This window comes from Lathyrus oleraceus, chromosome 4 (genome assembly GCF_024323335.1).
Source record: "Lathyrus oleraceus cultivar Zhongwan6 chromosome 4, CAAS_Psat_ZW6_1.0, whole genome shotgun sequence".
Taxonomy (NCBI): Eukaryota; Viridiplantae; Streptophyta; class Magnoliopsida; order Fabales; family Fabaceae; genus Lathyrus; species Lathyrus oleraceus.
Window position 1 is genome coordinate 161,831,766 of NC_066582.1, and position 72,089 is coordinate 161,903,854.

A 72,089-nucleotide genomic window follows, 5' to 3' on the forward strand; every position below is an offset into this window, starting at 1 on the left:
CTTTAGGTTCGATAACCACTTTCTAATAAGCAAATCTTAAGCACAGAATTAACCTGAGCTCGTGATACCACTTGTTACAAGATAGGATTAGATCTAAATAGGGGGTGAACAGATCCCGAGTTAAATTTTTTGACAAAATATAGGTTTAAAAACTTTATGGTGCAGAAGCAAGTTTAAAATATCCCGGATCAAAAATCGTCTAATCGAACCTGCTATTAAAAAGCTCGGATATGCGTAGTAGTGACAATGATATGATAATGATTCACAAATCAATCAACAACAACTAATCACAACTAGTTGAATGCAAAGTAATACGGAAAGTCTACTTCCAATGAAAAATCACACAAAAAATCAAGTGAAGCAACTTGTCGAACACTTGTGTGCGATCAATAAATTTTGGAGTTTAATATGGTATTGTTGTTCTAAAAATCCAATCACATCCAAATGGTTTGTGATATACATAACGACGCCAATTTCAAAATATGTTCAAAATTATGATCCAAACAAATTTGATAAACGATCTATGAATTCAACAATTTGCTAACCGAAAATAAAAGAGAGAGAGAGAGAGAGAGAAAATACACAAGGATTTGTTTAGGCAGTTCCTCAATTGTCTCACTATGGGTACGTCTATCCTCAATTCGAATGTGAATTGAGGACAGACGTATGCAAATGTATGTATACAAGAGAGATGTAGCAATCTAACCCTACAAACCCTAGGCTTGATGTTGATTCTACCACATTCTCTTCCCTTGATCAAAGCTTGATCAAGTAACCAACAATTCCGCTTTGATTCACCGTCTCACGCTATTTCTTTGAATGAAACCCCTTGTTCTTCAAAGTTTTCACTCGGTCGAATCAATTCCAAATGCGCACTTATTAAAACCCAAGATTTACAAATACGATCCACCGACCCACGCTACTCCTTTGCCAAAAACCTCTCGTTCTTCAAAAATTTCACTCGGTCGGATCTTGATTGCATAATCTTGTCCAAAACCTTCAAAACCTAAAAGATCTTGAAGGAAAACCCCACATTGGTTTTCTGATTTGAAACCCTCAAAGTTCTCAACCCAATTTTACAATACAACAAACCTAAATTGGACATTATCAACCCTAATCTAGATAACACCCAATCAAAATATGATTATGTATAGTTTGATTGTGTGTATGTATAGAAGAGAGGTTGAAGATGATGAGAATGCTTTAAAATCCCAGCTTCGTATAAGTTTTACTCACTAAAAACCTTACTAGAAAATGATTCATGTATCAAGTATATATATGTAAACAAGTAAGAAGCAAAATGAATGCAAAAGGAATAGAAAGAAATTCATTTTTTCAAGTTTTTTTATCTATAGGTCGACCTATACAAGTCATGTGTCGACCTGTACATGTTATGTGTCAACCTGTATAGGCGGCACATGGAACAGAGACAACAAGCTTTAATACTGCAGCACATGAGTCGGCCTATGCATCGTATGTGTTGACATGTGAAGATTCTTTTGGAACAGAGCCTATAGGCTTTAATACTACAGGCTTTCTAAGTCTGAAAAGATTCTTTTGTGTGAAGCTAACCTTTTAAAAGCATCTACATATTCTCTATGTAGATTTTCAAAATCTTTTTGTAATTGAGAATAAGACAATTCATTAATAGATTCAAGTTTACAAAGACTTACATTCTTTTTCTTCTTTTTGTTTTCCACGAAGAAAATCTTGGTCGTTTCGACACTTGAACTTGAGCTTTCATCACTTGAAAAATCAGTTTCACTCTCCCAAACAACATAGGATCTTCTAGACTTTCTAGATTTCCTATGATGTCCTTTCTATTTGTCTTTCTTGATCATAGGACAATTTGGCTTATAGTGACCGACTTTTCCACAATTGTAGCATGAACTTCTAATTTTACCCTTATTATTCTCATCTTCCTTTGAGGAGTTAGATATCCTCCTAAATTTGATTATGTTCTTGTCGAAGTGCTTGAATCCATTTTTTCCTTATATACATATGATACCTTTTGACGGACAACATCATCTCTTCATCATCAGAATTCTTGTCATCTCTTGTTTCACAATCACTTTGCTCATTGGTTGTGGACTTTGAACTTGATGCCTTTAGAGAAAAAGACTTTTTTGTACCTCCTTATCTTTACCTTTCTCCTTCTTCATCTTCTTCTCATGCTCTTTTTCATTTATTTTCCAAGCAAGTGAGTTCTTGCTCATGTTCTTCTAGCTTTCCAAATAAAATTGTGAGATCAAGTGTTTTAAGATCATTCACTTCTTTGATTGCGGTGACTTTGGGTTGCTATTCCCTATTAAGACACCTCAAAACTTTATTAGTAGAAATATCATTAGAAATAGGCTTACCTAGAGCACTCAACCAATTTATAAGATGTGTGAACCTCATTTGCATGTCGGCAATGGCTTCACCATGCTTCATGCGAAATAGTTCAAACTTTTGATTCAAGGTATTGATCCTAACTTGTTTGAATTCATTAGTTCCCTCATGGGAAACTTATAATGCATCCCACATAGCTTTTGTGGTTTCACAATGGGAAACACGATAATATTCATCAACACCAAGTGCGAATATGAGAATATTTTATGCCTTCCAATCATGTGACCATAATTTCTTATCATTATCATTCCATTGATATTCCGGTTTTTGTACGACGACACTTTCAACATTGATCATTGTAATTTGATTAGGACCATTGGTGATGACATCCCAAACACCTTTATCTAGCGAGTGTATATGTATATACATACAAGCTTTCCAATAGCCATAATTTTCACCAGTAAAAATGGACGCTCTATTGTATGCCCTTTAGGCTCGGTAGTCATTTTCTAATAAGTGAATATTGAAGTACAAAATTAATTGGGGCTCGTGATACCACTTGTTAGATGATAAGAAACGATCTAGAGGGGGTGAATAGACCCCAAGTTAAAAACTTGAACAAAAATTGTTTCAAATTTTTTTATGGCGAGCGGAAGTGACTCGGATTAAATCATCTAACCGAACCGCTATCGAAAAGCTCGAATATGCGTAATTATAATCAAAGTATGATAATGAACACAAATTTAATCAAAAAACTTTCAACCACAACCAATGAATGCAATACTAAAAGTAGAGACTATTCCCAATGATAAAATACACAAAAATTCTAATAAGTCAAATTATCGAACACTTTGTGTGCAATTGATTTTGTTTGAAAATTTGTATGGTTTTGTTGATCTTAAAATCCAACCACAATCTAATAGATTATGATCAACTCAACAAAAAAGAATTCAAATGATTTTCAAAAGGATTATCTAAACGTATTGATCGCACAATCGATGAATTCAATAATTTTCAAATGAAACGTAAAAGAAATAGAGAGAGAAAGAGTACACAAGGATTTGTTTAGGAAGTTCCCCATTCAACATCGCTATGGGTATGTCTGCCCTCAATTTAAATTCGAATTGAGATAATGAAATTAATCTTACTTTGCAAAAGTAGAATACAAGATAAATATAGCAATCCAACCCTACAAACCCTAAGTTTGATATTGATTCTAACACTTTCTCTTCCCTTGACCTGAGCTTGATCAAGTAACCCAACAATGTCAATTTGATTCACCGTATCACACTACTCCTTTGCAAGAACCTTTCATTCTTCAAAGTCTTCACACGATTGAATCTAAATTGCGAATTGTTGTAACCCAAGATTTACCAATATGATCCACCGTCTCACGCTACTCCTTTACAAGAAACTCTTGTTCTTCAAAGTCTTCACTTGATCGGATCAAAAATGCGTAATTTTGTCCAAAACCTACAAATCCCTAATTGATCTTGAACGAAAACCCCAACTTAATTTTCTTATTTGAAACCCTGAAAGATCTCAACCCAATTTATAATTCAATAACCTAAATTGGACGTTATCAACCGATTCTAGATGACACCTAAACAAAGAATGATTATGTGTGTGTGTGTGTGTCGACACATACAATCGGTACACCAAACAAAAATTACAGGCTTTAAAAATGAGGTAAATATGTCAACATGTAACTCGTATGTGTCGACACATAAGAAACTTTTTCTTCTATGTGTCGACCTATAACACGTATGTGTCGACACATAGACTGTTTTTCGCATAAAAACTTGTTATAAATGCATGAAACCTTTTTTAACTTACGATCACCGACGTGCGATTCTTTAAAACACAATCAAGAAACTAACATGAGTTCTACATATCAATTTGTCAGCGCGTGTGACACTTTTAATGAGGAGAGAAAGAGAGAGAATGAAAAACGAAAATTGTTATTATTGAATATGATTGTTATAAAAACTAAATTTTATATATATATATATATATATATATATATATATAACTTTCAAAACCACCTAACTAAATTGGGTCTGGGCAACTTTCATCCATGTATCCCAAATTTATATTTGAATATTGACCAAAGTTACAATAAACAAAACTCCAACCCCAAATTTTACAAAGAGAGCACGTATATAAAACCAATCTCAGTCCAAAATGTTACAAGAGTTTGCAATATGCAAAGTATAATAGAGATGAATAATTGAAGGACCCTCCTAGAACAATAATGGTATATATAGGAATATCCAGTTGGGATTAGAGTTGTAACCTTTGTGGTCCCTCAATGCTTCTTCCACACTCATCTTTCGACCTTGTTTTTATTTTTCTTTTTGTAATTTTCCCTACTTTACAAAATTAATTAAAGTCACTACCCATGCTCTAAAATGCTTTTATACACTATCATATATCTTCACAATTCAATGGATATACATTGCATTATACAATTCAATGCATATACTATTTTTCGCTAAGTCAATATTTAATATATACTATACACTCTTGTCGCTTTTCATTTATATAATATAGTATCTAAAAAGATTTGTATATGTACTTATACTTCAATATTTCTCTTAATGGATAAGAACACCAACTATATTTTACGTGTCTTTAAAGGGATGCAGAAGCTTGTGCTTATGCCATAATTAATTTTCGTACATTTGATTGGAAATTTAGAATCGTAAAAGGACTTGAACATGTGATAATTAATGGAGTCGACGAAGTAAGCAAGTAGTAGTACTCTATACTTACACATCAAAAATGTGTTGGTCAAATTTCTTTCTATTTAGTTGTTGTAAGAGAAATAGGTAAGCTAGGCACATGGGTAAAAGAAAGGAAAAGCTGAACTACTAAATGGAGCAATGGGTCACAATGATAGTAATTCTAACGTGGTTTTGATTCACCATATAGAACAAAAGTAATAAATGGTTAAGGGTACTCCATCAATTTCGTTCTTACTTAGTATCATCTTTAAGAATGAAAATAGGAAGGGAGACATTGAATTACAGTCATGTGCCGTGATGATGATGATGAGGCACAAAAGGAGACATTGGATTTAGTTGGAAAAACAAATGATATAGTGCCTAAGCTTAAGGCCAAAAGGAATACAACACGGCTCAAATACTTCAAGGACTTTGTGATACCTAAGTGGAAGAAAGCATGTAAGAAATGAACCTCAATTCTAGAATATTCTTCTTATAATGAGTCGTGATGACTCACCTAATTTGTTAGGAATGCATGAAATCACAAAATGTATTCCTTGAATTTTAGATAAGTTGTACTATTTATGAATTTTTGCAAATGGAATAAAGCACATAAGCTTAATAAAAATAATATTGTTAATGGTAGTGTAGTTGTCATATTGTGTTAGCTATTGCACTAAGTAATGTGTTCATAAGCTTTCGTTGATCATTAGTTCTCCTTCCACCATTGATGAGCACTTCGCCACCCCCACTAGCTCATGCACAACAAACAAACCTTTCAGTCTAATATCATTGCAAACATGCATACCTTTACCTCTGAATTCCATGACGTCAAATCCAAATTATCAACATTGGGTTTTTGTTAGCCAATAAAATTTTAAAAGGGAATTCGACTGAGAAGCTATCTAGAATTTCTCCAAACATAGAAAAATGTCAAGTTATTTTTTGGTTAAAAGACTTGTCTCATGAACAATAGATTCGGAGTTGAAGAGTTTGGATGGGGATTTAGAAAAATTCCAAAAAATTCAATAAGGTGTGAAATTCAATAGGTTGAAGGGCTCGACAGGGAGTGGATTCGAAATTCAAACTGAAGTAACTGCTTTTTGGTCTTATCCAAATTAGCAAGGACGCGTGGAAATCGAATCAAGCGTCAACTAACATGCAGGAATGATGTGTGAGACGGAGGATCATTTGAACGTTAGAAGACAGATAATTTATAGTATTATAAATAGGAATTCTAGTGTTAGGATCAGGGGTGGCAAAAACAGTGTAAACTTCTATCACACTCAAATTACCCGCACATAAGAGAGAAACGAGTTTTCTGAAGAAAATATATTTGCCTACCACTTTTACATTTATTCAAATACACTTTTTTTCTATTTAAATTTCTTTTAACATTCAAAGGCTAGTTTCGACACATTCGAAATCAGTTTGCCAATCATTTTTATAACATAGTCATTTTATTGAAAACACCCAACATTCACTGCAAGAAATCCAACAAGATCAAATGACACTTTTTTTCTTAAAAACTCAACACAAACTTGCCATATGATTTACTAGTTTGGTCCTTCAAGTAATTAACTCAAAAGTAAGTGATTGTTTACTAAGAACACCGGTGAACAAATTGGCACGCCCAGTGAAATATGTTTGTGCAAACTTTGAGTTTAGTTTGAAAAGTGTTTGTTTTTCGTATTTGTTGTAAAAAAAAATTGTATTTAAAAATATTTCTACATATGGATTTGTATGCGTTTGAGGAATGGTAAAATTTTAGTCAAAATGGTTTATCCTAGAAACACACCGCTTCCCCAAAACAATGCTCTAGAGAATGAACAACTTGTCTCTTTGATGGTTGGAACGACGAAGAATACTAATCCCATAGGGAATAATGAACTTGTCTTTAACCCAGTAGCAAGTGTGACACCAATGCTAAGGGTAGTGTTTGCCTTGCCTGTTGCAACAAGTATTCTGACTACTCTCAGGCCAACAAGTGTTTCCTTGGTGGACCCTAGGCCTTCTTATGTATCAAATTTCACGATCTCACAGGTGTCGAGAGATTTTTCCTATGGTATTTTAACTCCAATAATGTCAATATTACAGAGCAACACTTCGATGTTTGTAGATAATAACGCAATGATAACATCCCATTTGAATCCATACACGGCGTCAGGGTCTGCCATTAGTCACCCTAGTCGAGCAACACAACATGGAGGGACTGCATTTATGCCCCTAAACGTGTTTGCTCTTACGATAAACTCCATGTTGTCCCACTACGCCAAATAAGGGAAAAGAGGGCGCTTATTTTGGCCTATAACAGCGCTTTTAAGCGCCCTCTAAAGTGGCGCTGGCATAGGTAAAGACAGCGCTTTGTTTTCCTGGAGAAAGCGCTGTCTAAAGTGGCCCTTTAAGGGCCACATTATAGTGCGCTTTCAGAAAAAAGCGCCCTCTGGAGTGGTCCATAAAGGGCCACCTTAGAGGGCGCTTTTTGGACAAAGCGCCCTCTAAAGTTGTCAATGTAAAGTGTTTAGAGGGCGCTTCCTACAGAAAGCGCCCTCTAAAGTGTTAGTTATTTTAAAAAAAATTGTTTGAAAAACAGTGGGTATTTAATTGGGAACCTGTTCGCATGCTGCAAAAGTGTAAAATTCATATTGATTTCATCCTTTAATCCAATGTTATACACCATTAATCCATTGATATATACAACATGAATCCATTTATATACAACATTAATCCTCCATATATACAACATTAATATATATTCATGCATGTACAACAACATTCCATACATATATGTACAACAATATACAACCTATATGATTCTTTGATCAATAATGAATTGACACAATTCATCCTTCATTTCATCCAAATGAGCTCTTGAGTAAGATTTGTATTCGTCAAAGTACTACAATTAAGAGAATAAAACATATTCATGATTTAGTAACAAATTAGATGAAATATCCGATAATATTAAAATAAATCCTAAGTTATTATTCCATACCATTTTTGGGATGTCTATACGATTCAACGCAATGATATCTCTCATAAATCTCAATACAAAAAATTCGCAATCGACTGAATTGTTTTGCTGAGGACACTACACAGAAAAACAAATAATATATATATAGTTAATTTCTTACAAACACTATTATAAGAAAAAAACAAACACTATTATAAGCAAAAATAAGATACTTAATATATACCTGAACTCTGACCCAGGTAATGTCCTTCCTATTACGATAATTCTTTTTCGATCTAAATTTTAGTATTGCCCTAACAAAATAAAAACGTATATTGAGATCAATCTGACAGACATAATTAAATATACAAATCCACACGAATATTTAGGGGAATTTCACTTACGCGTCAACCGTCTTCTTCATACTCAGATATTTACTCCAATCACCCGATAACGAATCGAGATAATACACCATTAGTCTCGAAAGATCCATAGCAACCAACACCCAGTGACCACTGTAAAATAAAACAAAAATTTAGATGCATGAAAATTTTCTACGTAAAATATATACATAGATTAGAATGAAATTATTAGAAAGAAAATCTAACCCGTTGCCAGAATTAAACGGTAAAAAATACAAACTGGGTGTAGTATTATCGCCGGCCGCCATGAATCTATCGACTAGTTCATTCTTTACGGATGTTGGATTTTTCGTTATAAACGTTGTGTTGATACGGGAAGCAGCAATAAAATTGAATCGGTTACACAATTCAGTTCCCCGCATCAATGTGTCATACATATACCTTAAATAGAAACATAATAAACATTAGACTACTCATTGAAATGTGTAAATAAATTGTTCAACTAAGTAAATAATAGATTGATCGGAGTACCATATGTATGTATGAATGACAGCGATGCCCAATTCTTCGTGTTCAAAAAGTTGTTGCATCTCCTCCTTTGCAATTATTTCGGAATGAGCAATTCCGAAAACACCTTCATCAAAATCTACACTACGGATGGCGCCGTGCATAATATCGGACTCTTCCACCATTTTCTCAAGACGCATCATAATTTGAGATTTTATCCCGGACGTCGTTGGAATATCCTTACCAGCTTTTTTCAACTTTCGACCGGGAACCTAAAAATTCATATAAATTAAATCATGACTTTTTGTGATGCAACAGAATCGTTGCGTATATAATTCAATGGGTATATATATTTGTACCTCTTTTTGAGATGCAACCGACTCGATGCATCTTGAAATCCCTTTACCAGCTTTATGTGTGGGTCTTGTAGGAGTCTAACATTACCATGTAATAAGGATTGATTAAATATCATAATTGTAGCTGAATTGAAATGTGAATACTAAATATTCATAATCATTTAGAACATATATACCTCGGCATCTGGGAAAATTAGATCTGACGGCCATCCAACAAAGGATCCGACTGCATCTCGCATCAACGTTGTCTCTGAAACAACGTCAGGTAATGGTAGAAGCGCGTCCGTATCTAATACAAGGTCAACTGAAACTTTCATATATCCCACCGGGAGGGGATTATGGTGAAGTAATTCACCCGAAGTGTTGTGCATTTTTCCCTTGCCAACTATGCGATAAGTTGGTGACGATAGATACAGCTGACAAGGTGTAATGCCCTAAACCAATAATAAATGTTATTGTTAACGTGTATATGTGTCAAGTAAAAAAGTGCTATTTTAATTTCATAATAACATATATAATTACCTCGGGAAATTTCGGTTGACAATTGATACTAGCTCGGTCACTAGTATCTTTTGCCTCGGAACCGCATCTTTCCTCTCTATACCTTGCATTCTCCTTTTGCAGTTCGAGTACTTGTGCCCTTAACTCCGCCAAGGTCTCCATCACCTCTTTGTTGGTAGGATTTTTTGTTTTTGGTTTTTTATAAAATGACGATGGAGTCACACGAAAACCCTTACCCCTCACACGACCGGAATACTCAAGAACATTTAGTACTCGACTAAGTACGCTCCTGCAATCCTGGACCTCGGTTGAAGGTAAGGTTTGGGATAAAGTCTCCTGAAATATTATTAGAGGAGATTAAAAATGAATTATATGTCTAACAAAATTTTCGATATAATTAAAGAAATAATGTTACATATACTTACACATTCGTCATAAACATTTTGAACCGCTTCAACGACAGCCCCATCCTTCCCAACCCGAGCAGCCTTCCATAATACGTGCTCCGGAAGAGATGTTGCGTCACTTTTCTCCTCGGCTAGCTACACATTGAATCAGATTATAAGATCATCAATTATAACATTGTGACAATGTATAAGCTCATAGCATTTGAATATACTCACAATTCTTTGTTGTAACCGTGCATATCCTGTACATCCTTTTTTGTACGGATACGCGGGTTTTGATGCCCTTTTCCGATTTTTGTCGCTTACTTCCTGGATAAAAAAGTTTAAGGCATATTAGAACCAAGTAACTTAACAATTGTATAATACCATAATTAATAGACATTACATGGAATTTTTCGTTTCTTCGTTTGGCGACAAAGTTATCCCATTCTTCGGCTGAAATAATCTCCGCATACTTCATTGGCCGTTCTGCTTCAACAAATTTTCCTTCCTCATCCTTGAGAAATTTGTTGGACAAAAAGGATCGAAATCCTCAGAGTCTTTTTCCGGCCAATTGAATACAATATTTTTGCCGGCTTTCATCGATGTGAAAGGATCTCTAAAAAACATACACATGGAGTGTGTTATTATAAGTAATATTATAACAATATATGGTCAACAAATAGTCAAAAAAAAAAACATATAACAATATATGGTAAGTACCTGTATCTCGGACCATATTTTTTCTTTGCCAACCTTCAATTCCGGACTTCTCCAATTATCACATGTAATCGGAATATGTTGTCGAACAAGGAAACCAATGTAACTTGCCAACATTGAACCGTTAGGCTCAATTAGTTGGTCTTCAGCACTCCAATGTACTTCGAATTTTTCACCCTTGTCTCTTGCACGAATGATTGACTTCATAACAGTCAATCCTCGTTTGATTTCTTTTTCAACATTGTTACGTGATCCACTCGCGTCATGGGTATCGTCTTGGTTAGCCATTTTATCTGTAATATAGAAATGATTCAATAAGACCCAAGTAAGACAATGACCATATTCGTGAAGCTACACAAAAAACACATTCATATACCTTCCATTTCTCTCATGTTACAACAATCTAAACTCTCTCTTTTTTTATCATTATTGAATACAAACTCACACACACCTACTGCATACAAAAGACCAATGCAAACTTATGGTGTTTGGAACATGAACAAACTTGCATCCATAATCATCAAACTTCCAAGCACAAGCTCAAACACACTCCAAATGACATCAGTTTTCAATCAGAAATAAAAAACCTTACAACAAGGTGCTCATGAACACCATATAGTGCTCGTTTGCCCTAAACAACATTAATCAACATAATACACAAAATGTAAAACTCAGTTTAGAAAATGCCCTAATCAAACACCTGAAGAAAGTGAACGGTAACGATGGAGAAGAGAAATACCTTCAAGGTGACGGTAACGATGGAGAAGAAAGTGAACAGCGACGGTGGACGCAGATAACTCAGTGAACATGAACGCAGCAGCAGAAAAAGGCGACGGCGACGACGACGGTGAGGGAGGGAGAACGAACGGAGGACGAGAGTAATCGCAGTAGAGAGTAATCGCAGTAGAGAGAAAACCCAGTTACGTAAACGAAATAGCATATAGAGAGGGAAAATAAAGAGACATGCAGTATATGTTATAATTTTAATGTTTACTAAAGGGGACCTTAGAGGGCGCTTGTGTAAAAAAAGCGCCCTCTAAAGGGGGCCTAAGAGGGCGCTTCTAAAAGCGCTCTCTAAGGCTTTCCAAAAGCGCCTTATAAACTGGAAATGTACATGGACTTAGAGAGCGCTTTTTTAAAAGTGCCCTCTAAGGGTACCCTTAGAGGGCGCTTTCATAAACGCGTCCTCTATTGGTGTCCGTCCATTTCCTCATTATTTTTTCGCTTCATTTTAGAGGGCGCTTTGTTACAAAAGCGCCCTCTAAAGTGAGTTGTCTATTCCAGTTGTTCGCTCCTTATTTTTTCTCTTCACTTTAGAGTGCGCTTCTTTAAGAAAGCGCCCTCTAAGGTGCGCTGTCTATTCTAGTTTTTGGCGTAGTGTCCATAAGACAACAAATAGACGAGAGTAACCACGAGATAGTTAACATGCTTACTCAACAAATTGGTACAATGTTTAACTCATAACTCAGATCATCAACCAGAGTTACCAGTTGTTGGCCAATTAAATGGGTCGAATAACCGATTTCTTCGGTGCCCGTCAGGCCCAAGCACACACAATCTCTCAAATTGCGCTAGTCGTGCCAATTGGAATACCTGACAATGTGGGTGTTCATCTTAATCTAGGATAACAACAACAAGAGATGCTTCGACCTGTCAGATCCTCTATAGTTATGGGAAGGGAAGAAATAGTAGCTCAGGCTAACCTGTAACACCCTAGTTTTTAAATTTTTATATTATATGATTTATTTGTATTTTAATTTAACTATTATATGTGATAATTAAATTAAATTGGATGATGAGGGTGTGTGACCTCGATATGAGAGTGTAGGAGTAATTAGAGATTGGTAGAACTGAGTTAAAATTATTAGAAATTATTTTAGTAATTAAAATAATAGTATTTTTATCAGATTTATTTAATTATACAGAAAATAGAGAAGTGAGGCCAAAAGTAGGATTGTGAGAAGTAGAGGGGAGGAAAGAGTAAGAGATAATTAAGGCTAGGTAATAATTATAATTATTAATAGATTACCCTAAGTATATTATTATTATATTTTATTATCTTATAATTAGGATTAAAATAATAAGAGTAAATAGAATTCGAAGAGAAATGATAAGGTGGGGAATTTTGTGAATAAGTGATGATAGAAGGGAGAAATCCAATTTAAGAATTTTTGTTATTATAAAAAGGAAGTTAAGAGGCTAGGGAGAATTTTTTTTCATCAGTATGTGAAAACAAAAAGAAAAATGTTAGAACAAGGGATTGAGAAAGAGAAGACAAAGATGTTAGGAAAGAAGAACATCAAGTAAGAACTTTTTAATTGTTCTTAGGATAACCAGGTAAGGGGAAGAATTATCTCAATAATTGGTATAATGCATGAGGGGTAGAATTGAGGAGTCCTTAATCTTCAATAGTGCATTGAGTTTTGATTTAATTTTGTAAATTGATATTGATTTAATAATATCTGTTGTGATTGTTAATGAAATTCGTGTACTTTAATTAATTATAATTTCTGCTTTAATGTGTTAATATGTTTTCACCATTGTTGGGGGTTTTAGAGCTTTTGGGGTAAATGTGAAAGTATAAAAATATATTATTTTATTAATGTCAATCTGTTATAAATTGTGAATTTGTGGTTTTAATCATTGGATAATCGTTATATGTCAAATTTTGAGATCTAGACTTTTTACAAAATCGAAATGGGATGTCCGGAGGAGGTTCTATGGTGGAAAACACAGAAAAACAAATTATGGATATTTACCCGCAGATTCTAGGACTTAGCGACGAACTGGCCGTAGGAAAAATCCAGTTCTAAGTGACATTTGTCAACCCTCATGACTTCTGTTGTGCCTAATGAAAAATATCATAACTTGAGATCTGTGACTCCATTTGTGATGTGGTCAAAAGCGTTGGAAAGCTAACGCGTAGTACTATCTTATGGTCATGTCTTAAGAGACTGAATATGCACTTAATGACATGAATATACTATTTTACTTAAGGTGTAATGTCGGTGGTTGTGTTTCTAGCTGCTGAGTTGGGTTTTATGTTTTGTGTTGTCGTGTGATTCATGTTAACTGATGATGGGCATGTTTTTGGTGACTTAAATTAATTACTTGCATGATTACATTGGGTTGTTGCGTGTTAATAACTAATTTAGAAAAATTATTTAATTGTTATAAATAAATCGATTATGCTATTTGGTGTTGTTATGTGATTAACGAAAGATGATGTTTTGTATGCATAAATTTGGTTGTATATGGTGTATGAATATTTGAGTTGTGTGATTCTTGTATGTGAATATGTATAATTGTTGTTATGATGGTGATAGTTCGAAAGGGGAACTACGTTGTTGCATCTTTTTTATGTTTTGATATTGTTTATGGAACATTGTATGATTAATTGTTGTGATAATTATGTTTTCACAATGAGTTGATTAAATTGATGTGATATTGTATGATCATGAGATACGTTCATGAACTAAGTGATGTTGTATATAATTATGTGTTAACTTAGTTATATATTGAATTGTAGAATATGTGATGTTGTTGTTATTAGACGATAGGCTTAGATCTATAGGAGGGTGAATAGATCCCTAGTTAAAAACTTTGACAAAAAATGGTTTTGAAAAATGTAAGGCGCGGAAGCAAGTGGAAATATCCCGGATCAAAATCTTCTAACCGAACCCGCTATAAAAAAGGTCGGATATGTGTAATAGTAATCACGGTATGATAAATATTGTTTGAAATTTTATATGGTATTGTTGATCTTAAAAATCAATCACAGCCTAAGGAATTGTGATCAAATCAACAACACCAAATTCAAAATGTAATCAAAAATAATATCCAAACAACTTGATCGCACGACCAATGAAATCAAAAATTTGCAAACCAAAAATAAAAGAGAGATAAATATATATATATATATATATATATATATATATATATATATATATATATATATATATATATATATATATATATATATATATATATATATATATATATATATATATATATATATATATATATATATATATATATATATATATAGAGAGAGAGAGAGAGAGAGAGAGAGAGAGAGTACACAAGGATTTGTTTAGGCAGTTCCCCAATCGACCTCGCTATGGGTACGTATGCCCTCATTTAAACTAGAATTGAGATAGTGTAATTAACCTTACTTCGCAAAAAGCGTATACAAGAGAAATGTAGAAATCCAATCACACAAACCCTAAGCTTGATGTTGATTCTAATACTTTCTCTTCCCTTGATCAAACTTGATCAAGTAACCCAACAATTCCGATTTGATTCACCGTCTCACGCTACTTCTTAGCAAGAAACCTCTTGTTGTTTAAAGCTTTCACTCGATCGAATCCAAAACACGCAATTGTTGAAACCTAAGATTTACCAATATGATCCACCGTCTCACGCTACTTATTTGCAAGAAACAACCGTACTTCAAAGCTTTCACTCGATCGAATCCAAGTTGAGAAATCTTGTCCAAAACCTTCAAATCCCTAATCATTCTTGAAGGAAAACGCCAACTTGGTTTTCTTATTTGAAACCCTCAAAGATCTCAACTCAATTTATAATTCACCAATCCTAAATTGGATGTTATCAACCCTAATTCTAGATGACACTCAACTAAAAAGTGATTATGTGTAGTTTGTTTTTATGCATACATAGAATGAAGGTTGAAGATGATGAGATGCTTTAAAATCCTGACTTCGTATAGGTTTTACTCTCTAAAAACCTTACTAGAAAAAGATGCATGTATGAAGTATTTATATGCATGCATGTTTGGAGGAAAAAGGAATGCAAAAGATTTGAAAAATTTGTGAATTTTTGGAAAATTTTGTTGCATATGCCGACCTATGAAATCCATGAACCGACCTGTTCAACGCATGTGCTGACCTATATAGGTCATACGTCGACCTGTCAAGGTCATGTGTCGACCTACAGTGGCGGCACATCTAACAGATCCTACAGGCTTTAATAATGCAGTAAATGAGTCGACCTATAAAGCGGATGTGTTGACACATAGAATTTTTTTTTTCTATATGTCGACCTACAAGTTAATTTTTCACAAAAATTATTTTTGATGCATTTTTTATGCATGAAACCTTTTCCAAATTGTTTCCAAATACTTTTATGCTTCATAATTCCAAGATACACATTAAGAATCAAGGGATATCGTCCAATATACATTAATGATAAAGTATCCTAGTTTTGACATCATGCAAAATACATTTAACAGAAAGTTTCACTCACAGTTGTTGTGTCGAGGATGTTGATGTTGATGATGTTATTATGATGATGTTTTTATGTTGAGGTTATTGTATAATATCTAATGGAAAGTTGCACTCACATACTCCCCTTTTTTGATGATGACAAAACTAGATATGATGCATTTCATGTTTTCATGAAGTCTCCCTCTGAATGTATACATTCCAACTTCATATTGCTTCTCCCTCTTTGAAAATATCAAAAAGAAACAAAGTAATACATGAGAATTATAATAAATCATGCATAGACCAATATAACACACATAGACGGTTTACAAAGATAAGAACATCAATACGATAGCACCCACATAGAATGATATACATATTAAAAGAATGGATAAACAAAAATAAAAGCATATAAAGCAACAACATAACATGGTTGTCACAACTTATGCCAAATAACATAACACAAACATGAAAGATGAAGGATACAATGTAATAAAAAAACTTTTGAGTTACTACAAAAGCGACAAGATTACGTGACATATGCCTTTGGTGCTCCCAAAATGTTGCATACGCATATGCTCTAGCAAGGCGATATATAGATTTACCACCACACAAACCAAAAACAGATATGTTATCATAACAATGACACATAATAAATTTTTTGCTAACGTTATAACATGTTCAAACATATCTCATGCCGGAATAGATAACAAGTCTATGCACCAAGAACATATTTCAAGTATTAAGAAAGAATAGCATAAAGTCACTATAAGAATATAAATTGACATACATCAATAGAAAATTTTGGAAGTGAACATTCATGTACTATTTCATACATCAATAATATCAATCATTTAGAACATAAACAACATGAAAAAGTAAAAGATTACTTTGAAAGAGGGAAAATGAAACACTATTACTTCGCTTATGACTTGATGACGGATACACTCATATATGATTGAACTTCCAAGGAAAGTTAGAGCGAAAGTATATAAAATGCATGCAACAAATCATACTTAGGCAAGACAATCAAGAATCCCCAATTCTCTTCGAATGTTAAAAAATGGTTCGGTCACAAGAGGTTTTGTAAAGATATCCGCAAGTTAATTTTTGCTATCAACATTGCTCAAATACGGCATCTCCTTTCTCAACATGGTCACGTAGGACGTGGTGTCGGATCTCAATATGCTTAGTGTGAGAGTGTAGCACCAGAATTTTGGTTAGATTAATAGCACTAATGTTGTTGCACATAATAGGAATACATTGTAGTTTAATATCAAAATCAAGTAGTTATTGTCGCACATAAGAGGGGAAGGTTGAAAGTCCAACTGCAGTGGACAATCTTCCTATGGCTTGTAGATCCTCCAATGATCATGCCACAAAACTTGAGCACAACAACAACAGGATGCCACGTATTCCGCCTCGGAAGTTGACAAAGCAACGGAAACCTGTTTCACTACTACAAAATAGACTTTTCGTAACACCCATTTTACAACGATCTTCCTGTAACCGTGGTAATAATTTTTTTGGGCGCTTTTTTTTTGTATTTACTAAAATATATTTCACAATAGTCTTAGGTACTAACCATGGTGAAAAGTGGCGTCTGGTCATGCGTTCGAATTCTAACATCTACAGTTTTGTTTTTTATTTATTTTCAAGCCACTTTTCACCATAGTTGGAACTTCCAACCGCCGTGAAAAGTGGCGCCTGATCATGAGTTTGAATCCTAACACCTACAATTTTGTTTTTATTTATTTAGTAAAAGACATACAACAACAGTTGTTTAAAGTAACCATTGTGATAGGTTGATACATACAACAACGATTGTTTAAAGTAACCGTTGTGATAGGTTGGAACCTATAGTTTTATTTTTATTTATTTTTAAAACACTTTTTATGATAGGTTAGAAATATAAACGTGTTTATTGCGTTTCTTCACTGTTCTTAAAATATTGCTTTCGTCCATTTAGTGAGTATCAACGTTCAAGACACTACCACTGGTGATCCGCGTGAAACCTAAAACTTAGATGAACTTCCAACTTAGAAGAACTTCATCTTCTACCTCCAAACATCTTCTTCCATTTACGACACTTTATTTCTCCACTAGACCATGGTCAAAAAAATCATTTCTTCCACAAACAAAACTCAAAAACATCATTTCTTTCATTAACAAATTTCAGAACTCCATCACCTTTTCTCCAACTTGAATGAGACAAGGAAAACATGGATTCAAGTTAGCAATGTTAGAGTGTGTTATTCTTGTTGTTGTTCTTGTTGTTCTTTTTGTGGTTGTTGTTATTGTTATTGTTGTTATTCTTGTTGTTCTTGTTGTTGTTCTTGTTGTTGTTCTTGTTCATGTTATTGTTCTTCTTGTTGTTGTTGTTGTTATTGTTGTTGTTTTTGTTCTTGTTCTTATTCTTGTTGTAGTTCTTATTTCTCTTGTTGTTCTTGTTTTTGTTGTTCTTATTTCTCTTGTTGTTCTTATTTTTGTTGTTCTTGTTTTTGTTGTTCTTGTTGTTGTTGTTGTTGTTGTTGTTCTACTGCTGCATTTTTTTATTTTATTAAAAGGCATACAACAAGGATTGTTTAAAGCAACTATTGTGATAGGTTGAGACATACAATAACGGTTGTTTAAAGTATCCGTTGTGGTAGGTAACGTGCTACTTGACTTATAATCACGGTCATACGACCGTGGTGGAAAGCATCATACATACAATCACACATTACCTTACAACGGTTGGTCCAGCATGGTGGTATCCTTTTTCCAACCATTTTGATAGGTATTTTTCATAGTAGTGTTTCTTGATATGCCAACTTACTAAGAAATTTGAAAAACATGTGGCAAAATCCATTAGTACTTTTCCTATCCGATTTGCAACCAGAAAAATCGGAATCGGTATAACCAACCAAATTACAATCGCTTCCCTTATAATACTGAATCCCGTGCTTTTAAGTACCATGAAGATATCTAAGAATGCATTTTACGGATTTTAAATGAGATTCCTTAGGAGCCGATTGATAACAAGCACATATACACACACTAAACATAATATTCATCCTAGATGCAGTAAGATATAGAAGAGAACCAGTCATACCTCTATACTTCTTGACATCAACATACTTACCATTTTCATTCATTTCTAAGTTTCCATTTGTGGGCATTGGAGTGTCAATAGATCTTGCATCTTCCATACCAAATTGCTTTAGCAAGTCGTTGCAATATTTGGTTTGATACACGAATGTCCCTTTGTTGAGTTGCTTGATTTGAAGATGAAGGAAGTAATTCAACTCCCCCATGAGACTCATCTCAAACACACCCTATATTATCTTAGAATCCTGGTTTCGTATAGATTTTATTCTCTTGAAATATTACTAGAAAAAGATCAATGTATGAAGTATTTATGTGCATGCATGTTTAGAGGAAAAAAGAATGCAAAAGATTTGAAAAAATTGTGAATTTTTGGAAATTTTTGTTGCATAGGCCGACCTATGAAAGCCATGAGCCGACCTGTTCGACGCATGTACCGACCTGTATAGGTCATACGTCAACCTGTCAAGGTCATGTGTTGACCTATAGAGGTGGCACATCTAACAGATCCTACAGGCTTTAATAATGCAGTAAATGAGTCGACCTATAAAGTGGATGTGTTGACACATAGAAAAAAAATTCTTCTATGTGCCGACCTGAATTATGTATGTGTCGACCTAAAAGTTGATTATTCATAAAAATCATATTTGATGCATTTTTTATGCATGAAACCTTTTCCAACTTGTTTCCAAATACTTTTATGCTTCCTAATGCTAAGATACACATTAAGAATCGGAGGATACCGTCCAATATACATTAATGATAAAGTATCCTAGTTTTGACATCATGCAAAATACATTTAACAGAAAGTTTCACTCACAGTTGTTGTGTCGAGGATGTTGATGTTGATGATGTTATTATGATAATGTTTTTATGTTGAGGTTATTGTATAATATTGATGTTGTTATTTTGTTGGTGAATAATAGTTCGAGTAGGGGGAGTTAGTATCATTGGGTCAATGCATGTTTTATTTATTTTTGAAAAGGGTCTTTAAACCTTATGTTGTTGTTGCATTGACGTGTTTTGATAAGCATGATGTCTTTGTTGTTGTGAACGAGGAAAGTTGCAATCTGAGCAGGGTGGATTGGTGACTTGTCCTGAATCCGAGCAAAGTAGATTCAGGGTTCGAGCAGGGTAAACTTGGTTCCTGAGTGAACCAATTGTTGATGATATGGTACCACATGCATATGAGTCTAGCTGATGTCATGGGTCTCATTGCATAATTTAAATGATGAATATGTGATTGTCTTGAGTATGTTGATGGATTAGGTGTGAGAATGAAGTTGTGTGAATGTTGTACTATATGTGTAGATGTGGGTCATTCTACCTTACAACTTATGCCGTTTATCTTATTGATTTGAATTCTCTTCTCCTTTGCTTTGATGTTGTCCACCATGGACATCTTGCAGATACTCAGGAGTATAGTTGTTGTTGTGAGTGGGAAATAGCTCTTGGAGTTATTTTCATTAGTTTATCGCATTTTTTTGTCTCTTACACATTAGATTAATAAAAGAAAATAAATTATATTAATTTCTCTTGTTCTTTAAAATAAATCTCTTTGTTGTCTTTTAATTGTTGGATTAATCCAACAGTTCAAACTTACACATGAGATAGGGCACGAGGAAAAAAATTAGAAAGGATCTAATTTCGTGATTATCTTGTTGCTTGTGAAGGTAGTATGACATTTGAGATTAGCTTTAAAAAAAGTTAAAATCTTGCATTTGATTTATGTTTTGCACATCTTGTGCTTAGTTTAGATTTTATTTTTAATATACTACGTTAGAATAACAACCAGTATAAAAAGATAAATGAAGGTAAAAGATAATGGACATGATCGATATTTATTAACGCAGTTCGGCCAATGGTGCCAACCTCTGCGACTATATTGCAACTAAAGTTCCCTTTCTATCTGTCTTGTGAATTCATTTTATTACAGTGATACAAGCCATATATATAATACTAGGGTTCAGTTTATCTAAAATTATAACCCTCAGTTTCCCTATAAAACAATTATCTCTACCCATAATCATCTCAATAATATGAGTTATACTCTCAACAACCAATAATTATCTCAACAACTCATTATTATCTCAATAATATGAGTCATGCTCAACAATTTCAACTTTGGCGAATATCAAACCCCTATGAAGACTTCTTGCATTATGATTCATCCTAAAAACTAGGGAGGTACACATTCTTCTTAACAAAGCAATGTCTGAACTTGTCATTGATGACTGACTTGGTGAACATACCAACTGCATTATATTGATGTGAAATTGAACACACCATAAGGCTTCTTTTGTAGCTTGTCCTGCTGCCATGTACTCTACTCCATTTGTCGGCATGTCTAGTATGGATTGAACCAATGATTTCAAACTAATAGGTTATCTTGATAAAGTAAAAACATACTTTGTTGTACACCCATATCACCAACACAGTCGAAATCAACATATCTTACAACTAAAGGATAACCATGTTCATTGCTAAACATAATACCATAACTCATAGTACCCTTCCAGTACCTGAAAATACACTTGATGTCTTTCATATGACCCTTTCCTAGTTTGTACATAAACGTACAAACTTGACATACAACTTGTGAAAATTTTGGTCTACTGTAGACCATAACATACATTAAACAACCAAAAACACTGGCATAAGGGACCTTTGACATATACTCAGCTTCTGCATCTTTCTTTGGATATTGATCGAATGAGAGCTTAAAGTGATTCTCCAATGGAGTACTCACAACCTTCGATTTACTCATGTCAAACTTGTCTAGCACCTTTTTAACATAGCTTTTTTTAGAGAGCCATAATTTCTAGCACTCATATCCTTGTGAATTTCCATACTAATAATCTTTTTAGCAACACCTAAGTCTTTCATGTTAAAATCCTTTCCCAACATGATTTTTAGTTTATTTACATCATTTAAATGATTATTAGCAATCAACATATCATCAACATATGGTAACTGAAAAATAAAAGAGCCATCACCAAAGCTTCTAACATAAACAAAACAATCATACTCACACCTTTCGTAGCCAATTTTAAGCATGTATGAATCAAAGCGCTTGTACCATTGTCTGGGAGATTTCTTTAAACCATACAAAGACATCTTCGATTTATAAACTAGTATGCCATGTTCAGTGACACTGAACCCCTCTGGCTAATCCATGTAAATTTTATCGTCTAGATTATCGTGAATAAATGTTATCTTCACATCCTTCTGCTCTAAATTCTTGTCTTGGTTGGCTAGAAAGGCTTATACTTCCCTGATAGAAGTATGTATGACGACTAAAGATAAAGTATCATTATAACCAATCCTCTTCTATTGTAAGTTCCCCTTTGCTACTAGACAAGCCTTGAACTTTTCCCCTTCAATTTCTATTACTATTCGTTTTCTCTTGAACACTCACTTACAACCGATGACCCTTTTTCCATTAGGAAGATCAACAAGCTCCTATGTTTTATTTTTATTCAAGGACTTCATCTCATCCATCATTTCAACCATCCACTTATCTTTCTCCTGGTTAGATATAGCCTCTCAAAAAGTTGAAGGGTCTCCAAAACTAGTTAGAAGTGCATAAGCTATCAAGTCTTCATACTCATATCTTTCTGGTGGCTTGGTTGAATGATGCTCTCTATCACATACAAGAATATAATATTGTACTCCACCTGAGACTTCAGGTTCATTGTCAATTTCAGTATTAGAGTTTGGTTTCTCTTTTTGTTCAGGCACTATCTGTAAATTGTTCACTAGTGGCAGATCAACATCCACTAGAATCACTTATTTGTTGGAAGTTTCTTCTCCAGATGTTGATACAGCTGTTGCAATTGACTGTTCCAACATGAAATGCTCATCAAAAACAATATCTTCTTTTTAATCAGATCCTATAACATGAACCATTTAACATCTTTTGCATAACCGACAAAGACAAACTTCTTCGACTTTAGATCAAGTTTGGATCGATCTTCATGGGATATATGCATATAAGCAGGACACCTGAAAATCCTTAAATTGTCAAGATCAATAGGATTACTTGTCCATACCTTATCTGAAACACTCCCCTCCAATGAAGCACATAATGACCTATTGTTAAGATAACACGCCATGGTAACTGCCTCTTCTTAGAAACCTCTTGATAGTATAGCATTTAACAAGAGACATCTTACCATTTCAATTAAATACATATTCATTCTCCCTGTCATACTATTTTGTTGTGGTGTCTTGCAAACTGAGAAATGTCTTTGAATATTGCATCCTTCATAAATCTCTTGAATTTCAAATCACTCTACTTTGTCCCATTATGTGACCACAAATACTTGATTTTTATGCCTGTTTGATTCTCTACATCTACCTTCCACAACTTGAATTTGGTAAAGACTTCAGATTTATGCTTCAAGAAATACACTCAAACCTTGTGAGAAAAATCATTTGTGAAAGTCACAAAATACCTCGAATCACCCATGGATACCTCTTTGTTAGGTCCCCACGCGTGAAAATGCACATATTCTAAAATTCCCTTTGTTTTGTGCTTTCTGTTCTTTAACCGGACACGACACAATTTCCCAAGTATACAATACTTTCATAATTCTAACTTGCAACTACGAACACCCTTCAATAGATTTCTCTTATGAAGTTACATCATTCTATGCTCATTGAGATGACCCACACACATATTCCAAAGTTTGGTTCCATCATTATCAAACTCAATTAATGCAACACCACCTACAACAGTGTTCCACAATAACTTGTAGATGTTACATGCAATCCTCTTTTCCCTCATCACAATCAATGCACTCTTGCTAACCTTCATAGTGTCCCTATCTCCCTCAGACCTGTAGGAGAAACCATTTTCCTGTAGAGTACCTAGGGAAATCAAATTCTTCCTCAATTTTGTAATATATCTGACTTCATTCAATGTTCACATGCCACCATCATCCATGGAAATTTTAATTTGTGTCATTCCAGTGATAGTACATGTTTTATCAACACCTATATAAACAAATCCAAAAATTCATGACCTGAATGTAGTGAACCATTCTCGGTGCGACGTCATATGGTAACAACAACTAAAGTCAAGAATCCACGTATATGTGCACTTGCTAGATGAAACACACAATATATTTGCTTCATTTCTAGAATCATCAGTTTGAACAATATTTGCAGAACTAGACGAACTCCGCTTTCTGTTTGGACAGTTCCTTTTCTAATGCCCAATATGTTTGCAACTATAACACTCACTTATTTTTTATGATTTCTGGATTTATACCTCTTCTTTCCAAAACCTCAATTACTCTTGTTTTGCCCATGATATTAACCTATTTTTCACATACAGACTGTCACCTTGAGTTCCTTCCTCTACACTTTGTCTCCTTTGAGAATGAGGCAAAAGTGTATCCATAGAGTAATAATGGATATCCCATAGGTAAGAGTAGTCACTAAGTGGTCATAAGAACTTGGTAAAGAGTAGAGCAAGATAATTGCCTTATCTTTATCACCAATCTTCACTCCAAGTCTTACTATATCGATAATTATGTTGTTGAAGACATTTACATGTTGTTGTAAATCAAATCCTTCCTACATCTTTAGAATGTATAGTCGTTGTTTCGTGAACAATTTGTTCATCAACATCTTTGACATATATTGTCTCTTTAATTTGTCCCAAACCTCATTCAGAGTCTTCGGGTTCAAGATATGATACATCACCTCGTCTGAAACACATATACGAATCAATCATGCAACTTTATCCTTCATCTCTGTCCAATCAATATCCTCCATGCCGCACAACTTCGTCTCACCCAACGCCTTTTGTAAACTTTGTTAAGGCAAGAGATTCTTAACTCTCATTTGTCATAACCCAAAATTTCTTGTCTCGTCAAACCTTATTACTTCAAATTTTGCACTAGGGTTAATCGTCATCTAATACCAATTGTTAAAACAACAACCAATACAGAAGATTAAAGATAACCTAAAATAAAAGATAATGGACACAATTGATCTTTGTTATCGGACAATGATTTCTACCGCTATGACTATAGAGCAACCATAATTCCCTTTCTTTTTATATTGTGAAATCATTGAAATAAATTGTTACGATATATATATATATATATATATATATATATATATATATATATATATATATATATATATATATATATATATATATATATATATATATATATATATATATATATATATATATATATATATATATATAATCAATTTATCTAAAATTCTAATCCTCAATTTTCCTCCTGAAATAATTATATTCGTTCATAATTATCTATTAATATAAATTATAATCATAACAACTTATAATTTTTCAACAAACCATAATCATCTCAATAATATCAATCCTACTCGACATGCTATTATTTTGCCCAAAATAAAAAAAAAAAACTTTAAAATCAAAAATAAAAATGTGACACTTGAAATCAAATTTGCATAAAAAGGTCATGCATGAGGACCACAAAGTATAAGTATAGGTTGTTGGTGGAATAATGTTTTCTTTAATATTTAATGACGGTCCCGATTGGCTTGTTGTATGAATGTCAACGTGGCTAATTGTGTATCATCTAATGTAGAGAGTAACTCCATTGAAAAAAGTGGAGTGTGGTTAGCTCACGTGCTTTCCTTGCATTGCACTTTGTCGAACACTAGGGTTTGGGTCCACTGTGTTGCTTCGTTTTATTCTCTTTTTTTAATGGAATAGGTTATAGGTTGTTATTTCCAACCCATTTGTGGTCAACATTACTTATTACAGAAGCATCACTTCAACGATTTCTCTTCCATGAAAACATATGTGACCTTGCACTACTCCATTGCATTTGAAAGCAATAAAAATTGAATTTGATAGTATAATTTTTTTATATAAATTAATAAATATACTAGTTATTTAATTATTTAAAAATAAAATATTTACTTAGTGATGAATTATCATCTAAACTCTCTTGCATGTCTTTGATATCCACCACTATATTTTATTCCGTTGCATGTTTGTTACAAGTATCATTGTACTCCTTCATTGCAACTTTTTATTTTCTAACTAATTTTCTAAACATTATAGAAGAGAAGTTTGAATCAAACTCAAGTATTTTTTTCATTCACACTTTCATAGTTTTATCTCTCTCAAACAGTAACATAAGCACAAGGGTATACTTCTGTTTATATTGTTAATCTTATTTTCATTTTTTATCATCTGCCATGTACCATTTGTTAGAGGTGTTCAAATATAAATCAATCCAAATAAAAATCACATATCGATTAAAAAAATTAAAAATTAAAAAAAAACAAATTTATAGAATATGTTTGAATGTTATTTTGTCACGTTTGATTCGGATTGAATTTTAAATTGATTTTTCAAAACCGATCCAAATCACATATATATTTTTATTCTTGTTTTTAATATAATACTGTATGATGCTATAATTTATTATTTGATAAGAGATTAATTATTATACACTGTGAGTGTAAAAAGATTTACACGGTCGATTCATCATCATTATCCGTTTGTATTTTTAAAATAAAAGTCAAATATATTTTAATATCCAACGTATATGATTAATTGACGGTGTAAAATCCTTTTACACTGTGAGTGTATTTCAATTAAATCAATTTGATAATATTTATTCTTTTAATACTATTTATTAATTTAATTCAATTTTTTTATTATTATTTTATTTGTTTTAATCATAAATTTATATTTGTTTGGATCTATAAGTTTTAAGCTCAAAATCAATCTAAATCGAATAGGTGAGAAATAGTTGAGAAATAGTTGCGTTTCAGTCACTTAGCATATATAGCACCTAATGAGTCTATTTCTTTCCATGTCCATCCACTCGTATCCTTTTCCACCATTTCTTCTCTCTCTCTCTCTACCCCCTTTCTTCACTATAGAAACTACTACTACCAAAGTTGTCACTTTTTGCCATTGGACAAGTATATTATAATACATTATATTATATACAAATTACTTTCTTCATCCTTTCTACCCTCCATTCCTCCAACTTCATGCATGCTCTTTTTTTTCAAAAAGGAGGAAGCTTTTCCTTTCACTCTTACTTTATCTGGTTTTTGATTTGATTTTCTCATACCCTTTTGCTTCACAGGTTTCATTCTCATTCTACTCATCACCAACTTAATTAATCACTTTTTTCTCCCTCTTGAATGAATCTTTACTTTACTGTATATTTCCTCATTTTTCAGGACTTCAAAAAAATGGCAGAAAGTACCTTGTTCTGTCTGTAGAATTTGGTAGAGAAAGTTAAATACCTTTGAGTCAGTCTTTTAGAATGCCAGTTCCACTTGCCCCTTACCCAACTCCACCACCAGCTCCATATACACCAACTCCAACAAATGGTATCTTACTTTTTTTTTTGTGCTTGATTTCTTCATTGATGCATGCTCTCTATTTGGTCATGTCTTTCATTGCTTTATGCTGATGAAACTATTGGAGATTTGAATTTCTCTAATTGCATGTTTAACAAAAGTTGTTTGGCTTTCAGGTTCACAGAGTCAACTTGTGTGTTCTGGTTGTAGAAACCTTCTGGTCTATCCAGTTGGAGCTACTTCTGTATGCTGTGCTGTTTGCAATGCTGTCACAGCAGTGCCACCTCCTGGTATGATGCAAGATTTTATTCTTCCCTTTTGAGTCTCTACCCTTTATATAATTCAAGCATTTGTGTTCTCACAGGCACAGAAATGGCTCAGATAGTTTGTGGAGGATGCCATACTCTACTCATGTACATCCGCGGAGCGACCAGCGTTCAATGCTCTTGTTGTCACACAGTCAATCTAGCTTTGGAAGGTATTGAGCTATTTGTTAATAATATATCATAGGGTTTGAATTTTTGTATACTATGCTTCAAAAGAATGTTTCTTTCGAAAGCTAAATTGTCGCGATTTTGCACATCAATTGTTTATTGTTGCAGCAAATCAGGTGGCACATGTCAATTGTGGTAACTGCAGGATGCTTCTTATGTACCAATATGGAGCAAGATCCGTGAAATGTGCAGTTTGCAATTTTGTTACCTCAGTTGGGGTCAGTATAATCTCGTGTTCCTTTAACCCTTAACTCAACTTGCTCGAACCAGTTGAGCTATCCCTCGCCCCGATATTAAGTTTGAAATATGGTTGGTTCGATCTTGATAGTGCAGTCACGGCTCGTGCAGTGACTGCACACAACCAAGATTCAAGAACAACCACTTTTTAATTAGTTGTAAAGTTTTCTTAGTGAATCAATCAATAGAATGAATGAAAAGTATGTGATGTAAGAAATGATTTACAATATTGTTGCTGAATGATGATGCAGGCTTCAGCAAGCACCACTGAGCAGAAGTTCAGCACCTAAGAAAATCATATACTATAATAGCAAGGTCATTACAGACTCTACAACCTTGGTTTTTGCTACTTACATATCAATCTTAAGGAATAATAACAAAGAGTGTCAATCAGATTGAAAACTTTCTTCACATGTATAGAGTTATTTTTCTCTTGCGTGACGACGGTGATTGTATTGAATATTTTTGTTAGAATTGGTGTATGAATAAGTGAATAACAATCTGTTCTAAGATTCTTGATTTTGAGTGCTGTAAAAAATCCATATCTTTGGATAAGGTAAAACTTATTCTCTACTCAAGTGGTTGAGAAAGTTACTGTGTGTGTGTGTGTGTGTGGAGCACCAAACACCATTTATTTCTTTCACATACTTTTTTGCCTTTTGGAAAAAGAAAAGGTCCAAGTATAGCAAAAGGGTAAAGCAGTCAAATGGACTGATTCAACAAGATAACATCTTGGTCCAAGTCTTAGATATCATTAGATATTTCAGAATGAAATTGAGGTGAGAATTCTTTTCCAGCAAGGGAAGCCTTTGTTGATTTTGACATGCATGACTAAAACCATGTTAATCAGGAATTGGATATACATTGCAGAATATGACTGTGTTCTTACCTCATCCTTTGTTGTACTTTTGACTAATTGCTGATAGTAACTTTTTCTAGATGCTATAATTGATTTTTGAATAAATTTCTATTAAACCCTTACACAAACACAAACACGATACTGGACACATATCGGACGTTGTCAAGTTAGATACTGGACACATATTTGCTCTGATGTGTCGGTGTCACATAGTTAAATTTTGACATGGGGTGTGAACGAACACTGAGCACGTTCTGCCATGCAGTACATAACATGTTAGAGTTGCAGAATGCAGAGAGGTTCATTGGTGTAGGAGGGACAACTTTTTATGAATCACAAAACATTAACACCATTTTTGGTAGTGCAATGTTAAAGAGCTAATGTCATTTTCAACTTTTACACTACCCAATTTCTGCTTTCAAACATTAATAATCACAAGGTGGTTGCAAATATTAATGTTAAAGTGATCTGGACAGCTCTTCATGGTCCTATGATGTTGCCCCTTGTTCCCCAACAGCCTTGTTTATGTCAGCCTGTACCGTTTGGAATCTCCACAGAATATCTTGGTTACAATCATATTACAAGTGTCATGATCAATTGAAAATCACTGTTTTGTGAGTACTAGTCTGGTGTCATTTCAAGTTAACAAGGATTTTTTATTTATTGTAACTGTCCCTTTAATTCTTAGTCCTTTCCATAATTTGTGCTGTGTTGCTAACACATCTGAAAGCAAAAATAATATTATCATTTGGTTGTCACTGCAAAAATAAGAAAACATTTAGTGCCTCTTTTTTTAGCTTTTGAGTCGTCTCAAATAACATTTTCACATAGCACTTGTTGTCACCACTATCTATTTATCTTTCTTTTGTTCATCAATACTTACATAAACTAAACTGAACTTTCGGACCATTATTTTTACTATAAATATTAATCTGTTTTTTTTTTAAGATAATCTATTATTTTATAATAATTATATCAAAAAGGTCATTTCTGACTTACTAAGTTGTTATGGGTGGCTTACGTGGCAGTATGTGTTGGACCAAAATAGAGATAAGATACCATTTTAAAACAAAATAAAATATAGGCACCATCTTTGAACAAAATTAATGATAAAGAACACAAAATAAGCCACATTTAGCAACATTAATAGCAGAACCTGTGAAAAGGGTTATTTTCAATTAATTTTTGTTAGATAAGAGACTATTTTAGAATCAATAATAAAGATAAAAGAGCCCAAAAATATAGTTTGGCCCATAAATCATGTGTATATTACTACTCATTTTTGCAAACTTGACATTAAAACAAGTTTTGAACTAAGCAGAATGCACAATTACCAACTTGGTGAGAGAAGCATGTTAGAATCATACAATTAATGACTGCAAATAACCAATAACAACTAGGATTAGTTTCTTCAAGACATTGCTTCACCAATAACAACTGATTAAGTTCTTTTAAAAAAAGAAATAATGTCTTTTTGCATAATCCAACAGGTATCAATCTGTCAATTTTTTATATGTGAGATACCCTTTAGAAACAAGGCTCGTGGGGGTAGGGTATAGTGCTGTGTTGTACATTTCACTTCACCATCTTATTCTGGAGTGACTCTTTATTAATCTACCTTTGGACCACAATGGTGTTGGTATATTCTTTTGAATCTAACTTTATGCAATTATTTGTTTCTTCAACTGGCCCAGATCAAATATTTGATGCTTCTATTATAGAGCTCAAATCTAAGAAAATATTGTTATTCCAAACTTTCTATGTATTTGAAGCAAGGAAAAAAGTAGACGCAGTCATGTTGTGCAGCAAATAATAAATACAATCTAGATTCAATATAACCAGCAAGAAATTTCATTCAGTGATTAATATACCTTCATTAATTAATTAACATTTATTTCATTTTTTAATTGGTCATTAATTTTTGTCTGATTTTATTGTTAGTTGTTGAGAGGATAACTATATAAAGATGAGCTTTTCCTCATTTTGAAGTCAGCGAAACTCTTTATTCTGTCAAATTCACGTGAATTGAGATGCCTTATCCACAAGTGTGTTTGGTTCAGCATTAATTCAATGTAAAGGTGCATCCTGTCCAAACGAATCACAGAATTCCTTTTCCATTGAACAACATTGTAACATGATCCAAAAGCATGTCAAATCTTCTATACTATGCAAACAATAATAATGTACTATATGATAACAAAATGACAGCAGAGAATACACAAACATAGGGGGGATAAGAGTTTTGAAGCACGGACACATAAAGACACAAACAATGAATACGACACTCACTAAGACTAACATGTAGACACTAACCATAACTGACCAAAATGAAAATATAATTTGAGAAAATGAAAATAATAGAATATAATCACATGAGTATATGCTAGTGTAGTACGAGTGTCGAAAACTAACACATGTTGAACACTCGAACATGTCTTTAACTTGAAATGTCGGTGGTACATATGAAAAGAATGAAGGAAATAAAACTCGCATTCTTTGAATATAGTTTTTGTACCCAGATTACTCGTCACCCATGGCCAACTCCAAGGCATAGTCATCTCTTTCCTGCATATGAATTGTGTGTTAAAAAGGTCACATTTATCAAAGACAACATCAGCAACCTTATTCCCACGAAAAAATAGTCATATATAACAGAACCTACCACTGCTCCTCTTGCAAAATAACGTCCAAATTGAAGCCAATATACCTGTGAGTCAAGGATAGCATATATTCATAAGCAAATGATATAACAACAACGATGATGGCAATTTAATTTAGCCTCAAAAGCACAAGATAGTTTAAGACATTATATGTAAATATTCAATGACAGAATAAATATATTATGCAAATATCCTAATTCTTCCCCTTAAGTTGCCTCTTACTAAGCTTCAAGCTTCCTATAAACTAACGCTTTGAGTTAGATGATCATCAACCTAAAATGTTTGATTACAATAGTTCACCTCAAGAAAGTGGAAAAATGCTCAGAGGAAACTATCGAGTAAGTTAAAGGATCAGAAAATGGGATTCTTTGCCTTTCACAACATTTGGAAGTGTGAAGCAACTTCGAAGTGAGTGAATTTAGGTGGCAAATACTTCTAGACCAGGTTCCTACTAGAGTCAATTTTCATCAGAGGGGTAATGGTAATCCCACACACGGAGAGCACGTCTTGTTCTCTGGTCTAATGCCGGATAAATAGGATCATCTTTTCATACACTGCGATTTTGTCTCTCGTATTTGGTATAATTTGTTCAGTTGACTGGGATTTATTTTGGTTATTTCATAGGACCCATTCTCCTCCCATGCAGGGTCTGCAGGTGTGGATAACTCTAAGACTTTGTTTGAGAGATTGGAGGGGAGGGGAGGGGAAGGTTTTCGAAAACAAATTTTTAAAATATAGAAAAATATTTAACATTTTTTAAAAGAATGATATTGTATAACATGATAAAAGAGTTGTGGTAGGATCGAACTCTAGCCTCGACAAAGTTAGCTTCATGGTTCGACAGCAGTCGAAGATGTGCATGCCGTAGTCGAAGTTTGTTCTTGCATGCAGATGTATATGTTAGCTTGTAGTTTAAGTTAGCATGTCGAATTGGGTCAGTTTTTTGGGCCAATTGTTTACTATATTAGTTGAAAGTTATGGTTAGTTTTTTTATAAATAGCATACTAGTCATCACTTCTCCATCAATTCCTGATTATCCTAATTAGCGAGAGAAATTAGTGTGGTTGAGATTCAATTGTAAAGATTGCTCACTAATGTGTAATTGAATCAAGAATCCAGTTTTAAACCACTTTGAATTGTCTTTCTCTTCTCTTCTATCTTTTCCTTTAATTTGTGATTTTCTTATTAATCAAGAAACCGATCATACTTTGTTTTCTTGGGTATCGTTTCACAACAAATTGGTTCATTGAGCGTGGAGGAGAAGATGCCGTCAACAAAGTATGAGATTGAGAAATTCACCGGTGTGAATGATTTCGGTTTGTGGCGCTTGAAGATGCAAGCCCTACTGATTCAGTAGGGTTTGTTAGAAGCGTTGAAAGAATTGGAGAAGATGGATGTTTCCCTAACGGAGAAGGAGAAGACGACAATGATCGAGAAAGTCCATAGTGCCATTATCTTGAGCCTTGGTGATAAGGTTCTCCGGCAGATTTCGAAAGAGAAAACTGCAGCGGGTGTGTGGAGCAAACTCGAAAGATTGTATATGACCAAATCTTTGGTCAATCGACTCTAACTGAAGCAAGTTTTGTATTCATTCAAAATAAGTGAAGACAAAGTCTAAGCTGAGCAGCTGGATATGTTCAACAAGTTGATTTTTGATCTCGAGAATAAAGAGGTGAGGATTGTAATGTTGAGTTAGGTTCAACCACAATTTTAAGATGGTATCTTCATAGCCTATCCTAAATTCATTATTGGGCTTTCCACATCGTCCACGCTTCGGGCTCTTCCCGAGCGTGTTGAAAATTGAAAATCCTGTCTTCATTGCGGCCTATTATGATCCATAAATGAAAAATGTGTAAACCAAATAATTGTTGATTTGAAAAGCATGTGTGATAAACACTGACCTTGAAATTGTATATTCATTTGAAAAGCATGTGTGATAAACACTGACCTTGAAATTGTATATTCAAGAGACCTAGAGTTTCCACAACGATCAAATACCTTTTCCTAATCTTATGACTCCCTTATATACGCCAACAACAACTACTAAATGTAATATTTTAGTGTAGTCACTTACATAGGGTTATTATTCCCTATTTCCCTCCAATTTCTTCTAATGTACACCTTCCTAAGTAAAATCGCAGCTCCCTATCACTAAGAAGCTAAAAACTCAGTTTTCTTTAAATGGCATCTATGGATTAAGCCTTGTGAATGGAAAAGAAAATAGACTCTGTGAAAGCTTTGTTCCCTTATGTGAATCCATCCGACTTGACTTGGATTCACTGAAATCCAATATGACTTTCAAACATCAAGGATTTACTTACTAAAACAAAACAGAATATAAAATAAGGACATAACTCCTAAGAATCATGTAAAGTATTCTAGAATAGTCAAAGGTACAAGAAAGATATTATGAATTTCGCAGATAAACTAACAAGATAAAAATTAAAAACATCTCCTTACTGTTCATTTGATTTGGTATCTATTTAAGCAGATATCATAAAGTTCAAGTTATGATTTGGCATTTTTTGTTGATATAAAGAGCATGTGTGACAAACACTGGCATTGATAAAGACATAGTACCACTAACATATCATTTTATAATTACATTGTTTAGGAAAATGTGATGCTAGAGAATAGATATTAGATTGATATGGTGTGTTTTGATGTTATAAATACAGTAAATCATTCAAAAGCTCTTTTGATGTTAATAATTAAGTCAAGTTCTAGTGAGTACAAGCTAAAGCCATTAATACTCTTAAGATTACTATGACGTACCAACGCCTATTGGTCTAAGTAGCTAAGAATTTAGTTTCCTTAAACAAGATCTTTGGAATAAGTCTTGTGAATGGAAAAAGTAATAAGCATTATGAAAGCTTTGTTCTTTTAATTGAGTTCAACCTGCCTGACTTGGACTAGCCGAAATTATGACATTTAAATAGAATGGGTTTCAAGAGCAAAAAAGACTACTAGAACTAATTAAACATGGAAACAAAACATAAATAGAAAAGAACAAGGAAATTCCTAAGGTCGCTTGCTTCATCAAATAGGTGACTAATTGATTCCAGTATATATCCTAACATCAAGTGAAATATTCAGGAAACTTGAAAGGTTAGGTTGTCAAAATCGAGATCTTCCCTAAGATCAGGATAGAATAGCATGATCATAAAATATAAAATCGTAGTTAAGATCGGAAGATCCTACCCAATTATTTTGATAAGATCGAGAAGGGATAACAAGATTGTAAAAATTAAGACCGCAACTAAAACCATTAGATCATACTAAAATGAAAAAATAATAGTATGTATTTGAAATGTTTTTCATGATATACGTTAGTAGGCAAATGTCTTCGTGAGAAATTGACTCTTTTTCATATTCTTTAGACATGTATGATTAGTTTTTATACTTTATTACTACCTCATGGAACATTTGTTAGACATAAGGGACATATTTGGTCAATTACTAAGATTATCACTAGTCAATTAGTTAAAACATGTTTAATTATTCTCGAAACCCTAAATATAAAAATTCATCATTTCAAAAGGCACATATTGATTCTCACTGAACCCTAATTGTTATGCCTCTGCATCTTTTGTCATCCTTCTCGCCTTTTAATGGTGGTGGCCGGAAAACGGCCAATCATGACCGAAACTGGCAAAGATCGCACAAAATCAATTATTTAACTTTTTTTTTCATAATTTAGCTACAACGCACGATTCTACTTAAGATCCGGATAGTTGGGATGAGTGAGATCGTAAAATCTTAAGATTTTAAGATCGAGATCGAGATCTTGACAACCATACAATGAAGATATTGTGAGATATTTTGCAGATTGATATATTAACAAAATTAAAGTTAAAAACATCTCCTTAGAGTTGATTTGATTTGGCATCTATCCAAACAGTTAGTTATCATACAGTGCAAGTTATGATTGCAATATTGCTTGTTACCTCATCTTCATCTTGAGTTTCTACTTCAAGGTCAGAGCATGGGAAACTCACACAAAGAAGTGCATAACCCTGAAATGAAATAAAAATCTCACAAACATTTCCAACTGAGAAATAAGAGACATTGAAGTTTGCAATAATAATGATAATGCAACAAATAAAACGTTTTCCCCGCAGTTGTTAACTACTATTATTGGAAAATGAATGTTGCATAGCAAATGGCCTCAAACTATCCATAAGCTAGAAAATATCTTTGTTCTGTTGTAGGTATATATCTAATCTACTCGTTTGTGCAAGGGCCCTTAAATTGAAACACTAACCAAGAAATCAAAATGCTAACAATACCTTCAATCGTAAGAGGAATATACACGAAAATGAGTCTGAAAAGTCAAACTTCTACTTTTAATGAGTAAATCCTTTTCAATTCTCATTCTTACTTTAATAACAAAAATGAAACAATAAAACCCATGCTTATGCTTTTGTCTTTTGAATTTTTTTTACTGCAAGTGATTCAGTGATGTTAACATTCAAAAAGGATAAACAGCATATACAAATATACAGGAAACAGCCTCCAATTAACAGTATAGCCAGTATAGGCATTGTAGTTCATTTTATGTGATATTAAATGAAAAAAATAACTACAACCTCAGTTCAGTGCATTGGCACTGCGGCATGACACAATATTCAATGCGCTCTTTATCGGAAAATGAATAAAGTAAACTTATAGACATGTGTGATATCATACAAACACATTTAGTATTGGCTTGTTGAAACTGAAATGAAGTAAATAGTTTCATACGTACGACTACAAACACAATTTCATCCCCCTCTATAGTAACATTCATAAAGTATATTGTTTATCACCCTCAATGTCTTCTTTTACTCTTCAAAATTAGAAGGAAAAGAATAGGGTAAAAAAAATCTGATTCTTTTGGCATCGTTGAAGATAACCATGCATTCCACTAAATCATCATGCATTGCTACTTAACAAGTCAAAATGACCAATTCAATAAAAAATATTCGTAGACATAGTTGTACATGCCTGCTCTCTCAATTCGGCAGATATCCCAAGTGCCTCTGGCTGTCTAATCTTCCCACTCTTTACACGAACAGCACAGCTTGTACAACAACCTTCCATAAAAAGTATCAAATCAGAAAAACTCTATCAGGAAACTAGCAATAATATCATAAATAAAAAATACACCGATCTAGATGGAAAGAGAAGCAGCAGAGAAAACAATTGTCAGAGATGCATTACATGATCTACAAAGGAAAATTGTGGCAGACCAAGTTCCCAATTGGAGAGAGATTGAATTTTACACTAGTTTACACAAATCACAATTCCCTATGTAGTTCAACTACACATGGAAAAAAAAATGGAATCTATCATTGGTATATAAGGGCCATTACTAACGACTGAAGAAAAAACGGAAACAAATATGATAGGTTCATATCATTCTTCCAATCATGGGTATCAAAATCGAGATTCAAATTTCGAATCTCTGAAGACCTACTACTTCCAAATCATGAATCAAAAGATACATTACCAATACAAACATGACATTAAAGTAAAAACAAGTGTCATAACATACATATAAGCTAATATATCATCTACCAAACTCAAAATAATCCAACATTCAAGTCATAAATCAAGATAAGATTCATGTTCATAATATATACACACTACAATGTGTATCTATTAGATTTAGTTTTGTATCAAATCAAGATATGACATGCATGTATAGTAAGATTTTGAGAATCATGCTTCCAATAAATAACTTCAAAAAACCTAATTTCGAATAGGTAATAGTAGGTTAAGAGTAAATACCATGCCTGCAGGCAAATGGAAGTGTAATATCCTGGGACTCAGCAGTATGCAATATATATTGGTCCTGCATTTCACAAATACTACTATTAAAGTAGAAAATTGAATACTAGTATGTTTGTTGAAACAGTGAAGGGAACATGGCAGGGTTAAAGTTAAAGCATCGATGGGATCATACCTCAGGAACGAGAAATTCGTGAACGATTCCACGTTCTCTGTCATGGACTTTGACCTTATGGCTAGGTGCTTCAACATTCGGATACCGGAAATCGGTTCTGCCTAACACTCCCACCGGTGTTTGAAGCTCCGCTGCTGCCACCGTCGTCTTGCGGAGGCTTCTGGAAGGAAGAGAGTGCGGCTTCGTGGTAACAAATGGAATGGAAGAACTACCAGGAATTCGAAGAAGGGGTAGCGCCATTTTCTTCTTCTTGTTACTTTCTTCAAAGTGCTGACACGCATATAAGTTACGGGATAACAAGAGCGAGTTAACACCCGCGCTCTCAACCAACCGTTAGATTCTATTCCAATTGCTAATTAACACGTGTACGATCTTCAAAACTCTCCTCAGGATTCTAGCGGATATATATATATATATATATATATATATATATATATATATATATATATATATATATATATATATATATATATATATATATATATATATAGAGAGAGAGAGAGAGAGAGAATTAGACTTTATTAATGACACTATTTAAGTATTTTTGGGTCTATTCTATTTCAAGAGATTAATTACTATACACTGTCAGAATAAAATGTTTTACACCGTTGATTCATCCCCATCATCCGTTTGTATTACTTTATAGATTTTTAAAATAAAAGTCAAATTTCTTTTAATATTCGACGTCAATGATTAATTGATGGTGTAAATCCTTTTACACTGTCATTGTATTTCAATTAGACTCCTATTTCAAATAAATTAACTCGAATTAAATGGGAAAAATCAATTTAATTGGGAGGGGAAAATTTAAATAAAAGTAAGCAATTATTATAAATGTTTAAGTGTAAACTTTTAAAATTCTAATGATCTATTTAGTTAAATAAAAACCTATTGATACATAATTCTCTTTTAGTTAAAAATAAATAAAATTTTAAAATTCATATCAATGACGAGTTCGGTCAAAGTGTTAGGCCATTGGATCGGACAACATAAATGTTTAGGGTGTACGTAGGTCGGTTTAAATTGAGTTTAGTCAAACTCAATACTCAATCTATATAGAATATTTCAGTTTAAATGAAGTAAAATAACCATCTGTTACATCAAAAAGTCGATTTAGACAAATCTATTGATTTTTAAATTGAGTTGGATTGAATAGTGGTTGTCTAAACAATTTTATTAATATTAAACAACTAAATGATGAATCATCTTATCTTTTTTATAAAAATTACTCAACATATTTATATTCTTAAAAGAATTAGATGGAATTTTTTTTCAAAATAATCAATTTTTTCAAAAAAAATTGAAAATAATCAATTTTTCAAAAAAAATATCAAAATAAGTTTGGTAGAGGATGCGCCAGATGAATTGGCGCACCCCCATACCAATAAGAGTAGGCGTCAGTAGCATTGGCGCACATGCATTGGGCCTCATGAGGAGGCGTCAATGCTTGTGGCGCCTGCATTGACCCTCATGAGGAGGCGTCAATGCCTCTAGCGCCTGAGTGCATTTTGCATGGTGGGTGTATGCGCCAATTCATCTGGCGCATACACCCCTCATATTATTTTTTCAATTTTTTTATATTTATTTAGTTTTTTATTTTTTTTATTTTTCTTTTTAACATTTAATATTTATTATTTAATACATAAGAAATAATAATGAAAATAAATAAATTCATTAAATATGTAATAATTGGTTACATTGGACAAACAAAAAACTAATGACCCCGCCCGATTATAACGTCCCTCGGTTCCACATCTCGGTGCGTTAGTTTGTCTCCGAGGTCTCCCACGATTTTCTTGAGGTGTTTGTTGTAACACCCCGATAATAATAAAATAATTATTTAAATTGAGTTAATAATTTATTTATTAATTTAATTAAATAATTGGAAATTTTATTATTATTATTTTTGGATTATTATTATTATTCGGAAAATATATATAAGTTGGAATTTAGAAAAAATCCCATTTTTTGGTAAAAAGGTTAATTTCACGTGAAAAGGGGAAAAGAGGCAGAAAAGGGAAAAGGGCAAAAAGCCAAAGAACGAAGGTTGAAGGAAGGGAAAGCTTGGAGCTCAGAGACTGCCGGATTAACTCAGGTAAGGGGGGTTTATCATCGATTAATGGGTATTATGGGATAATATGTGATGGGTAGTAAGAAACCATGGATTTTGACTCTGATTTGAATGATGCATGCTGAAATTGTGAAATATTTGATGAACGAATTTGGATGATAATTGACGAAAACTCGTAGGAATTAGAGGTAGTAAGGTTAGCGATTTGGGAAGCCGAATGTGTATGATCTGTAATTGATAAAACGAATGAACATGTATGAAAATTGGACTGTAGAAGGTTGGAATTGGATAGATCTCGCAGCAGAGAAAGCCATTGCAGATCTGGAATTTCTGGCTCTGGTCATACGCGTATGGCACTAGGCAATACGCGTATGAGAGGGCTGGTACGCGTATGGTTAAGGCATTACGTGTATGAGTGAAAAAGATGATATTTTGAACGTAGATTCGTCTCTGTTGGTACGCGTATGAGGATGTGGTACGCGTAGCATACGCGTATGGGCGTGGGCGATACGCGTATGGGTTGGGCGAGGGAATGCGCCATACGCGTATGGACATAGGCGATACGCGTATGGGCAGACTTGTGGTTTCCCTGAACAGTTGTTGTGCAGTTTTTGGTTGTTTAGGCTGAGTGCTGTAACTTAGCTGACGTATGACGTAGTGGGGATCAATTCCCGTTGTTTTGAGTAGTATAGGTATTAGTAGAGTGTGCTAATACTGTGTTTGATTATGCGGCATGATATGATATGCTTTTGTGATAAAATGTGTTGATGATGTGTGATGGTATGCATGCTGCTGTGAATGTATCAGTTATGTATGCATTTGTGAATAGACTGTTTTATGGCTTAGAGTGTGAGCATATGTCTATTCTTGAGTTGTTGTTGTTGTTGCATTGCTAGGTGATTAGCATGCATATGGTGGCCCATTTGGGGTGGTAGCTAATTCCCATGGTGAGGAATTAGTGAGTAAATCATTTTGATTGTTATTGATGTTTGCATGCTAGGTGATTAGCGTGCATAGCATGGCCCATTTAGGGTGGTAGCTAATTCCCATGGTGAGGAATTAGTGAGTGAGTCACTATGTCTCAAATGAGTGGGACTAGTGAGCTTGGTAGCCGTGCCTGGATTTGGACGGTGAGGTTGAACTATATGTTCACAAATAGTCGGTACCGCATGCATGGAGTCTCATTGCGTAATATATGTATGGCGTATAATATGAATGGATGTATTCCAATATTATACGTGTGTTTGTGTTGGTGTTGAGTATTATGTTGAATTGATGGTGCTGTACTGAATGTATGTTTGGATTAGGGTGATGAAGTGTGTTGAAATTACTTAGCATTACATAATGTTTTATAATGCTTATTATATTGATTGAGGAACTCACCCTTACGACTATTTTTCAGGTAACGAGAAATGAGTTGAGTAGAAGCGAATGCTTGGAGTCTAGTGTAGTCTCCTTTAGTGGGTCATGCTCTGATAGATGTAACATCGGGAGGGAACCTTTGAATTATGTTGTTAATGCTTGTGGAACCAGTTTACACGTAGTATGTGACATGTTTTGATTGATTTGATTTATATCCGCTGCGATTTATGCGAATGTTTAATTGATTTAATAAAGAGCATGACAGTTATATTGGAACATGGTGCGAATGATTGTGTGACACCCTTAACTGCATAATTACTCTGATATATGTTTATGATTTAATTAAATAATTGGGGGTATTTTAGAAGGGTGTTACATTAGTGGTATCAGAGCATAGTCGGTCGAGTCGAGTCGTAATTATTCTGTTTCCCCTGTACGGTATAGGTGTTGTGTAACCTATCGGTACTCATTGTTTTAGTTGTTTGGGTTTCAGAATAGAGATGGCTGGAAGAGGTAGAGATGATGCTGCGATTGCTGAGGCTCTGGGTATGCTAGCTGGAGTACTTGGAGGAAATCCGAATGTTGTGGGAATGGGAGCTGCTCGTCAACTGAGTGAGTTCCAGAAGAACAATCCTCCAATGTTCAAGGGAGCATACGATCCAGATGGTGCTCAGAAGTGGTTGAAGGAGATTGAGAGGATCTTCCGAGTGACTGAGTGTGCCGATAACCAGAAGGTCAGGTTCGGTACGCATATGCTGTCAGAAGAAGCTGATGATTGGTGGGTTGCTACCCGCACTGAGTTGGAAACTGCTGGGAATGCTGAAATCACTTGGGTTGTGTTCAGAGAGAGATTCCTGAGGAAGTATTTTCCAGAGGATGTTAGAGGGAAGAAAGAGATAGAGTTCTTGGAATTGAAGCAGGGTAACAAGTCTGTTACAGAGTATGCTGCTAAGTTCACAGAGCTGTCAAAGTATTACACTCCTTATAGTGAGGCTGCTGGAGAATTTTCGAAGTGTGTGAAGTTTGAGAACGGGCTGCGTCCCGAGATCAAACAGGCTATTGGATATCAGCGGATCAGAGTGTTTTCTGACTTGGTTGACTGTTGCAGGATTTTTGAACAGGATTCCAAAGCCAGAGCAGAGAGCTATCAGCAAAGGGTTGATAGGAAAGGTAAGAGTCAGAATGATCGTGGAAAACCGTATGCAGCTGACAAAGGTTTTCAGAGACAGAGTAGGATGAAGAGGCCTAGTGGGGGAGACTCTAGTGCTCCTGCTAAGTGTTATAGATGTGGTCAGGCTGGGCATCGTATCCATGAGTGTACCAGTAATGAGAAGAAATGTTTCAAGTGTGGAAAAGGTGGTCACTTGGCTGCAGACTGCCGGTTGAAGACTGTGACTTGTTTCAACTGTGGAGAGTTGGGTCATATCAGTCCACAGTGTCCTAAGCCGAAGAAAGAGAATCAGTCAGGAGGCAAGGTCTTTGCTTTATCAGGTTCTGAGACTTCTGCAGATGATCGTTTGATCCGAGGTACGTGTTATATTAATGGCTTTCCTCTTGTAGCTATTATTGACACAGGTGCTACTCATTCCTTTATATCCTTGGATTGTGCTGTGAAACTTAAGTTAGAGATATCTGAGATGCGTGGTAGTATGGTGATTGATACTCCTGCAAAGGGTTCAGTGACTACTACTTCAGTTTGTTTGAATTGTCCTTTGAGTATTTTTGGTAGAGACTTTGGGATGGACCTTGTGTGTCTTCCACTAGTACAGGTTGATGTTATCCTGGGTATGAACTGGTTGGTGGTTAACCGAGTCTATATCAACTGTTTTGATAAGACTGTGATTTTTCCTGAGATTGAGGAAGAAAAGAATTTGTTCCTATCTGCAAGGCAGGTGAATGAGGCAGTAGTAGATGGGGCAGAGTTGTTTATGCTGTTAGCGACTATGGAAGCTAAAGATAAACTGGTGATTGGTGATCTAGCTGTGGTGTGTGATTTTCCTGATGTGTTTCCGGAAGAGGTGAATGAATTGCCGCCAGAGCGTGAAGTTGAGTTCTCGATTGATTTGGTACCTGGTACTAGACCGATATCGATGGCTCCATATCGTATGTCTGCTGTTGAGTTAGCTGAATTGAAGAGTCAGCTGGAAGATCTGTTGGATAAGAAATTTATTCGTCCGAGTGTGTCACCGTGGGGTGCACCAGTGTTATTGGTTAAGAAGAAAGAAGGTACTATGAGGTTGTGTGTGGACTACAGGCAACTGAATAAAGTGACGATCAAGAATCGGTATCCTTTGCCGAGGATTGATGATTTGATGGATCAATTGGTTGGTGCGAGTGTGTTCAGCAAGATAGACTTGAGATCTGGGTATCATCAGATACGTGTGAAAACTGAGGATATTCAGAAGACTGCTTTCAGAACAAGGTATGGACATTATGAGTATTCTGTGATGCCTTTTGGTGTGACTAATGCGCCTGGTGTATTTATGGAGTATATGAATAGGATTTTCCATCCGTATCTAGATCAGTTTGTTGTGGTGTTTATTGATGACATTTTGGTGTATTCGAAATCTGAAGAAGAACATGTTGAGCATTTGAGAGTGGTTTTAGAAGTTCTCCGAGAAAAGAAGTTATTTGCTAAACTGTCTAAGTGTGAATTTTGGTTAGAAGAGGTTAGTTTTCTTGGTCATGTGATTTCAAGAGGTGGTGTTGCTGTTGATCCTTCTAAGATAGAAGCGGTATCTAAGTGGGAAGCTCCGAAGTCTGTTGCTGAGATTCGAAGTTTTCTTGGTTTGGCTGGTTATTATAGGAAGTTCATTGAGGGATTTTCTAAGTTGGCGTTACCGTTGACGATGTTGACTAGAAAGGGGCAAGCGTTTGTTTGGGATTCGAAATGTGAAGAAGGTTTCCAAGAGTTAAAGAGAAGGTTGACTACTGCTCCTATTCTGATATTACCGAGTCCGTCGGAATCATTTGAGGTTTACTGTGATGCTTCATTGTTGGGTTTGGGTGGTGTGTTGATGCAGAACAAGCAGGTTATAGCTTATGCTTCGAGACAACTGAGGATTCATGAAAGGAACTATCCGACACATGATTTAGAGTTGGCAGCTGTAGTATTTGTTCTGAAACTATGGAGGCATTATTTGTACGGATCGAGATTTGAGGTTTTCAGTGACCATAAAAGTTTAAAGTATTTGTTTGATCAGAAAGAGCTGAATATGAGACAGAGGAGATGGTTAGAATTTCTGAAGGATTATGACTTTGGTTTGAATTACCATCCGGGTAAAGCAAACGTAGTGGCTGATGCATTGAGTCGGAAGTCATTGCATATGTCTATGTTAATGGTTAAAGAATTGGATTTAATTGAGCAGTTTAGAGATTTGAGTTTGGTGTGTGAGAGTACTCACAATAGTGTTAAATTGGGAATGTTGAAGTTAACGAGTAATATTTTGGATGAGATCAGAGAGGGTCAGAAATCCGATATGCTTTTGGTTGATAAGTTGACTCTAGTGAATCAAGGTCAAGGTGGTGAATTCAGAGTTGATGAGAATGGTGTTTTGAAATTTGGTAATCGGGTGTGTATTCCGGATGTTACCGAACTTAAGAAGAGTATCCTGGAGGAAGGACATCGTAGTGGCTTGAGTATTCATCCTGGAGCTACGAAAATGTATCATGATTTGAAAAAGCTATTTTGGTGGCCGGGAATGAAAAGAGAAATTGCGAGTTTTGTTTATTCCTGTTTGACTTGTCAGAAGTCGAAGATTGAGCATCAGAAGCCGTCTGGGCTAATGCAACCGTTGGCTATTCCAGAGTGGAAGTGGGATAGTATCAGTATGGATTTTGTTTCGGGTTTACCGAGGACAAGTAGGAATTTTGAAGCTATTTGGGTGATTGTGGATAGATTGACGAAGTCGGCTCATTTCATTCCGATCAGAATGGATTACCCGTTAGAAAGATTAGCCGAGTTGTATATTGAGAAGATTGTAAGTTTGCATGGTATTCCGTCGAGTATCGTTTCGGACAGAGATCCTAGATTTACATCGAAGTTTTGGGGAGGTTTACAGAAGGCTTTGGGAACTAAGCTGAGGTTGAGTTCTGCATATCATCCGCAGACTGATGGTCAGACTGAGAGGACGATTCAGTCATTAGAGGATCTTCTGAGAGCTTGTGTTTTGGAGAAGGGAGGTGCTTGGGATTGTTATTTGCCTTTGATTGAGTTTACCTACAACAATAGTTTTCATTCGAGCATTGGTATGGCACCGTTTGAAGCTTTGTATGGTAGGAGATGTCGGACACCGTTATGTTGGTATGAGTCCGGTGAGAGTGTTGTGGTTGGACCGGAGATTGTTCAATAGACTACAGAAAAGATTAAGATGATTCATGAGAAGATGAGAATTGCTCAGAGTCGTCAGAAGAGTTATCATGATAAGAGGAGGAAGTCACTTGAGTTCCAAGAGGGAGATCATGTGTTTCTTCGTGTTACTCCGATAACTGGAGTTGGTCGAGCTTTGAAGTCGAAGAAGTTGACGCCTCGTTTTATTGGTCCTTATCAGATTGTAGAGAGGATAGGGGAGGTAGCCTATCGTATCGCTTTACCGCCGTCGCTTGCGAATTTGCATGAAGTTTTTCATGTGTCTCAGTTGAGGAGGTACATTCATGATCCGTCGCATGTAGTCCAAGTAGATGATGTACAGGTGAGAGATAACCTGACTGTTGAAACATCACCTATGAGGATCGAGGATCGAGAGTTGAAGCAGTTGCGGGGTAAAGAGATTGCCTTGGTGAAGGTAGCTTGGGGAGGACCAGCAGGTGGCAATGTGACTTGGGAACTTGAGAGTCAGATGAAGGAGTCTTACCCAGAGTTGTTCGCTTGAGGTATGTTTTCGAGGACGAAAACTCTTTTAGTGGGGGAGAGTTGTAACACCCCGATAATAATAAAATAATTATTTAAATTGAGTTAATAATTTATTTATTAATTTAATTAAATAATTGGAAATTTTATTATTATTATTTTTGGATTATTATTATTATTCGGAAAATATATATAAGTTGGAATTTAGAAAAAATCCCATTTTTTGGTAAAAAGGTTAATTTCACGTGAAAAGGGGAAAAGAGGCAGAAAAGGGAAAAGGGCAAAAAGCCAAAGAACGAAGGTTGAAGGAAGGGAAAACTTGGAGCTCAGAGACTGCCGGATTAACTCAGGTAAGGGGGGTTTATCATCGATTAATGGGTATTATGGGATAATATGTGATGGGTAGTAAGAAACCATGGATTTTGACTCTGATTTGAATGATGCATGCTGAAATTGTGAAATATTTGATGAACGAATTTGGATGATAATTGACGAAAACTCGTAGGAATTAGAGGTAGTAAGGTTAGCGATTTGGGAAGAAGCCGAATGTGTATGATCTGTAATTGATAAAACGAATGAACATGTATGAAAATTGGACTGTAGAAGGTTGGAATTGGATAGATCTCGCAGCAGAGAAAGCCATTGCAGATCTGGAATTTCTGGCTCTGGTCATACGCGTATGGCACTAGGCAATACGCGTATGAGAGGGCTGGTACGCGTATGGTTAAGGCATTACGCGTATGAGTGAAAAAGATGATATTTTGAACGTAGATTCGTCTCTGTTGGTACGCGTATGAGGATGTGGTACGCGTAGCATACGCGTATGGGCGTGGGCGATACGCGTATGGGTTGGGCGAGGGAATGCGCCATACGCGTATGGACATAGGCGATACGCGTATGGGCAGACTTGTGGTTTCCCTGAACAGTTGTTGTGCAGTTTTTGGTTGTTTAGGCTGAGTGCTGTAACTTAGCTGACGTATGACGTAGTGGGGATCAATTCCCGTTGTTTTGAGTAGTATAGGTATTAGTAGAGTGTGCTAATACTGTGTTTGATTATGCGGCATGATATGATATGCTTTTGTGATAAAATGTGTTGATGATGTGTGATGGTATGCATGCTGCTGTGAATGTATCAGTTATGTATGCATTTGTGAATAGACTGTTTTATGGCTTAGAGTGTGAGCATATGTCTATTCTTGAGTTGTTGTTGTTGTTGCATTGCTAGGTGATTAGCATGCATATGGTGGCCCATTTGGGGTGGTAGCTAATTCCCATGGTGAGGAATTAGTGAGTAAATCATTTTGATTGTTATTGATGTTTGCATGCTAGGTGATTAGCGTGCATAGCATGGCCCATTTGGGGTGGTAGCTAATTCCCATGGTGAGGAATTAGTGAGTGAGTCACTATGTCTCAAATGAGTGGGACTAGTGAGCTTGGTAGCCGTGCCTGGATTTGGACGGTGAGGTTGAACTATATGTTCACAAATAGTCGGTACCGCATGCATGGAGTCTCATTGCGTAATATATGTATGGCGTATAATATGAATGGATGTATTCCAATATTATACGTGTGTTTGTGTTGGTGTTGAGTATTATGTTGAATTGATGGTGCTGTACTGAATGTATGTTTGGATTAGGGTGATGAAGTGTGTTGAAATTACTTAGCATTACATAATGTTTTATAATGCTTATTATATTGATTGAGGAACTCACCCTTACGACTATTTTTCAGGTAACGAGAAATGAGTTGAGTAGAAGCGAATGCTTGGAGTCTAGTGTAGTCTCCTTTAATGGGTCATGCTCTGATAGATGTAACATCGGGAGGGAACCTTTGAATTATGTTGTTAATGCTTGTGGAACCAGTTTACACGTAGTATGTGACATGTTTTGATTGATTTGATTTATATCCGCTGCGATTTATGCGAATGTTTAATTGATTTAATAAAGAGCATGACAGTTATATTGGAACATGGTGCGAATGATTGTGTGACACCCTTAACTGCATAATTACTCTGATATATGTTTATGATTTAATTAAATAATTGGGGGTATTTTAGAAGGGTGTTACATTTGTGGTCTTTGGGTGCTGACCTGATCGAGCGATGGTTGGTTGGAAGGTCCGGCGGAAGTTCCGGCGGTATTTGACAGATGTGTCATCATTTGCTCCCAATATCCAGAGGGGCTCTGACCAACGGCGCTTCCGTAATGGAGTTCGGTGCCCATCTGTTTATTGTGGAAATTGGTAAACAACCGTTGGTCCTCCCTATGCCTTAAAACGAAGGGTTACTTGCAGGATCGACTAGTTGATCCTAAGACATGTGCTAGTGCAAGTGATGCTTGTCCAACTTCAGCGAAATAACTTTGTAAGGAACGGCTCCTAACAAAGTGTCGAACAAGCGTAGGGTTTTCCACACGACGGTTTAGACAATGCTACAGCCTATAGGTAACTCGTGACCGACAACGCTTATAGCTTTTAAAAGATGTATATGACGAACACGCTTTTGGTAAACTCTATTATCGTAATAGAATCAGTGTCGACAGCGTAAACGACAACGTAAAATGATAACTCAAAAGTAAATGAAATTAAGATAAAATGTTCAACGGGAACAATTGAAAAGTAAGGAAGTTGCATTGAAATAAATGTGGTGATTCACGTACATAGCACTCTAAAAAACTCTTGCTTCCTCGCGCTGGGAATGGGAAGTTTTCTTACAAGTGATTTTAGTACAAAGTGAACACCTTGAGCCCCTTGTGGGACACTTTATTTATACTAAACTAGAGGAACTATTCATAAGCTAAACTCCTAGAAACTAGCAGATGTTATGTCACACGATCTGCACAACCACTGCACCCATGTCTTGCTAACTGCTCCGCATTATGGCGCTCTTATTCCTTTTGAAACTGCTATTTATTTTGAATTTCAAATTTCTCCCGCCCAGAAGTTAGGGCGATGTTGTCTTCTGTACATTTGACTATAATTCTTTAAGTCTCAAACCTTGCGTTGGTCGACAAAATGGCCCGTCGACGAGGCTACCTTCCCCTGTCGGCTTAATCCTTTAATTTGCATTTTTTCTACTCTTGCTTGCCTCCCACACCTCTTCATCCTTTGATGGGGTATAACCCCTAAATATCCAGGACTCATTCATTAATTATGCTTTTGTTGGTGTAAGCCCTAGAGGTCAATACTTTTGGTACTTTTATCGAATTATTTATTAATTAATAAAAGGTTTTTTCTTTATTATGATTGATTAATAAAGTCCCTAGAACAGCTAGTCCGTTTAGTGTATCAAGTATGACTTAATCATGAGATCACATTAAACATAAGGACATTATTCTTAAAGTATCCGTAGTCGAGCTTTATTGTGAAGTGGGATAACATTAAAGCATTAAGACTATTATGTTTGTAGACTGATGATCACATCTCATGGATCATGGATAAAGAGTTATCAAGTCTTAAACATAGGTATGAATATTAAGAGTAATATTTATACCGGATTGACCCGTTATGAGAATACTATATAGAAAGTTATGCAAAGTGTCATAAGTTATTCTCATGGTGATAATGGTGTATACCACTCTTCGACCTGAAACCACTATGGATCCTAGATGTAGAGTTAATTGTTGATCCAACGTTGTCCGTAACTGGATAACCATAAAGACAGTTGATGGGTACTCCACGAAGCATGCTGAGGGACATGAGTGACCTAGATGGAATTTGCCCATCCTGCGTAACAGGATAAATGTCTATGGGCCCAATATTGAACTGGACAAGGATGACACGATCTATACCTTGTGTTCAATATAGACATAAGGGCAAAAGGGTAATTATACACATAATTATTATCACAGGAGGTTTTGTCATATCACATGACATTTTCGTGTCTTGGGTAGCAGTGATGTGTTGCTAGATACCGCTCGTTGTTTATTATGTTAAATGCGTGATTTAATATAATTGTCAACGTCGCGAAAACCTACAGGGTCACACACAAAGGACGGATTGATGAGAGATAGAGTAACTAAGGAACATCGTAAGGTACGGTGCACTTAAGTGGAATACGAAATATGGTAAGGTACCACACGCTTAAGTGATTTTGGGCATATTATAAGATATGGGCCAAAATACACTTAAGTGGGCTTTTTAGCTTGAAGCCCACACAAGTGGTTCTATAAATAGAACCCCTTTGGTAGAAGCATTGTCACTCAGACTCAAACTCAAGTGAAGACTTGGAATTTCGTTTCCCTCTCTCTCTCACTCAAAGCCTTCATTCGTACCAGCTAGCACTGAGATTGAAGGAATCTGTTCGTGTGGACTGAGTAGAGACGTTGTCATCGTTCAACGTTCGTGATCGCTCCGTGGATCTGTATCAAAGGTTTTGATCGTTACAAGAGATTTGCACCAAAGGTTTGAATCGCCACAAGAGGTAACGATTATATCACTGATCATGCCTATTCGTAAGGATCACTAAATGGAGAAATTTTTAAATTCCGCTGCGCCTTGGATGACAATTCTCCTTCAGTGGTATAAGAGCCACTTACGAAACCATGAATCTGATAACTGTTTTTGTTCTGTATTAATATGATTAAAGACATAATGGATCAAAGATTAAATTGAGATCGATCAAGTTATATATATATGATATATGTAATCCTGATGCAAAATACATTATATATGATATAGTGTTCTCGTTTCGTTCATTCAAACACTCAATGGTTGTTTTCCTTTGAGCGATCAATGGTCGTTTGCTTCTTGATCCGACATTAGTATGGTGAAACAATGACGTATTGATCAATCATACTGAATCAACAATCAAGATGTGTTTGACGGTCTGAAATTGGTGCATCAGGGTTAGTGACGGCACAAGGGTTGTGTTGTTAGAGAGTTATGCGATTGGGGTTATGACTACACAAGAGTTGTGCTTTCTAAACACTTTTTGAAACAGTGTTAACCGGTTAACGCATATGCTTAACCGGTTAACGCAATACGAAATAATTTTTTTTAAGTTTTTCAAACAGTGTTAACCGGTTAACGCATTTGGTTAACCGGTTAACGCAAGACGGAAAACAGTTTTCCATGAGATTTTCAAACAGTGTTAACCGGTTAACGCATTTGGTTAACCGGTTAACGCAAGGCAGAAAACAATTTTTGAGCAAATTTCAAACAGTGTTAACCGGTTAACCCATATGGTTAACCGGTTAACGCAAGGCAAAATTCACTCGTTTGGCTAACTTAGTGCTTTAAAGTATCAAGTGTTGATGCGAAAAGCGACGTTGATTTTAAATGAATTGTTCATTAAAAATTTCGGCCAGGGGCGCTGCCCCTTCAACCCCGCAAGGGGCGCTGCCCCCTTGAACCACCGTCCGCTGACGGGGCAGCGGAACACCTGTTCCCGCTGACCTGGCAGCGGACCCCCGGCTAACTCTGCGTAGTGTGATCGGTCGTCGAAATTTAATTTGGTTTTAATTAATTAAAAGAATTAAAATTGATAATAATAATAATAATGTGTTTATTATTGTCTTGTGGTGATCGGTTATGGCCTTAGTTTTCCTTTATTTTGTTTTGGTTTTTAAAATACGACCTGCGTGTCGTGCCTCTCTTTTAATCTCTCAATGTAACTTATTTTCTCATCTCACTCCCTCGTATGTAAAACGAGTTTCTTTTATGTAATGTAATGTTATGAAGAAAGCAAAGAAGTCAGTGCCAAAGGAGGACAACCTTGAAAATCTTGCTTGGAGAAGCTTAGATCGTTGTTAGGTTAGCTTAGGTTCTCTCATTGGCTTGGAAGAACAATTGCGCTAGGGGCCATAACTGTTTCATTGTGTATGTATGTATGTTGATGCATGTGAATGTATGTTGATGCATGTGAGAGGCGATTTATATGATAAATAAGCCGGTGAGATCAGAAAAATTGCAATTCCCTCAAATTAAATATTAAGTTTATGCTTTCCAAGTTTTAACACTCATCAAGACTAGTATCGGATAATGTAGGTTTCGCCTACGCGAGGTGCATGTTCTATATTAGTAAGGTGCGGTGGGATAATTGTAATATCCAACTGTTAAAACAATGGGTCAAACTTAACTAAACAAATTATAATAATATTATATATGTTTGCTTTCCAAGTTTTAGCACTCACCAAGACTAGTATCGGACAATGTAGGTTTCGCCTACGCGAGGTGCATTTTCTATATTGGTAAGGTGCGATGGGATAATTGTAATATCCAACTGCTAAAACGATGGGTCAAACTTAATTATAATAATATTATATATGTTTAGAAGCAAGAGTTGGGAATGATCCATATGATGGATTGGAATAAGGAGTTATTCACCCAACTGAAATTTTCGAGAGTTGTATGAGATACAATTGGAAGGAGTTCCTACCTAAATAACCTAGTTTTGTGTAATCCGCCTACGCGGACTTAGAACGAAGTGAAATATGGATCTCGACCCACTAGAAAATCTTCCAACGGGATTTTCCGAATCAAATGATGAGGGTCATTTGTTTTGAGTAAAATAGTGGGAGCATATTTGATTAAAGGCCTAATTAAATATGTCAATGATACTTATATTTTCATTAATCCTTATGTAGATTACCATGACAGCAAACACCTCTAACAACATCCTGCGATCACTCCTTGATAAGGAAAAATTGTCTGGGATAAATTTTCTGGATTGACACCGAAACCTGAGGATTGTCCTCAAACATGATAAAAAGCTGTATGTCTTGGAGACACCTGTTCCTGAAGAGGAACCTCCTAGTTAGGCACCTAAGGCAGAAAGAGATGCTTATAAGAAGCATGTCGATGATGCCAATGAAACTGCTTGTCTCATGCTAGCTACCATGAACTCAGAATTGCAAAAGCAACATGAGAACATGTCAGCGTTCGATATGATCGAACACCTGAAGATGCTTTATCAAGAGCAAGCAAGGCATGGGAGGTTTGAAGTTTCAAAAGCCCTTTTTCAAGGCAAGTTAGCTGAGGGAGCCCCTGTAGGTCCCCATGTCCTCAAGATGATTGGGTATGTGGAAAACCTTGAGAGATTGGGTTTTCCCCTCGGAAAGGAACTTGCGACTGATTTGATCTTGCAATCGTTGCCAGATGGGTTCAGTCAATTTGTCCTAATTTTCAATATGAATGATATGGAAAAATCGCTTCCTGAACTGCTCGCCATGTTAAGAACTGCCGAGCAGAATCTGAAGTCAAAAGGGAAGTCCGTTCTGATGATCGGAAATGGAAAGAGACAGAACAAAAGGCCCACTAACCAGGGTGATAAAGGGAAAGGCAAGGAAGTTGCCAAACCCAAACCCACCGTTGCTGCTTTAAAGCCTAGTGGAGGCATAGCAAAAGAAGGCACTTGCTTCCATTGCGGTAAGACCGGACACTGGAAGAGAAACTGCCCAAAGTACCTGGAAGATAAGAAGAATGGAGTAGAGACTTCAACTTCAGGTATTTTTGTTATTATTAATTTATCTACTTCTGCATCATGGGTATTAGATACTGGATGCGGTTCTCACATTTGTATAAATGTGCAGGGACTAAAAAGGAGTAGAGATTTGGCAAAAGGTGAAGTCGATCTACGAGTTGGCTATGGAGCAAAGGTTGCTGCTTTAGCCATAGGAACTTATGTATTGACTTTACCTATTGGTTTAATAATTCAGTTAGAGAACTGTTATTATGGACCTGCAATTAGCAGGAATATTATTTCCATTTCTTGTTTGGACAAGTTTGGTTTTTCATTTATAATAAAGAACAATTGTTGCTCAATTTATTTGAATGATATATTCTATGCTTCTGCACAAATGAACAATGGACTATATGTCCTTGATCTTAAAATGCCTATTTATAACATTAATACTAAAAGGATGAAACCTAATGAGTTAAATCCAACTTACCTTTGGCATTGTCGATTAGGCCACATAAATGAGAAACGCATTTCCAAACTCCATAAAGATGGACTGTTGGACTCTTTTGATTATGAATCATATGAGACATGCAGATCTTGTTTAATTGGAAAGATGGAAAAGTCTCCATTCACAGGAAAAGGTGAAAGAGATAATGATCTTTTGGCCCTCATACATACTGATGTATGTGGACCACTGAACATGCCAGCCAGAGGAGGTTTTCAGTACTTCATCACATTTACTGATGATTTCAGTAGATATGGTTATGTGTATTTAATGAAACACAAATCATAGTCCTTTGAAGAGTTCAAGGAATTCAAGAATGAAGTACATAACTAACTAGGTAAGAATATTAAAACTCTTCGATCAGATCGAGGTGGTGAGTATTTAAGCATAGAGTTTGATGACCATCTGAAAGAGTGTGGGATCCTATCCCAACTTACTCCTCCTGGAACACCCCAATGGAATGGTGTATCTAAGAGAAGAAATCGAACCCTGTTGGACATGGTCCGATCCATGATGAGTCACGCCGATCTTCCAAACTCCTTTTGAGGACATGCACTATTGACATCTGTCGCATTACGCGAAAAACCGGTGGGAAAACAAGAACAACAGAGCCGCCACCGTGCGTTATTTATCCCAAAAGAGGGAAAGGAAACGCTCAGAGTAAACTTGGAAAAAGCATGGTCTCGCGACCAAAGAGGATGGGATCGGGAGTCGGTTATGCGAAGGGAAGGTATTAGCACCCCTACGCATCCGTCGTACTCGACGGGATCCACGCACAATAGGAAGGAAAATGGTTGCTAAAACACTGCTCACACACACACACTGGCTGAAAGAGACACAAGAAAACAGACTGAAACTGACTCGGCAGGACATCGCGTCCTGGGCCTACTTAGTCTATCAGGCATAAACATCAAAGTCAAAGTAGTTCGGACTGGGGAAACGACACATGCTCGCTAGGATATCGCATCTTATGCATACGTATCTTCTTGGACGAAGAAGAATCAGAGCATTCGTAGCTCGGCTGACACACGCACAAACAAACACAGGCAAAGGCAAACGTGGAGCCTGAATGCCAAACACTGGGCTTACATCAGCATCCGAACCAACAAACCCACACTGGAACCCGAATGCCACTCGATGGACTTACATAAGCTTCCAAGCACACAACAACACACACGGAGGGGTTGAAGACAAAAGGTGGAAAAAGAAAAAGGGCGCCCGCAGAGATCAGCTCATCTCCTGCCTACGTACCTCATCTGGTATGAGGATCAGGGCGACGTTGTTCCCCTACGGAGGGACACAGGACTAGCCTAACCAGATAACAGAGGGAGACACAACACTAGGGAGACTACGACTCGAGCCTAGATGTTGTCATGCAAAATCATCCCTAAGTTAAGGTTTCTAGCTAACTTGCACAGGAAGCAAGCCTATCCTAAACATGACTCGCACAGGAAGCAAGCCACACCAAACCTAACTTGCACAGGAAGCAAGCTAAAGCAAACCTAACTTGCACAGGAAGCAAGCCAAACTAAACCTAACTTGCACAGGAAGCAAGTCAAACAAACACACAAGCACAAGTAGCACACACTATATGCAAACAATGGGCTCAAACAAGGTTAGGTTTTAGTCGAGGGGTCATATCAACCTCAACAAACAAACCACTGGAACTGGGTAGTGTTAGCTCTTAACCTTGCCATTGAGGGGCTAAGGTGAAGCAGATGAAAGGTGAGTGAAGATAAGACTTCACAGCTCTTATCCCTGGCCTGGGAGAGCTTAAGACAAGAATGTGTGGGTTCAGAAAGTGGGAACCCTTCTACACATTTGAAACTGACTCAACTGTACAATTGTACAAGATCTTGGGTTTGTATCTGCAATGCATCAACACAGTGGTGTGAGCAAAGCAGATGACACACAGAATAGCAGGGGATAGATTGCATATCCCTTGGGTTCTGCCAATTGCCTCTTCACTTAGGAGGTCTTTGACTCTATACAAGGACAAATGTAAACAGTCACAAACATTGCCTCTTAAGGAGGACTTCAGACAGTTGCCTGGCCAAGTAACAGGCCAGGTCTTCCAGACTACATGAAGATAAGAAAATATACCTCAATGCAAATTGCTCTTAAGCAAAGCAAAGAAAAGTTCTTAAAGAACTATAAGCAACTAAAGGTACCTGAAACCAGTCAAACAGAATCAGTACACAACTCAAAGTTAAAGCAAAATGAGATAAGGATCAACAGTCTACACAATCAGTTAACTGTGCAATGCACAAGGCTCAAGCATATGAGCCAAGCAAGCTAAAAAACAAACAAGTTAGTCATGATAATCAATCAAGCATCAATTAATTTGTATTGATCTCTCTAAGGCAACTGCTTCTTATCCTGAAAAAATGAACTCAACCATGAGCAACAGGACCACTAGGACAAGCCTAGGGTCAAAAGGGGATGAGAAAGTCAAAACAGCAAGTGACATCCAAATTTCAGCTCATAACATGATAGGCACACCAAATTTCAGCTCAATTGGATCATGGGAAGTAGGGAAATGAAAATCAGAAAGGCAGGGTAAGTACAAACATGCTCAAAGAAGTCAACCAAACATGCACCAACTTCAATAAATCATAAATCAGTGACAACATATGAGAAATGAATGGGATTAAAACCATGATAAACCTTAAGATGTCCACTAATCACATGTCAAATTTCATGTCCATCCAATAATGTATGAGAATTTCACAAAACAAATGGCATCAAGTGTCACAAAAGTCAACATTTTGGTCAAACAGGGGAGAAAATTCCAAACAAATAGAAAATGCATTCTAAAAATTCCAGAAAAATTCATACACATTCTCAACATCCATAAGCATGTTCATGCAAAAAATAAGACCAATTTGAGTTCATTAGGCAAGGTAATTAAAATCATGAAGTTGGACATCAATGGTGTGACACAAATTGTCACACCCTAATTCAAAAAATCATAACTCACAAACCAGCAATGATAAATTCAAAACCTCTACACCAAAATCACCATGAATATGTCTAGTTTGAGCACAAAAAATTTGAGAGTCATTGGATAAGGCATCATCATTTCACAATTGATTTGGCAAAGTATACAAAAAATGGTCAACATGAACAAACCCTAGCATCTTTTAAAATTCACACGTGCAAAAAATCTGGAAAATATGCCATAAAAAACTAGAGATCAAGAGCATCAATCCACAAAAAACCCCATCAAAATTGGATAAGGAATGATCAACTTATGAATTTTCTAAGATTGGCCATGTAAATGAAATAAATATTGCAAGATTAAAATGATTAATGGATTAATTAATGGATGTTAAAACAAATGACCAAAGTGCCCCCTTTGCTGAGTATGAAACTCAGCGTTTCATTAAAAGGAGGGGGTCAACGCCCCAGTCAACTGGAGCACGGGCCAATCGCGTGCTTGCATGGCCCACTCAAACGACCAATTACCGTTCATCTTCTACCCCACATGCAAACCCTACATTCGCTACAGTGAAATTAAAAATGAAATGAAATTCTGGGCAGCGCATTCAAACTCATCCGCGAAAAACCCAGGTCCAAGAACAAATTTCTGGTAACTAGAATCTAAGCACACCATCTCATAGTTCTCACTTCACACATCATGAATCCATATTCCAATCATAACAAAACGCAAAGGCCAGCAAGAATCGAAGCAAATAAGTTTAGCATCACAAAACTAAATCAGTGATATCTCACTCAAATCTCAACGAAAATCAAAAACAAAAAGTCCAGTGTACTCATGGCAACAAGATCTACATAAACCATAGCAACATTTCATGAATTGTGAAGATGGATTTCTGACCTTTAATTCATGGCAGAGCTGGAATCGTGGCTTTTGAGCTTTAAAAAGTAGAAACAGAAACTCCACAAAGCCCAGGTTGATGAATGGATGAAGTGTCTTGGTTCAATGGTGCTCCATTTTCCTCTAATCATGAGCTGCCATGGAAGGAGCTTAATGGAACAGTACCATGAATTGGCTCTACAGTTGCACCTCCATGCTTGCAATGGCTTCCAACATGATTGTGAATGATGGCACAAGACTCAGAAACACGGGTTCTCTTAAGGTTTTTTCAGAAAAGTTCAAGGTGAGGAAAATGAGGATTTGAGAGCAAAGTGGATTTGATCTGTTTAGACAAAGTGGCTAGGGTTTTTTCAGAGTCCAAATGAAGTATATATGTTCTGTTTTACATTACTAAGCAAGGTTAATGGAAGTATTAATTGGAATTTAGTTTAAAGAAATGTTTTTGCCATTTTGCTAAAAATTACCAATTTGCATGGGGGTGCATGGTTGTGCACGAAATTGGGCTTTGGACAACCTCTAAATGTCATTTCTGAACCATTCCAAGTGGTAAAAATCATTGGAAATGCTTATTTTAAAATTCTATTTTCCACCTCACTTAAATAATTCAAGTCACTTTGAAAATGGCCATTTTGATTGGTAAGTTTTTGATGAATTGTGATGACAAATTTGGAAAGAGGGCATCAAATATGACTTGTAGCAAAAAAAACCCCACCCAATTTGGCCAAATGGTTTGGAAGATATGCCACTTTGAAGTTCAAAAATGTTTGAGAATGATTTGATCATAACTTGCCAACCATACATGGGAATTGAGTGTTCTTGGACTTTTTGGAAATGGGAAAACAAGATCTTCAACTTTCATGTTGGGAAAAAATTCATTTGAAGCTTGCATCATGATGTAAGTTTAAGGAGCAAGACTTTCCATTTTTGGCAAATTCCAATTACCGGTCAACTTTCTATTTTTGGAAATTTCTTGTTTGACTTCAAATTCTTCAATGATGATGCTTGACATGTTATATGAGGCTTATATGGACATGATTGAGGCCTCTCAAACCAATTCCCACCATCCAATCACTGATTAAATGCACAGTTGACCAACAGTTGACTTTCTAGGGTTTCTGGTAGACTGCACATTGACTGATGACTTCTGAGCATCCAATCCTTGACCAAAACACTTCAAAAGGACCCCTAGATCATGTGAACATGTTGGACCAACCCTAGGGCCTTGGCTCAATGAAAATTGCACTTGCTTGCATGATGGACTGATCTCCTGACCAATTTGACCTAATTCTGTCAGTTGAACTTGCACTTGGGCAAATGGACAATGCAATGCTATGCAGTGGACTATGATAATGCTATGACCTAATATGAGAATGTATGTACAATGATAGGTGCAAATTTAAGGTGCTACAGTTGCCCCTATTCAATCAGCTGTGAACCCGAATGGATGAGAGCAACGGCTGTCAGACTTTCAGGGTAAACAGGGATTGAATACTAAGAACCGTAGAAATTTGCACTCTACTGGGAAAATAATTAACAACACCTGTCAGGATCGGCAAAGAAACAGTCTTGAAACAATGATCCGTCTAAAACGGAGAAAGTAAACGTCCTGAATACCGAAACAGAAACGTCGACCTGGATACCAAAATAAATGGTAACACAGGGATAACCAAGGCCTGAGCGCCGTTCGTCAGTCTGAATACTGAGCATCGGTATATGTGAGATTTGATGTCGATCTGAAACATCGGAAATTGGCCTGGACGCCACATTCGGTCTGGATACCGCCTCGGTCTGAACACCGGAAAATTGGCCTGAATGCCATAAGTACATCGACCTGATCGTCGGAAACTTCTTCGATCTGAAAATCGGAAAATTGGCCTGAACGCCACTTCGGTCTGAACCCCGGAAAATTGGCCTGAATGCCATAAGTACATCGACCTGATCGTCGGAAACTTCTTCGATCTGAAAATCGGAAAATTGGCCTGAATGCCACTTCGGTCTGAATACCGGAAAATTGGCCTGAGTGCCATAAGTACATCGACCTGATCGTCGGAAACTTCTTCGATCTGAAAATCGGAAAATTCTTCATGCCTATCAGCATCGGCGAAGATAACAAAACAGTGATAAGTGATCTGGCACGCATGCCAAAGACCTATGCTGGGAATAACAATCGAAAGATTGACCAAAGAGTGCATGAGACATATTATCTATAGCCGTCAAAACGTAGATAATACACTCGCATGGAAGATTATCCATAACCGGGTTGCAGGTTGTTAAATGAATAATCGACCGACATCATCCTAAAGAGAGCGAAAGCAAACTTGTTAAAGGATGGACATTCGATTCCACAAGGAATACGAATCTTACTCAGCTGGAGAAAACAATCAAAAAGACTGACCAACGAGTGCATGAGATATATTATCTATAGCCGTCAAAACGTAGATAATACACTCGCATGGAAGATTATCCATAACCGGGTTGCAGGTTGTTAAATGAATAACCGACCGACATCATCCTAAAGAGAGCGAAAGCAAACTTGTTAAAGGATGGACATTCGATTCCGAACAAAGGAATACGAATCTTACTCAACTGGGGAGGACGACTTCGACCCAAGAGCGCATGAGATATATTATCTATAGCCGTCAAAACGTAGATAATACACTCGCATGGAAGATTATCCATAACCGGGTTGGTTGTTAAATGGATAGATCGACCGACATCATCCTGAAGAGAGCGAAAGCAAACTTGTTAAAGGATGGACATTCGATTCCGAACAAAGGAATACGAATCTTACTCAACTGGGGAGGACGACTTCGACCCAAGAGCGCATGAGATATATTATCTATAGCCGTCAAAACGTAGATAATACACTCGCATGGAAGATTATCCATAATCGGGTTGGTTGTTAAATGGATAGATCGACCGACATCATCCTGAAGAGAGCGAAAGCAAACTTGTTAAAGGATGGACATTCGATTCCGAACAAAGGAATACGAATCTTACTCAACTGGGGAGGACGACTTCGACCCAAGAGCGCATGAGATATATTATCTATAGCCGTCAAAACGTAGATAATACACTCGCATGGAAGATTATCCATAACCGGGTTGGTTGTTAAATGGATAGATCGACCGACGAGAAAGGCATCAGGGTACCAGGACTAGGTATGCAAAAGATGACCAATCAAAAAGGGATAAAGTTGCTAACTCGGAGCAAATACCCAAAGGCAGGGGAAGACCCAATGGGGACAATACTGCTTGATCAAGGCAAGTATCCAGAGGGGAAAAGAATATCAATACCGCAAAGAGGGGATTACATCTACCGGTTTGTAGGTAGAAGACCACAGAAAAGTAACCAGTCATCAATAGGATGAGCACAAAGGGTTAACTCTGCTAGGGAAGGAAAGTGGGATTTTACAACTACCAGTTAGTAGGTAGAAAACCACAATGATAGGACTTACAACTACCGGTTTGTAGGTAGAGGCCACAAATTCCGCTGAGGATGAGATGAATGAGTGCCGGTTAGTGAGCGACTATTCATTTATGCCCCAGGGAAGCACGGGAGACAGCCAACAGGAAGCCAATTTAGGATCGATCCAAAAAGGCAGACTGAAACAGGACTCATCCTAATGAGGAAAGAACTCAATAGGGAAAACCCATCCCGTTAGGGAGGGAACGGAAACAACCGTCATCCACGAGGATATAACTCAGTGGGGAGTGCAGAATGAAATGGTAGACACTTTCTGCTTAAAGGGTAGACTCTACATGGAGAGATCAGACACACCCATATCTGCTAGGGAGGATCTACTAGAGAGACCTGTATCAACAAATAGCAGGAGACAACCATCAACAGATACACGGCAACAGCTGCATCATGAGTATCCGAATGCTATGATTATGCATGTATGCATTATGCATGATGAATGTATGATGAATGCTGACAAACAGACATGTAAACACACAGGTCCAAGAATCAACCACCCGGTACTACTCTTCTTCCATAGGGAAGGCCAAAAACACCAGAGAGCAAACGCGATCTGCTGGAAACCGGGATATCAGGGAACAACACCATCCTGCGGGGAGAGGAGAAGACTGCTCTGCTGGAGAGACGAACGCTAACGTCTTCAGAAAACACTCTGTTTGGGGAACTGCCCCACAAAAGTATTTCAACAGCAACCTTGCTGGGAATGCCCCACGGTAGGGCTCAAACAAGCCTATACTGGAAATGCCCCACAATAGGGCTAACAGGGACTTGGAGGAAGAATGTTGTACTGCCGGGAACATGAAGATAAACAACTTCAACCAACACTGCACTGAGCAACCTTGCTGAGGAGAAACCAAAAGAGGTTCGACAGGAAAAAGATACAGTTATGCTCGAGACACGAACAAATGTCTTACCTGTTGGTAATCATACCACCCTCGGGAGAGCACTGCGGATCTCCTAAGTATCCTTCCATCATTGTGAACGTTCACTTTGTTTAAGAACAATTTTGAAAAATTTGTTTATTTTGAAAAACAATGATACTTTATCAATTAAAAACATGCAAAACATTTGTTGAGTCGAAACAAATAAGAGTGCAAATAATTGGATAAAAGCTCAAATTGATGTGATGGAATGGTAGTCTGCAAAGGACGAGACTCCATAGATCTGTACAAGTTTGAAATCGGTGATATATATTGGAGAGGGCTACTTTGAACATAATGACCTTTCCTCTACCATTCCGAATTTTCGATGTATTCGGAGCTTCAGTCGACGACGAATCGAGAATCCCTGACGGATGACAGATTACAGAGCACGGTCTTGTCAAGATGCAGTTACTTGCCAAATCCCTAATTTTTGCCTAGATTGCCCCAGTGTGAGGTGATCAACCCAGCGGGATGCAAATTTTTTTTTTCAATGTCTCTAACTTTTGCCTGGATCGCCCTTTCGGGTTTTCGATCCACTGAGACGCTCCTTTTTGCCTAAGTCGCCCTTTGGGGTGTTCAACTTAGCGAGTTGTTTGCTTTTTTTCTTTGTTTTAGGCGAAGTATTTCTTGACTGCATCGGGAATTCACAGGACGAGTGAACTTCTTCATCCATTGCTGTAAGTGTCAAAGCACCGCCTGAAAAGGCTCTCTTGACAACACATGGACTTTCATAGCTTGGGATTCACTTGCCCTTGGAATCGGGCACGGAAGACAAGACTTTCTTGAGCACAAGGTCCCTCGGAACACACGAGGCTTGACCCTCTTATCGCGTGCTTTTTTCACTCTCTGCTGATATAACCGACCATGACACATGGCAGTTAATCTCTTTTTTCTTTCAGCCGGATTCAGCATCAGTCAACTTGGGACTTTGAGGGTGCTATTTCTCTTTTGTTTTTTTCTTTCTTTTTCTTTCTCTTGATTTCTTTTGATTTCTTTTGATTTTGCACCCTCTTCTTTCTTCTTCTTTTTTTCTCTTTTTTTTTTCTTTCTTTTTTCTCTTTTTTTTTTAATGCCCCAGTTGGCTGTTCTGCTGATTCTCGAGATGCAGCTGAGTGATCTTCTTTTCTCGCTCAAGAAATCGGGAAATACCGTCAGGAATCCCTTCAACATCATCTTCGTACGCTTCGAATACAGGGAATTCAAAATTGGGAGATGACGTCCGATCATTATGTTTAATGGGTTTGAGAATCAACCTGCATAATGATTTTGATATGAAAAGCTTTTTGAAAATCAAACAAGACAATCGTTATGCAGATGAAAAGATTGCTTTTATTCCTGTTTTTTAGGTTTTTTGGTGATCACCAATTTCATGCAAAAAGCGAAAAGGGAAAACAAATGGAAAAACAAATGTTTAACATGAATTTATTTGAATGAAAATATCATTGCACAAAATGTTGCCAACAATGTCATCACTTCTCCTTTTGGCATGGGAGAAGGGTTTTTAAACAAAGTGATTATTACTCTGACTTATGAACAACTGTAGGAACGCCCACAGTGACCCAATTGTGATATATCCCACCGGGGATGACAACTGTCAGTATCTTTTGCATCAGCAGCTTCTGTTTTCTGAACAACCCTTCTGAAGAAAAGTCGGCGCCAGCCCAGGACTTGTTATCTTCAAGCTTGATTATCACGGGGACCCAAGTCTTCAAAGTTCAGAATACCTGACCTCACGAGGTCTTGAACCTTCATCTTCAACTGAAAGCAACTATCCACATCATGACCAGGAGCACCCGAATGATACACACAATGCTGCTCAGGCCTATACCACCACCGAGGGTTGACGGGTATAGCCGGCGGGTCTCTGGGAGTAATCAAGTTCCGCTCTATCAACGAGGGATACAACTCTGCGTAAGACATGGGGATCGGGTCAAAAATGATCATCTTCCTCTCATTACCCGTATTGGCTTGATTATCATAGGGAGGCTGGTAAGCCTGCTGTTGAGGACGATGTTGCTGATGTTGATACTGCTGAGTTGGTCTTCTCTGTTGCTGTTGAGCTTGAGTTGCTGGGATAGCCACAGCAGCGACCTGACGATACTGTCCTCTGTTTGCACTCCTTCGACGGTGCACAGCATTTGTTTCACTTTCTCCCCTTTTGGGTGCCCCAGAATATAGCTTCTTAGAACTCGAAGAGCTTGAAGAGTCGGGATCTTGAATATTTCCGACTTTGATAAGGCTCTCAGTCCTTTCCCCACAGACGACAACATCAGAAAAGCTACTGAACGGGCAGCTTCCCATGCGATCCATGAACACTCCTTGCAAGGTTCCAATGAACATGTCCGTCAGCTCTCTCTCCAGCATATGAGGTTACACTCTAGAGGCTAGCTCACGCCATCTCTGGGCATACTCTTTGAAGCTTTCCTTGGATTTTTGACACAAACTCTGCAATTGGGTTCGGCTCGGCGCCATGTCCATGTTGTGCTTGTATTGCCTCAGAAAGGCCTCACCCAGCTCTTTCCAGCTTCTGACTGATTCTTGTTTCAGGTCCATGTACCAATCCAAAGATGCCCCAGATAGACTATCTTGGAAAAAGTACATCCACATCTTCTCATCATCAGTATATGCTGAGATCTTTCTATAGTAAGCCTGCACATGGGTGCGAGGACAGGAGGTACCGTTGTACTTTTCGAAGGAGGGTGCTTTGAACTTGTACGGGATTCTCAAGCCCTCTACCAGCCCCATATTTGTAACATCAAATCCGAGGGAGTTCTGGCATTCCATCGCACGGATCTTCTCAGCCAGGGAATCAACCTTACAATCCCTATCCTCAATTCTGACCACTTCATCATCCTCACTCAGCAACGTGAACATGTCCTCTTGTCGGTCGACAAACGGAGCTGGATGACGAATCGGAGCCCGGGTAGCTCTGACATTGACCTCTGCAGCAAGAGGCTGTCCATTGATTCTTATTCCTCTCAATTCATCCCCGACAGCGTAGTCGTTAGTGGGAGCAGCAACATTAATAGTCTCATGAGCGGGTGCAGCAACAGGCGAAGCACGGTTGGAAGTCTGAAGTACAGTCTCTTGTCTCTGAACCAGGGCTCGGAGCTCTTCCTGACCCTGCGCAACCCCTTGCATCATAGTCATGAACTGGGCCATGTTCGCCCTCATCTCAGCCAACTCGGTTTGAACTTGATCCATGCTTCTTTGTTGATTAAGTCTGGTAGAATACCGGTGCGGTCTTTGATCAGCTATCCTGCCTGACACAGGAACCAGAATGAGAAGTCTTGTCCCCAAAACATGTCTGCAATGCAAGGATGATATGTGCATGATATGTGTATGATGCGGATGCTATTTTATCATGAATGATCCTGAAAAGGATATGCGTATGCGAGTTAACTTTTTTCATGCATTATTACTTTTTTTTGAAAAATAAACATGCTATGATGCAAATGATGGAGCCAAGACTGGCAGGCTGTGCGTCTCAGAACACCGGATCGGAGCTTTGGCTTGAACTCGGAGTCACAATTCCTCTGAAACCCAAAGTCAATCTGATCAACTGGCATCTGAACCCATGTCTGGAGAACTGAGTCACCATCTAGTCACCAACCGGTCACCATCAGTACCTGTTAAAATGATCATTCCCTCCCCACTCACGGGTGTCGTCTAGGCCAGGGTAAGGTCGAGAGAAGCGCAGCATAAATAACCTTTCGCAGAATATCATCCTGTGCACACCCGATGTATGCACCGATAATATCCCACCAGGGTCTGAACTGCTCGTGATATCAATGTTCTGCTAAGTGGCGCATACCACCCGCTTCCCATGAATCACTCTATTCCTAGGTTTCCTAGATTTCACTCATAGCCTGGGTATTGGGCCTTTTACCTCGAGTAACTCCCACCCCAAACAGAGAAACACAACCAGCACAGCAGATGAATATGAATGAATGCAAACATTAATGCAAATAATAAATGCAAATAGTAAATGCAAATATATACAAATGAATGCAATAAATACAACAACAGACAGCAACCAAAACCCTATCCTAGAGAGCGCTAGGAGAGACTCGCTTAGGGAAGAAGGACCAGCACAGGTCAACTTCTCTAGTATTCCCCAGCAGAGTCGCCAGCTGTCGCATTACGCGAAAAACCGGCGGGAAAACAAGAACAACAGAGCTGTCACCGTGCGTTATTTATCCCAAAAGAGGGAAAGGAAACGCTTAGAGTAAACCTGGAAAAAGCATGGTCTCGCGACCAAAGAGGATGGGATCGGGAGTCGGTTATGCGAAGGGAAGGTATTAGCACCCCTACGCATCCGTCGTACTCGACGGGATCCACGCATAATAGGAAGGAAAATGGTTGCTAAAACACTGCTCACACACACACACTGGCTGAAAGAGACACAAGAAAACAGACTGAAACTGACTCGGCAGGACATCGCGTCCTGGGCCTACTTAGTCTATCAGGCATAGACATCAGAGTCAAAGTAGTTCGGACTGGGGAAAAGACACATGCTCGCTAGGATATCGCATCCTATGCATACGTATCTTCTTGGACGAAGAAGAATCAGAGCATTCGTAGCTCGGCTGACACACGCACAAACAAACACAGGCAAAGGAAAACGTGGAGCCTGAATGCCAAACACTGGGCTTACATCAGCATCCGAACCAACAAACCCACACTGGAACCCGAATGCCACTCGATGGACTTACATCAGCTTCCAAGCACACAACAACACACACGGAGGGGTTGAAGACAAAAGGTGGAAAAAGAAAAAGGGCGCCCGCAGAGATCAGCTCATCTCCTGCCTACGTACCTCATCTGGTATGAGGATCAGGGCGACGTAGTTCCCCTACGGAGGGACACAGGACTAGCCTAACCAGATAACAGAGGGAGACACAACACTAGGGAGACTACGACTCGAGCCTAGATGTTGTCATGCAAAATCATCCCTAAGTTAAGGTTTCTAGCTAACTTGCACCGGAAGCAAGCCTATCCTAAACATGACTCGCACAGGAAGCAAGCCACACCAAACCTAACTTGCACAGGAAGCAAGCTAAAGCAAACCTAACATGTCCACTAATCACATGTCAAATTTCATGTCCATCCAATAATGTATGAGAATTTCACAAAACAAATGGCATCAAGTGTCACAAAAGTCAACATTTTGGTCAAACAGGGGAGAAAATTCCAAACAAATAGAAAATGCATTCTAAAAATTCCAGAAATATTCATACACATTCTCAACATCCATAAGCATGTTCATGCAAAAAATCAGACCAATTTAAGTTCATTAGGCAAGGTAATTAAAATCATGAAGTTGGACATCAATGGTGTGACACAAATTGTCACACCCTAATTCAAAAAATCATAACTCACAAACCAGCAATGATAAATTCAAACACTCTACACCAAAATCACCATGAATGTATCTAGCTTGAGCACAAAAAATTTGAGAGTCATTGGATAAGGCATCATCATTTCACAATTGATTTGGAAAAGTATACAAAAAATGGTCAACATGAACAAACCCTAGCATCTTTTAAAATTCACACGTGCAAAAAATCTGGAAAATATGCCATAAAAAACTAGAGATCAAGAGCATCAATCCACAAAAAACCCCATCAAAATTGGATAAGGAATGATCAACTTATGAATTTTCTAAGATTGGCCATGTAAATGAAATAAATATTGCAAGATTAAAATGATTAATGGATTAATTAATGGATGTTAAAACAAATGACCAAAGTGCCCCCTTTGCTGAGTATGAAACTCAGCGTTTCATTAAAAGGAGGGGGTCAACGCCCCAGTCAACTGGAGCACGGGCCAATCGCGTGCTTGCATGGCCCACTCAAACGACCAATTACCGTTCATCTTCTACCCCACATGCAAACCCTACATTCGCTACAGTGAAATTAAAAATGAAATGAAATTCTGGGCAGCGCATTCAAACTCATCCGCGAAAAACCCAGGTCCAAGAACAAATTTCTGGTAACTAGAATCTAAGCACACCATCTCATAGTTCTCACTTCACACATCATGAATCCATATTCCAATCATAACAAAACGCAAAGGCCAGCAAGAATCGAAGCAAATAAGTTTAGCATCACAAAACTAAATCAGTGATATCTCACTCAAATCTCAACGAAAATCAAAAACAAAAAGTCCAGTGTACTCATGGCAACAAGATCTACATAAACCATAGCAACATTTCATGAATTGTGAAGATGGATTTCTGACCTTTAATTCATGGCAGAGCTGGAATCGTGGCTTTTGAGCTTTAAAAAGTAGAAACAGAAACTCCACAAAGCCCAGGTTGATGAATGGATGAAGTGTCTTGGTTCAATGGTGCTCCATTTTCCTCTAATCATGAGCTTCCATGGAAGGAGCTTAATGGAACAGTACCATGAATTGGCTCTACAGTTGCACCTCCATGCTTGCAATGGCTTCCAACATGATTGTGAATGATGGCACAAGACTCAGAAACACGGGTTCTCTTAAGGTTTTTTCAGAAAAGTTCAAGGTGAGGAAAATGAGTATTTGAGAGCAAAGTGGGTTTGATCTGTTTAGACAAAGTGGCTAGGGTTTTTCAGAGTCCAAATGAAGTATATATGTTCTGTTTTACATTACTAAGCAAGGTTAATGGAAGTATTAATTGGAATTTAGTTTAAAGAAATGTTTTTGCCATTTTGCTAAAAATTACCAATTTGCATGGGGGTGCATGGTTGTGCACGAAATTGGGCTTTGGACAACCTCTAAATGTCATTTCTGAACCATTCCAAGTGGTAAAAATCATTGGAAATGCTTATTTTAAAATTCCATTTTTCCACCTCACTTAAATAATTCAAGTCACTTTGAAAATGGCCATTTTGATTGGTAAGTTTTTGATGAATTGTGATGACAAATTTGGAAAGAGGGCATCAAATATGACTTGTAGCAAAAAAACCCCACCCAATTTGGCCAAATGGTTTGGAAGATATGCCACTTTGAAGTTCAAAAATGTTTGAGAATGATTTGATCATAACTTGCCAACCATACATGGGAATTGAGTGTTCTTGGACTTTTTGGAAATGGGAGAACAAGATCTTCAACTTTCATGTTGGGAAAAAATTCATTTGAAGCTTGCATCATGATGTAAGTTTGAGGAGCAAGACTTTCCATTTTTGGCAAATTCCAATTACCGGTCAACTTTCTATTTTTGGAAATTTCTTGTTTGACTTCAAATTCTTCAATGATGATGCTTGACATGTTATATGAGGCTTATATGGACATGATTGAGGCCTCTCAAACCAATTCCCACCATCCAATCACTGATTAAATGCACAGTTGACCAACAATTGACTTTCTAGGGTTTCTGGTAGACTGCACATTGACTGATGACTTCTGAGCATCCAATCCTTGACCAAAACACTTCAAAAGGACCCCTAGGTCATGTGAACATGTTGGACCAACCCTAGGGCCTTGGCTCAAAGCCTTCATTCGTACTAGCTAGCATTTAGATTGAAGGAATCCGTTCGTGTGGACTGAGTAGAGACGTTGTCATCGTTCAACGTTCGTGATCGCTCCGTGGATCTGTATCAAAGGTTTTGATCGTTACAAGAGATCTGCACCAAAGGTTTGAATCGCCACAAGAGGTAACGATTCTATCACTGATCATGCCCATTCGTAAGGATCACTAAATGGAGAAATTTTTAAATTCCGCTGCGCCTTGGATGGCAATTCTCCTTCAGCTTTCAGCATGCCTTAAAGATTTGTCGTGGAAACAAAATGCCCCCCAGAGATTCCATTTTCGACTGTCGAAGTTGGTGAGATGATGGCATCTCTGAAACTGTCGATTTACCCCTTGCTGTTTCCGCTTCTACTTAGTGGGACCTCTGTTTACCCCACGTGGGTGACGTCATACAATCATGACGAACGTTTCTTTTTCTCCTCGAGACGCACAAAATAAAGTCTACGTCATTTCACGTCTTCATGACTGAACGTGTTTGTCTTTTCGCTTGCCTTCTCTCCTCCACGTGTCTGTAGGCATGGGAACATGGGTATACGTGTCGGCCATGGAAGTTCAATCGCTCCCTCTTCTCTACTCAGGGTTTAAGCTCTATAAAACCCTCATTCTTTGTTCTTCTTCTCTTTTTTCGCTCTCTTGCTTCATCATTCACTTGTATTTTGCTTTTTTGTGCAAACTCTTCTACTCCACAACGCAAAAATCTTCTGTTCTCTCCATGGCAAGCTCTAACAAACCTTTTGCTGCTACACTCACACGTCCCTTCAATATTGATGGTAGTGAGTATGTTCCTGAGCCTCCATTGGCAGAAGAAAAGGAGAAGATATGGCATTCTCAGGTATTGATTCCTCTCTCTCCGGCTAATGAACCTTTAGCGTTCCTAGGTCCTCTCCTAGAAAACCGACACCCAGAGGTTACCAAAAACGACTCTTCCCTTTTTCCCGCCAGTCATATTTATGAACCTGTGATTTCCGCTCAATAACCCTTCTCCCTTCGATATGTCGATAGGAACTTCAGGACTGCTCCTCCCAAAAATTGTCCTAAGTTTTGCGCTTGGATGGATCGATTGGAATCAGCAAAAATCGACCACTGGAAAAGGACAGGCATCTATACCCTTTTACAGATTGCCCGTTGTGGCCCTCCCCAGTCCTGTGGCATGTTATTAGCCGGCCTTTAGTTCTGGGAGAGTTCGACCAACTCTTTCCACACTAAGTGTGGCATGATCACGCTGACACTTCTGGACATCGCTGCCATCACTGGCTTGAGATCGACTAGCGAAGTCTTCGACTGCGAAGCTGTAGCGCCAATTTCCTTAAGGTTCGATGTTGGTGACTCTCACAAACCAATATACAACAACTTTATTGATCATCACGCCACTTCTGCAGGCCCTGTGACCGACGAGGAACATGTGGCTTTCTTGACCCTTTGGCTATCCCGCTTTGTTTTCTGCTCGAGATCTATGCAGGTAGCCAAGCATTTTGCTCTCCTAGCAACCCAATTGCACCAAGAATGTGACGTTGCTTTGGGCCAACTGATGTTAGCCTCTCTATACGAGTCTCCATCTGAGGTTGTCTGCCAGATTAGACTCTTCGACCCTGAGAACTCCAGAAAGAAGAACGTGTTGGTCCATGGGCCCTTCTGGTTTCTGCAATTGTGGCTCAATGCCATTTTCTCCAAAGATGTAGCCCCCTATGGAATGAGGAGGGTTGTGTGTCCCCCCGAGGAACGACATCTTATCTGGAAACGGCTGGTCCCCCTGACACCCATCGACAAGAATTTCCCAGATCTTCAAGTGTTTCGACTCATTTTCAACATCATGTTGACTTGTGTCGATTTCCTACCTTCTATGGTCCATTTTAGCCGTCGAACTGAGGGTCCTGAGTGGCTCACCAGACCTTTCCCTCCGGCTGACGGGGAACATAGGAATGAAGCCTTCCTCATTTGGAGGCGCTTTTTGGTCCCTCGCTTCTTGTCGGCTGAGACTGCCAGCAACAATCTTGGCCTAGTGGCTTATCAGCCTAACCTTGTGGCCAGGCAATTTGGCCTTTGCCAATTCATTCCCAAGTCTTTGTTTCTCTCTCAAGAGTTACTTTCCAATATCCTCTACGGTCAACCTTGGAGCGAGGTCGAAGAGGAACTTGAAAACATTTGGAAAAACCGACCACGTCTTCCTTCTCTTCCTTTTCGACCAGCCTACTACTGTACCAAAGAATTCCATGATTGGTGGCAGTCATATTTTACCCTTTATGTTGGCGATTCTGATGCCAAACTATCTGAATTAACCGAGGCTTTTGTTTATTTGCAGGCAAAGTCGACCAAATGTAAGGCTCTTCATGTCAAACAAATTCGTGCTTTCCAAAATTATTTCCAAGTTGTGTATCGACTAGATAATCTTCGTGGGACCATCCGGGAGACTGCGGTCAAACTAAAAGCAAAAGTGACCGACCAACTTTCAAAACTAAAA

The 72,089-nt window shown here is 37.0% G+C and overlaps 2 protein-coding genes across 2 annotated transcripts; one reads left to right on the plus strand and one right to left on the minus strand.

Annotated features, from left to right (window-relative positions):
- Nucleotides 1-26,914: 26,914 nt before the first annotated feature.
- Nucleotides 26,915-28,795, plus strand: LOC127074309 (protein LOL1). Its single transcript, XM_051015622.1, has 6 exons — nt 26,915-27,271; nt 27,369-27,521; nt 27,668-27,781; nt 27,856-27,969; nt 28,094-28,203; nt 28,474-28,795. Exons 2-6 carry the CDS (start codon nt 27,455-27,457, stop codon nt 28,510-28,512), a joined length of 444 nt encoding a protein of 147 aa, XP_050871579.1. The 5' UTR covers nt 26,915-27,271; nt 27,369-27,454; the 3' UTR covers nt 28,513-28,795.
- Nucleotides 28,796-31,216: 2,421 nt separating this feature from the next.
- Nucleotides 31,217-38,059, minus strand: LOC127074310 (ferredoxin C 2, chloroplastic). Its single transcript, XM_051015623.1, has 6 exons — nt 37,689-38,059; nt 37,514-37,577; nt 36,728-36,816; nt 35,689-35,757; nt 31,744-31,788; nt 31,217-31,646 (listed from the first exon to the last, which is right to left on the minus strand). Exons 1-6 carry the CDS (start codon nt 37,926-37,928, stop codon nt 31,602-31,604), a joined length of 552 nt encoding a protein of 183 aa, XP_050871580.1. The 5' UTR covers nt 37,929-38,059; the 3' UTR covers nt 31,217-31,601.
- Nucleotides 38,060-72,089: the final 34,030 nt, after the last annotated feature.

Bases quoted from the DNA above. Each gene is read 5' to 3' on its own strand.
- LOC127074310 (XM_051015623.1), bottom strand. From the start codon at position 37,928: ATGGCGCTACCCCTTCTTCGAATTCCTGGTAGTTCTTCCATTCCATTT. The intron at 37,578-37,688 runs GTATGATCCCAT...TGTGAAATGCAG, and splicing joins ACGAATTTCTCGTTCCTGAG to GACCAATATATATTGCATAC. The intron at 31,647-31,743 runs GTAGGTTCTGTT...ATTCATATGCAG, and splicing joins ATTTTGCAAGAGGAGCAGTG to GAAAGAGATGACTATGCCTT.
- LOC127074309 (XM_051015622.1), top strand. From the start codon at position 27,455: ATGCCAGTTCCACTTGCCCCTTACCCAACTCCACCACCAGCTCCATAT. The intron at 27,782-27,855 runs GTATGATGCAAG...GTGTTCTCACAG, and splicing joins CACAGCAGTGCCACCTCCTG to GCACAGAAATGGCTCAGATA. The intron at 27,970-28,093 runs GTATTGAGCTAT...TTATTGTTGCAG, and splicing joins AGTCAATCTAGCTTTGGAAG to CAAATCAGGTGGCACATGTC.